This window comes from Lynx rufus, unplaced genomic scaffold (genome assembly GCF_022079265.1).
Source record: "Lynx rufus isolate CCGP_SWC_20201006 ecotype Redwood Valley unplaced genomic scaffold, mLynRuf1.p SCAF_19, whole genome shotgun sequence".
NCBI lineage: Eukaryota > Metazoa > Chordata > Mammalia > Carnivora > Felidae > Lynx > Lynx rufus.
This window is the reverse complement of record NW_025814833.1, coordinates 28,650,226-28,722,314: the sequence shown is the minus strand read 5'-3', so window position 1 is coordinate 28,722,314 and position 72,089 is coordinate 28,650,226. Positions and strand designations below refer to the sequence as shown.

At 44.3% G+C, this 72,089-nt stretch overlaps 1 protein-coding gene across 4 annotated transcripts; it reads right to left on the bottom strand.

Moving 5' to 3' along the window:
* Nucleotides 1-18,817: 18,817 nt before the first annotated feature.
* Nucleotides 18,818-71,823, bottom strand: SLC9A6 (solute carrier family 9 member A6). Of its 4 annotated transcripts, none has more exons than XM_047082002.1 (17): nt 71,786-71,823; nt 71,421-71,645; nt 61,857-62,056; nt 59,303-59,380; nt 58,957-59,033; nt 58,542-58,654; nt 55,682-55,787; nt 50,659-50,800; nt 48,660-48,765; nt 48,267-48,355; nt 45,320-45,433; nt 40,089-40,200; nt 39,027-39,180; nt 32,587-32,617; nt 30,064-30,143; nt 24,270-24,375; nt 18,818-20,331 (listed from the first exon to the last, which is right to left on the bottom strand). In XM_047082002.1, the coding sequence occupies exons 2-17, from the start codon at nt 71,587-71,589 to the stop codon at nt 20,059-20,061; spliced, it is 1,950 nt and encodes a 649-aa protein (XP_046937958.1). In that variant the 5' UTR covers nt 71,590-71,645; nt 71,786-71,823; the 3' UTR covers nt 18,818-20,058. The 4 variants fall into 4 exon arrangements, with proteins under 4 accessions (XP_046937958.1, XP_046937960.1, XP_046937957.1 ...); XM_047082004.1 differs by lacking the exon at nt 71,786-71,823 and adding an exon at nt 33,805-33,894 and having other exon boundaries at nt 71,421-71,754; XM_047082001.1 differs by lacking the exon at nt 71,786-71,823 and having other exon boundaries at nt 71,421-71,754.
* Nucleotides 71,824-72,089: the final 266 nt, after the last annotated feature.

Genomic DNA, 72,089 nt, shown 5'->3' with positions numbered 1-72,089 from the left:
CCTCTGCCTCAGCAGTCCAGAGCACACAGCGCTCCGGTCCGTGAGACAGGAGGGACCACCAAATGTTGACCTGCCCACCACCTCCCCTGTCCGCCAGCAAGCCCAGCCCTCCCGCGGCAGTCTCTAAATAGGGAGGGGAAAGCCCCACGCTGGGTGTTTCATTTGGTGAGGAATCAAATGACCCAAATGCCGGCAACATACACAGAATCCCTAAAGGTGTTTCTGAAATACAACCCTGGACTCCCAATCCCTGGGGTGTGGCTGACATCCCTTTTTTTTCTGAAAAATCTTCTGGGGAGTGCTTTTTAGGGAACTGCCTTCGGAACCTGCAGCCAATTCCTTGGGATAGCCTCGGTGCTAAATTGATTTTGTTTTTTAATTGGCCAACATCTGATCCAGGGCCGCTGGGCCAGTGTGCCAACAAGGCCACGCTACTTTGGGTCCAAAGGGAGGGTGGAGGGGATTATTCTCAGGTGTCCCGTAACGTGGCTCTGAAGAGCGGCCCCTGAGATGTCCAGCTTCCTGGCAGCAGCCCTGGAATAAGTGTGCAATCTCCCAAGGGGGCGTCTTGGAAGGACAACGCGCGTTTACTAAATGCAAAAGTTCTGATGTCATTGAACAAATAGGAAAGCTTTGATATGCTTGTTAAAAATCAATCTCTCTCTTTTGTACGCCATGTGTTTGGGGAGGAGGGGAAGGAAACGGGGGCTGCCACTAAATTCACACGCTCTCTTCCGGGGGCTGGGGGGAGAGGGGCGGTGGCTTCAGTGCAGGGCCTGGCAAACGTTTTCTGTAAGGGCCAGATAGCAGATCTTTGCAGCTTCGCGGGCCATGTGGGCTCTGTCGCCTGGGCTGAACTCTGCCTCTGTAGTGCAACAGCAGCCACATACAATGCGCCGACCAATGAGCATGGCTGTGTGCCAATAAAACTTTATTTGCAGAAACAGCCGGCTGGGACTTGCTCTGTGGGCTGAATTTGGTCCGCGGGCTGTGGTGTGCGACCTCTGCTCTCTGCGGAGCGAACACTCACTTGCAGACTTCTTGTTTGACATCTCCAAGCAACTTGCTGAAAGGTAAAGGGGCAAGTTTGGTCCCTAGGCTCCCGTGATCACTTGTCTTCAACCGTTCTCCGTTGAATCCCATGATGTCATGCTGCAATGCAGTGGGTCATTGACGGGGTCACATTACTCAGAGAAAAACAGGATGTTTGACACCTAAAATACTCAGAACAAGCCCAGAGCTCATCTCTGCAAAAATGCTCTTATATAATGGGAAGTCAGGACAAAGGAAAGGCCGCAAGGGGTGGCTGCGTGGGGACAGCCACTCCCATGGAGGAGGCGCGCTGGTCCGGGCTCAGATGGCAGGCCTGCTGCCCGGAGAGAGCACATCTCTGCTTGCAGCTGTCACTCTAGTGGGCAGATGACTTCATTTCGACTCCCCCCCCCCAAATAAAGGGGTAATAATCTCCCACTTGGGAGAAATACCATATGGTAGATGCTTTGAAAAGTTGTAAGAAAAGTATAAATTACTTAGAGGGGGGGAAAGCTATATACAAAAGCATGACATTTGTCTAGAAAAGGATCAGGCAGTTTCTTTGAAATACCATAGCTTCCTAGAAAACCGAGTCTAAACCAGCGGGATTAGGTAACAAGAGGGGTATTATCAAGGCAGATCACCGGGGAGATCTGGCTCTTGTGTTTACATACCTTCAGTGCAGCTCAAATCCAGAACACTTATCCGCACAGCTCTCCCGTGACCTGCCCCTGCCGGAACCTCAGTGCCCACCGCTCTCTGCCCTGTACCCACGCTCAAAAATATATGACATAACGGCTTCTAGTTCCCCAGACGCCCAGAGGTATGTGGCTTCCTGCCTCTGAGCCTCTTTCTCGTTGGGGTTCCTTGTCCTGGAAGGCCCTTCTCACCCTTCAAACTTCAGCCCCCTTTGGCTATTCCTTGCCCCCCCCAGATGTGTTCAGCACCCCTTCCTCTGTGCTACCCTGAGGTCTTACACATATTTCTCCTGTTGCACTTACCACACTGTCTGGTCATTTAATTGAACATACGACTGATTTCTTCCAGTAGAGCGTGAGTTCCTTGCTGTCTGATTTGTGTCTGGATCCCCAGAGCATAGAGGGCATTGGCTCACAGGAAGAATACCATAAACCTTTGTGCCAGTGGATGTCCAATCATGGGGACACCTTACGTGTCCAGCTCTTGTCTTTTGAGCCAAAGCTGTATTTGCCAGGGCTAGCCTGAGTTAGGGCTCCAAGTTAAGGTCTCTACAACACAACCACCTTTAGCCTTGGCTTCCTGGGCACGAGGCTCCCGGCAACTGAGTCACTGGCATAGCTCTTCTCTTAACTTCTTTTCTTTTGAGAGAGACATAAAGAGAGAAAGTGTGAGCAAGTGGTGGAGGGGCAGAGGGAGAGAGAGAGAGAGAGAGAGAGAGAGAGAATCTCAAGAAGGCACCGTGCTCAGCTCAGGTCCCACGACCCTGAGATCATGACCTGAGCCGACATCGAGAGTCAGACGCTCACCCGACTGAGCCACCCAGGCGCCCCTCTTCCATTAGCTTTAACTGAACTCATATACACCGAGACTTCCAGTCCTGTTACTGGGAGTCTCCCAGCCAGCTCCTTCTTATCCTCCAGGGGCTCATCTTCAGGGTCTCCTCTTCTGAGAGGCTGTCCCTGACACTCCAGTCATGGGTTGGTCTCTCCATCCCTTTGCCATGGCACACGTTCTTTTTGCTTTCTCCCACTCATCACAATCTGTAAGGATTGATGGTATCTCTTTACTGGCTTAAGGTCTGCTTCTCCTACTAGAGGGTTAGCTCCATGAGGAGAGGGCCCACCCATCTCCTTCACTGTTGCAACCTTGGCCTAGCACAGCACTTGGCATTTCGTAGGCATTCGAGAGGTATCGGTTGAGTGAACGGTATGAAGTCTGAGCAACACAACACATCCGGAACGCCTCACGCGGTACCCACTGCCTGTAGGCTCACTGTAAATGTTTTCTTTATCAACATCTCTTCCATCACACAAATCCCAGGAAACAACCAGGATAATGAAGCTACATTTCCCCCACGCCAGCACTTACAAAAATGCTTTCCCTCACCTACAGGCAAACATAAAGGGAGATGCTAGCCAAAAAAAGAGATCAGTTGTCATCTTTCACGTCCAAATAAGACGCGTGCAGAGTTGATGGCATTCCTATTTCCCTCAAGTGCCGCGGAAGCTAAATCTCTCACAGCTTGAGCAACTGGAAAGACCAGAAACGGTCACACATAACCTTAAAAGTGGATCTGACCATACTGCAGAGCGAGGCGAGCCCGGGTTAGGAGATTATGCCCATATAAGGCCCTGCAGGCAGCTCCCAGTGGAGCCTGAGATAATTTGGCACCTCTCGGCAGAGAACAACAGGATTGCTTTCAGGGCTGTGTTCACAAATAATCCTAGAGCTGCTATCTACATTTTCATCTAAACATTTGAGGGAAAACCTAATACCACCCTAAGCATCTCAGGCCTCAAAGACTCTTGACAGAAGTGCTGAAAAGAACTCAGAGGCAGCCATCTTGGACACGCTGAGGAAGAGGGTGGGATAGGAGGACAGGGCTCTGGACGTCACCTGAGTTCAGACACGGGCTGACATCTGCTTTTTTTTTTTTCTGCCGGTTTCCTGTGAGGTGAGGTGATGTGGGGGAGGAGTTGGCAAACTCTCCCTGTAATGAGCTAACTTTGTGGGCCATGTGGCCTCGGTCACAACACCTCAACTCTGCTGTTGCCGTGGAAATGGCTTAGACCGTGTGTAACCGAATAGGTATGGCTGTGCCTCGATAAAACTTTATTGATAGACACTGACCTTTGAGTCTCATGTAATTTTCACTTCAAGAAATATTGTTTTGATTTTTTTTAAGCATTTGGAAACGTAACAGCCATGCTTTGCTCCTGCCAGTATAAAAACAGGCAGTGGGGCACCTGGGAGGCTCAGTCGGTTAAGTGTCCAACGTGATTTCGGCTCAGGTCACGATCTCACGGTTCATGACTCCGAGCCCCACGTCGGGCTCTGAGCTGACCGCACGGAGCCTGCCTGGGATCCTCTCTCCCTCTCTCTCTGCCTGTCTCCGGCTTGCATGCTGTCTCTCTGTCTCTCTGAAGATAAATTTAAAAAGAACAGGCACTGGGCCAGCAGCCTTGGGCCTTTGGACTCACTCGGGTTTTCCAAGCTTACTTCTGCCACGTTTTGGTTAGGTGGCCTTGAGCAAGTCCACGGAATCTCTGAGCCTTAGTTTCCCCATCTGTCGGGACCAACCTGCCAGCTGCGGAATGAGGATTCACAAAGATAAGGCATGGACAACGGTGAGTACGGTTTTTGGCACTCAACACCTGTTAGCTGAAATCTGAAATTCCCTTGGATTTGAGCTGGGGCTCTCCCTCCTGATGAGCCAAGTGCCTAGCACATTGCCTGGCACACAGTAGACCCCCACGGATAGTGCGTTGAATGAATGAATGAGCGAACGAACGAACGAACGAACGAGCAGCTATTGCCCAGGCCCAGTCCTCTGGTATTTGAAGTCCAAGAAAAACACCCTTTCTCCCTCATCTCTAGGGCTCAAGACGTTTGCGGTGGTCGGGGGGGGGGGGGGCAAGAAGATCACCGTGCGGCACCACCCGCCTTCTGGTCCCGCGGGGGCTGCTGGCCTGCCCACCGCCAGCCTCCCTGGACGACACGGCTCCCACACAAACACACTGGGGCTTTTTCGAGCCAAACTGCTCTCTGCAGACGCGCCCTCTTCCAGAGGACTGTGTGCTCCAGCTGCTAAGGTAAAAGACGGGTTAGCCAGTGACTCAGGCCCGTGTGCTTCATGGGGGGAAGCCATTTATTTTATATAAACAGCATCTGGTGCTCATCTACCCCTCGGGAAGAGGCTGTGGGGATTCCTGGCACGAGGGTCATTTTAAGTTTCCAAGTTCCTCCCAGGTCCAAGGTGGGCCTGATACGGTGCTGGCTTCCCACCCAGAGAGGCAGCGCGGGGGTCACCGGGCGCCCTGCCTCAGCAGCGTCCCGCTTGGATAAGCCTCGGCCTCCGGAGACACCGGCAGGGGGCCCGGGGGCTCCGCGAGCACCGACGAGACCCTTAGAGGCTTCCAGCCTTCCCTCCAGAGGAAGGCTTGACTTGGCTCCGACTACAAATACCGTCAACCACATCACAGCCGTTTCACAAAAGTGCTCAGAAAATGGAAAATGTCCAGGGCATTTGTGGGAACCAAGAAGGAGCCAAGCACAGGCATGGCGTCATTTTTCCCCACCACCCAAGGAGCCACCTTCCCAAGTCCTAGAGAGGCAGAAAGCGGGGGTGGGGGGGGTGTCAGGGGGCCTGGGGGCCCACTGAGCCGGCCTCTGTGAGCTCCAGGAAGCCTAAGCCTGTCTGCATCTCAGAGCCTGCTGTGGGCCTTTGAGCCCATAATAGTGATAATATCCGTAACAGCTACCGCTGACGGAGTGTTCACGGTAGCCCAGGCACTCTACTAAGTAGCTGTGTGACCTGGGACATTCACCGAACCTCTCTGAGCCTCAATTTGTGGCTTATGGTGTAAAGAGGGAGAATGGGAGTGCTTAGCTCAGAGGGCTGTCGTGAGGACTCATCGAGGCGACGTGTGTGAAGGCCTCGACCGTGTCCCTAGCCCCTATCAGGCATGCCGTAAGTGGCCACGGTCGCTATTATTATTCCACGTGAAAACCCTCAAATGATTAGGGTCAAAGGGGAAAATGAGAACAGCCTTGACTCTGATTGACTTCTGCCCTCCCTCACCCTCCGTCTTCTCACCTTACCTGAGACACAGACCATTTCAACTCTCTCCCAACCCCCCGGGAGGGCAGACTAATCACTCGTCGGTCTAGGTGCCCATCAACGGCAACTCTGAGCAGACTGTCTCTTCCTCCCTCCGGGCCGGGTCTGTTTTCTGCATTTCACATCCCCTTGACAACGTGACCTGGGCCTCCACAGGGCAACGCGTGAGGCAATGTGTAGCCGTGAATCAGAGATGCCAAGGCCGGGGCGCCTGGGTGGCTCAGTTGGTTAAGTGTCCAACTTTAGATCAGGTCATGATTTCACGGTTCTCGAGTTCGAGCCCCACATCGGGCTCTGTGCCTGAGGGGTGCACCGTCTAGTGGGGGAGCCGAGCAAAATAAACGAACAACTTCCAATGTGCCGTGAAAAGTTCTCTGCAGCAGAGGAGTTCCGGGCACCGTCGGGCCCCAGAGGAACGGGAGCCGAACTCATCTGGGGGTGCGTTTGTTTTAGTCCCAGAAAAAGCCGGCGGCAATGACAAAACACAGGCTTTGCTGAAAACAAGTGGGATTCAGCAGCCCGGGAAACCAAAGGCAGCGGGTGCGCCACCTGCAAAGGCAGCTCTGGAGCTTTCTTCCTCTGGGTCATGGTGGTTCTGGCTTTCTTTCCCGTCCACCCCGGAGGCTGCCAATTATGCTCCTGCCCCCAACCCACAAGGAAGAGTTAATCCTTAAGAAGATGCCCACACGGGCGCCTGGGTGGCTCAGTCAGTTAAGCACCCGACTCTTAATTTCAGGTCAGGTCATGATCTCAGGGTTGTGAGATTGAGCCCCGCATTGGGCTCTGTGCTGAGTGCGGAGCCTGCTTGGGATTCTCTCTCTCCCTCTCTCTCTGTCCCTCCCCTGCTCACGCACGCTCTGTCTCAAAATAAATAAGTAAACTTAAAAAAAAAATGCTCACAATTTGAAGTTACAAAATACACAATAAAAATACAAAATCCGGGGCACCTGGGTGGCTCAGTAGGTTAAGTGTCTCTTGGTTTGGGCTCAGGTCACGATCCCGCTTTGTTTGTGGGATCGAGCCCCGCATTGGGCTCTGCACTGACAGAGTGGAGCCTACTTGGGATTCTCTCTCTCTCTCTCTCTCTCTGCCCCACCCCTGCTTGCACACTCTCTCTCTCAAAATAAATAAATAAGCATTTTTTACAAATGCAAGATCCTGTATACACTGGGATTTCAATTTTAGACACTTCGTTTCTGTATGTGGGAGTGCATAGACACATACAGTAAAAGGACCAGAAGGAAACACATCAAAATGTTAATGACGGTTATCTTTGGGAAGCATTTTTATATCTTCCTGTTTCTTGTTAAACATTTACGTTTTCCCACACTGAACATGTATTAATCTTTATTATCGGGACGCCTGGGGAGCTCTGTTGGTAGAGCATCAGACTTTTATTATTGGAAAAATAATGTTGATTTCATAAGTAAAGAGCCAGCAAAAGGCTACCTGCTGTATGACTCTGTTTATATGACACTCTGGAAAAGGCAAAACTATAGGGACAGAAAACAGTTCAGTGGTTGCCAGGTGCCTGGGGTGGGGACACAAGGGAATTCTTTGGAGTGATTAAAAATGTTCTGTATCTTTATTATGCTGATAGTTACATGACTGTGTGTTTTTCAACAGTCGCCGAACTGAGCACGAAAAAGGATAAATTTTACTGTATACAGATCGTTCCTTAATAAATCAGTTATTTTTTTTTAAGTTAGAGTCTAGACCATTTCTCCAGTTCTATTATTCCTGGACAACGGTTCTATTATTCCTCTGACAAACCTAGGAAGATAATGAGAATTTTGGAATACATGATTTCAAAAGAAGGATTAAAGAAACAAAGAAAATTTTCCTCTGCCTGTCAGTCTCTCCAAGTTTAGCCTTGGATGGCCAGGGCTTGAGTTTTATTTTTTGTTCTTTGCTCCTTTTTTTTTTTTTAAGTCACTTGCAACCAGGATTTATGTGAAAGATATAGTTTTTCTTGGTATTTAATGAGGTGAATTTAGTATGAATTCAAGTATATGATTTACAACTGGAGTGATATCTTTATGAAACATTTACATCTGTGACAACACCTAATAAAACGTTTTATTGGAAACATGGCTTGCACAGTTGGACCAGATGCATCACAAATTGATCATTTATACTGCTGCTCTTGCCAGCATCGTATCTAAATTCAATCAGATGGGGGAATCGAGAAAAGGGCAAGCCGGTGACATCGTTTATGAAGATTGGAGTTTTCACTTACTGCAAGGGACATGACATAAAGACTATCGTAGAGTAGGAAACTATGTGAGACTGAGGCTTATCTGTGGAAGGAAAGAGGAATACGGACCCTACCTCACACATAAAGTCCGAGGGACTACTGTCTCTATGGCACAGGGATAGGTGCTACGTTTCATGTTCTGAATGCCCAGGGTAGACGCTGTCGAATTCAGTCATGTGCTTTAAATACTTGTGACTGATTTGTGCTTTATTTAATATAGAATCAGATCACTGTCCATAATTACTGACACTGGATGCTGTGTACTTGAGACAGAATCCGAAGCTGCCCTTAGGTTCCCAACGAGAAAGTTCTATGATACATCAATGATACGGAAAGGTGGGTAACTGGCTCAGTACAGAGAAAAGAGCTGTCCCTGCTAGTTTTTAATTCGCCTGTAAATTCTTCTGTTTTTCCTTACAAGTGGCTCCAAATGCATGGTACAGAAACCACACATACGGACGCTTTGGGTTCAAATGAAATCAGTCGAGAAATCACAGAGAGATACCGAGAATTAGGAAGTATCTAAGCAATTGATCCTGGCAAAGGGCATGACGAAAAGGTGGCATGGAGTTTCTGCAGAAAGCAACTGGCCGTGTCAGTCTACTTTATTTACAAACTAGGATAGTGGCCATCCTCGCCTGGACACCCACAGGTACCTCATACTCAGTGTGTCCAAACCTGAACCCCTTCCCTCTCCCCCTCCCCCGATCTGCCCTTCCTCAGTTCCACGTCGTAGGGAATGGAAACACCACTCGCCATCAGTCACTTGGGCCTATAACCTGGCAGTTATCCCAGATGTACTTTTCCTCACCTCCCATGTCCAAGCAGTCAGTATGTCTCTCCTAGGCCTGCCTTCGCTATTCCCTTACTGTCACCGTTGGTCAGCGACGCCTCCGTATTCCTGGACCCAGCGGACGATCCTCTGTCTTTGTATTACTTGATCTCTTTGCTGACTTTGGCATTATTGGCCATCCCCTCCTCATAAAAATTCTTTTTTCTCCCTTGATGTCTGTAACCCCACTCTCTTGTTTGCCACCAACTTCTCAAGTTATTCCCTTCCAGTCTTTTATTCTATTTTCCCTTTATTTTTAAAAAGTGTTTATTTCTTTTGCCAGAGAGAGAGAGAGAGAGAGAGAGAGAGAGAGAGAGAGAGAGAATGCACACACATGCGTGAGCTGGGGTGGGCAGAGAGAGGTAGAGAGAGAATCCCAAGCAGGCTCTGTGCTGTCAGCGCTGAGCCTGACACTGGGCTTGAAGTCACGAACTGTGAGATCATGACCTGAGCCAAAAGCAAGAGTTGGACGCTCAATTGACTGAGCCACCCAGGCCCCCCTACTTACCCTTTAAATGTCACTGGTTTTGTTTGTTCTGGTTTGGGTTTGGCTTATTTCATATTTTTTTTTCTAGGACTCCCTCTATCATACACTGTCTTTTGGTGATCCCATCCACATCCAAAGCCTAGATCTCTCTCTCCTGTACTTCGGGCTCATAGATCTAACTTATCCTTTAAGGCTCAATTCAACCCATCTAAATACAGGTCTGTCTCTACCACTATTCTGTGAGCTCCTTGAGGGCACGACCCTTGCCTCATTCACCTTTGAGTTCCCAGGACCTAGCCTAGGCACTCAGGCAATGTTTGCTGAATAAAGAAATGAGTGGTTAGTAGAATCAAGTAATCACCTATGAAAGGTAGACGTTTGACTCCCATTACTGGCATCACTACCAATGGGGTCAGAAAAAGTAGAGCTCGGCCGGAGAGAGTGCGGAGTAAGGAGGGCAAAGTTGCAGGCTCCACCATGACACAGATCAGTCAGCTTGTCCTGGACAGTAACCACAGGCCAACTTTGAACTCTGACCGGCCATCTTGAAAATGTAAGGCTGGTCACCAAGAGGAGGGGATGAGAACACAGAGTCACTAGCCCAAAGGGAGGTAGGGTCTAGCCCTAGCAAGTTATCTTCCTCTCTCCTCAGTATCTCCACCCGAGCTCCCTTTGTGGGGTGGGGTTGGTGTGTCGGTTCAAGGAAACCTTGGAGAGACGGAGAGACTTTTCTCCTTTAGTATCTCTAGGGGCTACACATCTAACCCACTCTCCACTAGGAAAGACTAAGGTGAGCCCATAAAGCTGTCTTTATGGTGTGAAGGGCATACGTCGTGAGATTCGGAGTTCGGTGGACACTTTCAGGAAAGCACATTCGTCCTACAATTTCTGGGTGGAGGACTAATATCTTGCTGAGGAAGGACTATAGTCACGAATTAACATAAAAGCAATTTTAGGAAATACTTATCAGGACCCACGTTACATTTTTTTTTTTTAATTTTTTTTTTTATCAACGTTTATTTATTTTTGGGACAGAGAGAGACAGAGCATGAACGGGCGAGGGGCAGAGAGAGAGGGAGACACAGAATCAGAAACAGGCTCCAGGCTCCGAGCCATCAGCCCAGAGCCCGACGCGGGGCTCGAACTCACGGACCGCGAGATCGTGACCTGGCTGAAGTCGGCCGCTTAACCGACTGCGCCACCCAGGCGCCCCTTTTTTTTTTTTTTTTTTTTAAATTTTACATTTTTTTTTAATGTTTATTTATTTTGGGGACAGAGAGAGACAGAGCATGAATGGGGGAGGGGCAGAGAGAGAGGGAGACACAGAATCGGAAACAGGCTCCAGGCTCCGAGCCATCAGCCCAGAGCCCGACGCGGGGCTCGAACTCACGGAGCGCGAGATCGTGACCTGGCTGAAGCCGGACGCTCAACCGACGGCGCCACCCAGGCGCCCCAACATTTTTTAAAGAAAGGGACACCTCGCCGAGGATCATCTTTCCTTCAAGGTAGTTCTCAAGTGACTTTTCCCAAGTCTGGAGGCAACGAAGACTCCATTTTGGAAACATTGGCTGGGGGAGCTGGTGACTCACACCTCAGATGAATTAATAAAAGTTAAGAAAACAAAAACCAGATGTTTCCTTCACTTTAATATAGGCCTCTATGCTTTCTTTTGTCCGTTACGCTGTCCATTGCTGATTTCCTTCTACTGAGGCAAAAATCAATTTTTACAAAGTTTGAATCCCTCCTGCATATTCGGTGAACTCTGTCCCAATAGTCGCTATTTGGCTAAAACTTCCACCAAGACAAAGTGCTTGAGAACAGCACAGCCGAGAGCTCTGGATTTGCTAGAGAACTCTTATAACGGCCTTTGGGGAAAAGCACAAAATGAAGCGGTCTCCTTGTTTGCACGTAAGCCTCCACAGAACCAGAAAGGGTCTGGCCAGCTAGCCGTGGCTTCCTTTCCAGATCCAGTGTTCATTCCTTGGCCCTTGACCCTCCCGGAAAGTGCTAAGAACTGCATTTTAGAGAGCCCACAACATATATTTTCATTCTTCTGGCCAGACCGGTGGAGGATACACCGAGATCCAGAGTGACGCACTTTTTAATTCCCTAATAACACCACCCATCATTCCCTGAGAACTTCGGAAGCTTTCCGCTTTTTGTAAGGAGGGAAAATAATTTATTTTTTCCTCCATCTATTGTACTTTGGTTAAAGCAATTATTTTCCCCAGACGCCACCCATAGCAGAAAACTCCAGATGTTCCTGGGTTATAATGGGAGAATGGATTACAAGTCCTGGCGCTGTTTTCAAACTTGGCGTCCTCTCCCAACTTTCTCAGTTGGGGCCCTCAGTCCCCGTCTCCCACCCCCTTCCCCACTGGGCTCCATCTTTGCTTAAGTGATCCAGAGGCAAACTTAGATTTGTACCTTGCCGGCTACGTCTCTTCACTTCTTCGTCATGAAAGTATTTTCTAAAATTGCAGTTACTGCCATTCCGCCCACCCATTTGCCCAACCCAGGCTGCTGGGAATCACTGTAACCGCCCCCCTCCCCAGTCATTCGCTACACTTTAGTCTCCGAGTCCTGCTGAGTCTACCGACTAAATGTCTCCTGCATCTGTTCTCTCCTCTCCACCCCACCGGTAGTTCTCTAGTCCGGGCCAGCTCTCTCACCTGGCCAAGTGTTCTGACCATTATTCCTTTGTCTGCTTTTGCTCCTGTCTGGATAATCTGTCCTTCTCATTGCAGTCACAAGAGGGACCTTTCTAGAACCCAAATATTTTTTTCTATAAATTTTTTTTTAATTAGAGAGAGAGAGAGAGAGAGAGGGAAAGAGAGAGAGAGAGGTGGGGAGAGGGGCAGGGGAGAGAGAGAATGTGAAGCAGGCTCCAGGCTCAGCGCAGAACCTGACACAGGGCTCCATTCCCCGACCCCGGGATCACGACTTGAGCCGAAAGCAAGAGTTGGATGCTCTACCGACTGAGCCACCCAGGCGCCCCTTAGGACCCAAATGTGATCGTGCCTCCCCCTGGTAATGTAGCGGGCATGGTGGCCTAGCACAGAGCAGACACGCAAAACTCAATAGTAACAGAGACCACACTCTCTCCCTCGAGGGCAGCGTGTCCGTGACCTATTTATTGCTGCCAGAACAGATTGCCATCGACTTGGTGGCTTAACACAATGCCCACTTGCCGTCTTACGGTTCAGGTCAGAAGTCTGACATGATTTCACTGGGCTAACATCAAGGTGTCTGCAGGCTGCATTCTTTCCGGAGGCTGTATGGGACAATCCAATTCCTTGCCTTTTCCAGCTTCCAGAGACTTCCTGCCTTTCTTTTCGAAGCCAGGCACGTAGCATCTCTCTGACCCTGCTTCTGTTGTCACATCTCTTTCCCTGAACACAGCCAGGAAAGGTTCTCTAGTTTTGTGAGCCTGTGTGATTAGGTTGGGCCCAGGATAACCTCCCTGTCTCAAGATCAGCTGGTTAGCAACGCTCATTCCACTTACAACCTTGATTCTCTCTGCCACGTAACCTCACATATCCACGGGTTCCCGGATGTCCTGCGGACGTCTTTAGGGACCATTAGTCTGCCCACGTAAGCAGCAACGGGGGAGGGGATGCCATCTGAATTCCCTTGCTACTGCTTTTCACACAACTGCAATGCTTTCACCTAATTGGCCACAGTCGCCTGTAGATCAAAACTGTGACTGAGTCCGCCCTGTGTCGCCAGTGCCTGGCCCAGGGCTCAGCCCATATGCCATGTTCAGTGTTCGCTGACTGGAAGTGAGGAAGTGAATTATCGGTTGGCTGGAATGTTTAAATATCAACCTCTTGGTTCCCCTTAGAAGGCGGGGTTGTGATTGTCAAGGTTTCAAGAAAGCGTTAAAAAAACCCAATTTTGTAGCACAATCAGGGGTCCAACTGCCATTCTCTTGCTTTCTCACACTAAACCAGCTCTACGGTTAAAAAACAAAAACAAAAACCAGGCATCTCCCACTATTTGACAGAAGTCTTCCAGATTTTTCAGATGAAAAAAAACAGCTCACACGCTTTTTGCCTAGTCTACACGGGAACACAGCTGTATAGGAAATTCAAATGAACACACGAAAAAAAAAATCATGCAATAAAGCCTCGTGACTCCCAAAGCAACTGAGAATTGAATACTCCTCAAGCAATTTTTGTAAGATTAGTATTTAAGCACACAGTGAGCCACTTCAGTTCCAACAAATCTGGAGAAATCAAACCTCGTTTCCAAGAAGTGCTCACTGAGCCTTCGGTGCATTTGATTGCATCACTGCAAAAGAAATAACTCGCACAACTAAGCTGTGTCTCTTTGGTGGGACCCAGCGCCCACCAGACAGCACCAAGTGGAAAATGAGTAGACCTGGTGCCCAAGCGGATGCCAAGGGCAGGACTCCCAGGATATAGGTGCAGTACGGTGCAGGGAAAAGGAGAGCAGCTCTTTGACTAGGCAGACAGAATTGCCCAGAAACCGTCAGGTCTCAGGGAGTTCCGGCTCCAGCCACGACAGCCCCAGCCAAGCCGGTTCCCAGAGTTCAGTCTTCACCGTGGCAACCGCTTGGGACACCTCCAACTTGCTGAACTGGAGATTTCAAAGGAAAGGAGCCCGGGGTAGAATCATGGTCTGGAAAGTGTTTTCCGTGTTTTACTCATATAGCACCTCATCAGCGAAACCTTACAGACTACTCAACCTGTTTCCAGAGCCTTCTGAATCCTGGTCCAACCGTTACAATGTACCTCACTTCGTCTGATCCTCTCAACAGGGCTGGCAGCTACTTGGGGCTGGAACCGCAATCCAGCACCTACCACGGTGCTGGCACGGGACAGTAGCTAAATAAATGTTTACTGCATCAGTGAACCGTTGTCATTTTGTAAAAGAAGAAACGGGCTCAGAGAGGTTTAAGTGGCTTCCTAAGAGCGCCCAGTGGCAGGCAGGGCTGGGCCTCTGGCCTACCACTTCTATCCCACCACGGAGGCCTTCCAAATCCAACTCGGTAAAGGTCAGGAGGACATTTGGCTCCTTTTCAACACACATTTGTTGAGTGTCCACCCTAAACCAGGCCTTTCTACCACTCTTCCCCCGATGTCTGCCTGGCTGGTTCCTTCGAGCCTTGGTTTTCATGTTATCTCTGGAGTCCTCCCGCACTCTTCCCCTGCCAACTGCCACATTCCCTCCTTGTCACTTAGCACAATCTCTAACTATTTTATGGATTTGTTTATTTCTGCTTGGCCTTCCCCGACTGGAACATAAGCTCTGTGAGGGCAGGGAGCCGGCTCGACTTTCTCGTAAGATGGGGGGACATGTGGCCACTGAAACAAAAAGCCAGTGTGGTCTCGGGCCCATTCATAAACAAAGTCTAGAACCGTAGACTCCTGGTACATGTCCAGAAGATAGGAAGACAGTGGGGCTGTTAGCCTGGGGGCAAAAAGACCCAGAAGACATACCCGTTCCTCTTTTCAAATGTCTAAAGGCTACAAGCCAACAGAGGCCACGGACCCGCCTTGCAGGTGCAGCAGGGAAGGGCTGAAGGGGAGAAAGTCCCAGGGGCAGGTTTGGCTTCAAGGTGCCCCTCGTGACAACTGTCGGGTACTGTCTTCCCCACTGATAAGGAAGTGCAAGGAGGGTAGCCCGCGTTTACTTCATTCCCCACTATCTGTATATAGCACAGTACATCGTATGTCTGTCACTCGACAGCTATTTGATTGGATGTATGTTGTGTGGACGATCAAGTATAGCTGGCGAGTTGTCACTGGTCACTCTGCCTGGGATGCTCTGCGTTCTCACCTCCCATCGTCTGGCGGAGCCCTTGTTTACCTTCGAGGTCTTAGCTTAAATTCCACCTCGTCCGTAAAAGCTTCCCTACCCCCCTACCACCAGTCCCCCTCCTGGCCTCCCGTACTCTGCCATCATAGCCTTTATGGCTAGTGTAGCTCATGCGACCTGCTGATTGTTTAAGACAGCTACTCCTCTGCCAGGAGGCAATCAGTCCTTCTTGCATGAATGATTCCTAACAACCCCATGAAACAGCTATTGGCATCTCCTGTAGAACATGCTCTGTGAGAGCAAGGATCGCTGTGGAGTTGTTCCCTAGGGTATCCACACAGTAAGCGGAAGCACTCAAATATTTGTGGAGCGAATTAACTCTACAGCTAAGCAAGTGGAAAGGCCCAGCAAAGTCAAGTAACCAGCCGGCAGGACACAGTGAGCAAAGAGCAGAGACTGGATTTGAAACCAGGTGTGCGTAACTCCGAAGCCTGGGTTTTTTCCTACGACACCGAACTATGTGAGCGCAGAGCCGCTGTTTAGGACCACACACTCCACTGTAAAATATGGGCCCCCTTGGTGAAAACGGTGGAAGGCAGAGTGGAAAGGCACGATGCTAGGCAGGTTGACTCGGCTGTGGGCTCAAAGAGACCCAGGAGGGCACTTTGCTAAGAATTCGAGAAACTTCCCAACCACGATAACTCATGTCCAGCAGCCAACAGTGCGGCAAATGAAGGGACACGGCTGAGACTTCATGCCCTACCCTGGCCTGATGTCAAGCGAGTGGTGGCCAACAGGACAGAAGTCTGCAATTCCCTGCATCATCCTTCTAGTTCTCGAGATGGATTAGCCCATAGCCCACCACTGGAGCCACCCAGAGCAGCGGTTAACAATCTAGACTTTGGATCCAGACTGGATTTGAGGCCTGTCCGTCACTTACTAGCAGTGCAACAACTTTTCCTGCACCTCAGTTTTCACATCTGTGAAATGAGAATAATAAAACGTACCCTCACAGCATGATTAAGATTAAATTAAAATGAGGGGGCGCTTGGGTGGCTCAGTTAGGCATCCGACCTTTGATTTTGGTTCAGGTCATGATCTCACAGTCGTGGGATAGAGCCCTGTGTTGGGGTCCGCATTGGGAGTGGGGCCTGCTTGGGATTCAATCTCTCCTTCTCCCTCGGTCCCGCCCCTTCTCACGCTTGCTCGCTCGCTCTCTCAAAAAAAAAAAAAAAAAAAAAAAGATTAAATTAAAATGTAAATTTGAAAAAAGACCGTGTATACACACAGCTTGTATCAGAGAGGGGTGCAAAAAATGGGACCTACTATTATTATGATTTCCAATTTATTCCAAGCCTCATACCTTATACTGCATAATCCATACGGGGGGGCTTCCTATCAAGGATGTCCCGATGAAGTTCAAAACATCTATACTTTCATCTCTTTACACTGCTGCATTGGGTCAGGTTAACAAATGTCCCTGCTCAAATCAAATGTTGGGTTTCACCTGTGAATTAGAAAACATACGTTTGTGGGGCGCCTGGGGGGCTCAGTCGGTTGGGCGTCTTGACTTCGGCTCAGGTCATGATCTCATGGCTCGTGGGTTCCAGCCTCGCGTCGGGCTCTGTGCTGATGGCTCAGAGCCTGGAGCTTGCTGTGGATTCTGTGTCTCCCTCTCTCTCAGCCTCTCCCCAGCTTGTGCTCGCTCTCTCAGAAATAAATAAGACATAAAAAAAATTTTTTTTTTAAAGAAAACATGGGTTTGTTCCAGAAGAGGTGTGGTGTGTAGGCCACCTGTGTCTCTCACTGGATCACGAACAAGAAAGCTGGCAGCAAAACACAGAACCAGTGTGGTTGGTGCCTTTACTAGACAAAGTTGCTGTCAGTAACAATCTAACCTCTAAAACTGCTCAGGTACAAAAAGAAAGACCTATCTTTAACTTGCAAAAAGGATTATTTGCATGATCATGCTTTCCACCAGACTTGGAACTGCCTTTCTCCCTAAGCAGATACAGAATCTACTCTTGCCAAATAACGCAATGAACATTTTCGTGACATTATCCATTACCAAGCTAACAGGCTACAAACCAATGTGACAGAATTCGACTGCCCTGAGTCGAATTGTTAATTCGACTGCCATTTGTTAAATGGTTCAATCGTGCCCATAAGCAAATATGTCCAGCCTTACCCATAAGCCCTCCCCCCCCCCCAAATTGGCAACCCCATATGTTACGTTCTGGTAGGTTTCTGTTTGTTCTTTTATTAAACATCAGTCTTTCCTGCTTTCCCAGTAGGTGTATAGGTAGAAAAATAAATGAAGTCAGTACTCTTTACTGCTTTCTCGCTAGAATAAACTGTGACTCAAATACGGTGACTGGTTATTTGCAAGGCTATAATTTTTTTTAATGACAGATTTTCCTAAAAGAAACCACTATAACATCTGTCCAAGTACTGCAAGGGAAAACAAAAAATACATACAGATTAAGTCTATTTCTTTAACAGCACATTGCCAAACACAGACAAGGAGGATAGATGCCAAGGAACCTTACAAAATAACTTTAAAAGATGCAATGTTTGAGTCATTCAAACGTGTAGGGTTCACAAAGAACAGAACAGCAAGTCCGAGAGCAGCTCTACTTGTGCGTGATGGTAACTCAGACTGTCCTTCATTCAAGTTCACTCAGGTGTCTAAAACCAATGGGTATGAGAGCACAGTTTGCGTTTTCTTCTTTGCTTGGAGATGCACACACAGATCAGAGGAGAGGAGAATCTTCCAGATGCTGACGTAAGCACAGAAGGCTTAGTTCCCCTCTGATACAGCACGAAGGCAGATTCAGTTGACTCAAGCTGTATCGGTTTCCCTAAGAAAAAGTCTTATGCATGCTGAAAGAGACGAGTTACTGAATTTGTCATGCTAAGTATTTACAGCCATTTTCATGAAGTGAGCTCAGTAACCTGACAGAATATAAAAGGTAGTTGTTCATTTTTTGTATGACCTTTTACAACTTGAATAACTGCGTGGGTAAATGATGCTGAAGTTCAAAGCCCCTCAAACACACATTAGCAAGAATTAGAGACTGCATGAAGAGGCACACATTATATAAAATGCACACTTCGCGGGGTTCCTGCATAGCAGGAAAGTCGGTACCACCACATAACAAATGGCTATCTATGCCAACAGTTAGAGCTGCCACTCAAGGGTACAACGGGAGAATTCCCTTAAAATCTCCAGGAGTGTTTGCAACAGTACAGCTACCTGGGGGAGAATATTTTGCTCGGAAAAGATATTTTTGGCTGGAAAATTTTAGTATCACGTAAAACAAATCAATTTTGCGAATTGGGGCAGATTTAAGGCAATGCTACTCAGACCCGAGGGGGGAAAGACCCACAAGAGCTCGTATCTTTCTTCTGAAACCTTAACAGGTCAGGATCGACATCAGAGACTAACCCCCTTCTAAGCGTTCAACGCACCTGCAGGTGTTTTCAGCATTACAAAGTAGAATCTTTCATTGTCTCAGTAGGAAATGGGAAGTTGCTATGTACTCTTCCTTGAAAACTGTAAAAACAAAAAACAAAAACAAAAACAAAAACAAAAACAAAACCCACCACACCCACACACACCTACACACCACACACACACCCACACATGGCAGCTTGGGCATTTCATATTAAAAAGTCACATGAAAACTAAGACAACTACCGCCGGTGCACATAAAGGAGCCACTGCCCTTATGATAAGCTCTCCAGGGCAGCGCGGTTCTTTACGACGGACTTTGATGTAGTGTGGCAACGATCATGGAGTCATAAATTAACTTTTAACATCAAGTGCAGACTAACGACTGACAATTAGACACAGTAAGTTCAAAAATTTTACATTTTGCTCCTGTTTGGCTGCTAAAGAGCAGCAATTTAAATTGATATAAAAACATTTGACCACAAAGCTTGCTATACAGATCAAGTTTATAATCAAAAAGTAAGCAGCAACTGAGTTTCTTATTTAAACTTATCTGGTATTGAATATTTACACATTTGGGAAGAGAGATCTCCGAAAGACCACCCCCACCCCTTTACTCCCTTCCTGTGCTCTGCCCCTGCCCCTGCCAACGGAAACCACGTGCCCTGAACTACGAACACCCGTACTTTTGCCTAAGCTGGCCGGATAACGCGATGCCTTCCTACGGTCTTGGTCTGGGAGAAAAGTAACGAAGTCTTGGATGTCTTTTCCGAACACCAGTGTCAATGAATCTGTTCTTTCACGGCGAGGGGGGAAAGCGCCCCCCACCCCGCCCATTTCACTCCCAAGCCCAGCGGGGCAAGATCTGAACACCCTCAGCCTCTAATGCCACAACAGGCCACCGGAGAAAAAAGAAAGAAAAAGGTCACATCCAAGGCAGGAGCAATGAACACGTGCTTGTTTCTCTCCTCCCTGGGCTTCCCCAGAAATAACACGCCCTCTTTCCTCTCCCTCCCCTCCCACAAAACAAAATTAATTCACGGCACAAGAACTTGGTACTCTGGTTAAGTATCAGGTAAGTGTAAGAAAGAGTACATGTGTCACTTTTTATACTTTAACTGAGACGTAAAGCTAACGGAACACACAACATCACTGTGAAAATAACTTTTTTCTAAAACAGATCCAATCTACATAGTGCAGCCAATGAAACATAAAGGAATAGTTTGTTCACAATCTGCCTTGTACAGGGTATTTATATTCTCTCGATGCCATATAAAGAGCATTTATATAGCTTAAACATTCAGAGACATGCACTGGGACTTTTTAGGTAGTACAAATTTCTTCACAATCACATGTGCAAATTTTACAAATCACTAAGTGAGTATTAGTAAGCTTAGGCCGGACTGTGTCTCGTATTATCTAACAAATTTAATGGGGGTTCAGAATCATCCATGGGAAGAACCAAGCGTGTTCCCCGAATGACCAGTTCGTGGTCCCCAAATGAGAGCTCCCGATCCAAGGCATCTTCTGAACTATTTCCCATAAACCTCCTAGGGGCACCGGATGTTCCTGATTCGGTGTTCACAGTAGAATCCCCATACGTCAGACTAATGTCGCCATCATTGAGAATGAGATCGGAGTCATCGTCTTTCAACTGCTCCTGGTTCTAAATGCAAATAAAATAAGTCTTAAGAATTGCTGTGAGACTCAAGAAACATTTCCAACGGAAGAATTTTCAAGGATTCCCTATTTAAAACCCTCCAGCACCAGCCTGCTGCCTTCAGAAGGCCTACAGTCCTTACCTTAAAGACGCCTCGTGACCCAGACCCTTCACCCTCTGCTGCAACTGCTTCACCCACTCCAACCACCCCACCGTGTGCCTGCCATCTGAACCGCTGACAGGTGCCCCAATCGCTCACGCTTTCCCTTATCTCCCGTCTCCCCCGCCTTCCTTCCTGTGACTAGAGCCTATCACTGAGGTCTCAGCTTAAAATAAAGTCCCTTTCTGCTAGGAGTCTTCCTTGACCTTGCAAAGTGGGCTTAGGTGTGCCTCCTGTGTTCTCTCCTAGCATCCTGTACTTCGCCCTCTCTCTGCAGCGGCCTTTACCCGTGTACCAGAGCCGCGTGTGCACTGGTCTGCTCGGCATATCCCACACCAGCCTCTGAGCCCCTTCTCTGCCCTGATCCAGCCACCTGACGGTTCAGGGCACACAGAAAGTATTCTCCAAATGTAAGTTTAATGGATTACTGAATGGGTTTATATAAGTGAAGCTTTTAACTTCTGTATTAACAATGCCTAATAAAAGAATACCCCCAAATATGTTGAACCCTCACTGCGTATTTGTCTACCAGCTCAATAAGCCTCGGTTGTAACGGAGACTTTGTGGCCACAAAAGTATAATTAAGTAACGTTCTACAAAAGGGGGAAAAACCAAGCATACATATAATGCCATTTTGGTCAATGAAAAAAATGTACGTGTGCATAGGCTGATAGAAACGGCTTACATCCAGCTCTTCTAAGCTGTGTGTTTAAAAATCTTAGAATTTGTCTAACATAGACTGAGGAGGCTGTTAGACGCAAATTTAAAACATCTTTAATTTTTTTAACAAAAATTTTAACTTTTTTTTTAAATTTAAAACTTTAATTTTCAAGTGGAAATTTGCCCACTCGAAGATACATGAATCAAAACCCAAACAAGCCCGCTCCACCAACCAACCATAATCCCCTTCTGCCCGATACAAGTTCGAAGGCTAAGTCTGAGCAGCGTCTACCCCCTCACTGAGCAATACTTCCAACGAAGTTGTGGCGCCTTCACGCGTCAGTGGGGCCCTGGAGCACCTTCTAAGGTCTTCATTAAGGTTGAGGTTTGGGCCAATGTCTACCAAATTTTAAAATGTATATGCTTTTTGCCCCAGCAATTTAACCTTTAAGATCTATTTTATATACCTTTATATGTACTTGGATAAATTCATATGTAACAAGAACGTTTACCATAACAGGAGAGGCAGGAAGGAATAAATGCCCCTGCCTTCTACTATAAACATTATTTGTAATAACAAAGAAAGAAAAGGAAACAACTTAAAGGTCTAGCCAAAGGCGGATGATTAACTCAATGTTGGTGCAAGCACTACGCAGCCACGAATAAAGAGAAGGCAATGGGTTCTCATGGACTCCTCAAAAGGTGGCCACGATGTACCAGTAAGTGAACAACCCAAGTAGCAGGACGATGCAGTTGTGATCTCATTCGTGTAAGCCAGTAACAAAGCTATACACACATGTATAAGTTTGTGCGGATAAAACAGATTAGGAAGTACACACAATAAATCCTTCGTAAAGACTGCCTCTGCGGGGGAGACGTATGTGGGAGAAGGGGACTTCGATATTTCATATTGTCTATTCCACACTATTTGGCCACAAGTATGTTTTTTTTTTACGTTTATTTATTTTTGAGAGAGACAGATTACGAGTGGGGCAGGGGCAGAGAGAGAGGGAGGCACAGAACCCAAAGCAGGCTCCAGGCTCTGAGCCGGCAGCACAGAGCCCAATGTGGGGCTCGAACCCATGAACCACGAGATCATGACCTGAGCCGAAGTCGAACCCTTAACCGACTGAGCCACCCAGGCGCCCCTTGGCCACAGTATGTTAACTTTTATAACTAAAAAAGTAGTTGAGAACAATGAAAAATAACATTAAAAGTTAAGTTTTATGGTTGTTATGGGTTACATTATATCCCCCTGCAAAAGATGTTGAAATCCTAACCTCGAGTCCCTGTGAATGTGACATTATATGGAAATAGGGTCTTTTCAGATAATCAAATTAAGATGAGGTCATTAGTGTGGGCCCTGATCCCATAGGACTGGTGGGTGTCCTTAAAAATGGGGAAATTTGGCCACACACACACACACACACACACACAGAACGTCGTGTGAAGATGAAGACAGAGGGGCGCCTGGGTGGCTCAGTCAGTTAAGCATCTGACTTCAGCTCAGGTCATGATCTCACAGTTCATGGGTTCGAGCCCCACGTCGGGCTCTGTGCTGACGGCTCAGAGCCTGGAGCCTGCTTTGGATTCTGTGTCTCCCTCTCTCTCTGCCCCTCCCCTGCTCACGCCCTGTCTCTCTCAAAAATGAATCGACCTAAAAAATATTTTTAAAAAAGATGAAGACAGACATCCATGCGGTGCATCTGTAAGTAAGGAACACCAAAGACTGCCGGCAAACCAGCAGAAGCTGGGGAGAGGCCTGGAGCAGGCTCTTCCTCCCAGCCCTCGGAAGAAGCCAACACTGCCCACACTTTGACCTCAGACATCAAGCCTCCAGAACTATGAGACAATACATTTCTGGTGAACCATGCGGTTTGCGGTACTTTGTTATGGCAGCCCCGGGAAACGAACACGATCATGTTGTGTTTAGCTATATTCCACAGGGCACGCGGTTGTTGGGGAACTCGTGGCTTCTGGTGACGGTGAGCAGGTCTCTGGAATCCACGAGCCGACGCTCCCTGACTGGACTGACGAAGCTGGCTGTCCCCTCTGCACAGGGCCTCGTGGACTGACAGGGCACAGAGGGGAAGGAGGCCGCTTGAAAGGGAGCCCGGGAGATGCGGGAGAGAGAGGCAAGACAACACGCGTGTCCCCGCCGCACGAGGCACAGTCTGTCAGAAATGTGCACGGACTCAGCGGAACACAAAGCTGTGGGGCGGCCCTCCCTGCTGGTGCCACCCCCCTCAAGACTCCTCTTCCGGTCCATTCCCTGGGGGGGGTCTGCTCTCACGTGCCACAGAGGAGGCCGTAGGGAACGGAAGGCTGCGGGTCTACACTGCTTCACCGCTGCCTGGCCTCTCTACTCATGGTGTTGCATCACAGGGGTCAAGTTGGTGGGTTTTGTTAACGTGGGCACTTTATGCGATGCCACAGGTTATTTTTGAAGGGTTGGGTTAGAAGCAAATTTAAAAAAAAAAAAAGAACTTGAAAAATAAGAGGTTCGTATTTTCAAATAAAGGCTGGTTAGCACTGGCCATTTCTTTCCGTGTTGCAGCACTTGCCGCACCACCGATCATGTGCCGGTAGCTAAGGAAAAAAATCTGGAATGTCGATTATATGTAGATATGCTAGCATACCCTAGCAATGTGGAACACGGGTAGATAAATGCTCGCTGATCCTCAAACGCTGGCAGGTTGCAAGTACGAGACCATCTGGCGCGCTGCAGGGATATCAAAGTTTGCCGCGTCAGTCCTCTCAACACGTCTGCGGCCGCTCTAGTCCGTAGGGGAAAACAGGACACCTCTAGCTCAGAGGTGACACCGAGCTCAGGCCACATACCGCCAATACATGAAAACCGGCACGGGACCAGAACCACGTACTAAAATCACGGACAGTAAGGTGAGGGAAAGCGCCGTATCTGTTTTCAAATGACGTTTCAAAGACTGTGAATGGTAGCTGCGGATTTCAGTGTATTTTCTGGCTGAGCAAACTATACTTCTAGTCCCTCTTGTGGATTCTGTACGTCAGAGGCAAGCAAAGCAAAATCAAACCAGCGACCCGTCCACAGAGCGGATGAATTTCACTTCATGAAGAACTTCGCTTGTGGATAAAACCAACTTACCTCATAAGCTTGGGGGCTGGTCAGGCATCTCGCGATGGGCCCGCAGCAGGCGGGGAGAGTGGTGGTGAGGGGAGGCCCGCTGTGCGTCAGCAGAGGCTTCAGGTAGCTGTGCTGGTTAAGGAAGAGCCGGGTTCCGTTCTTCACAAATTCAAAAGAGCCACCCCTTTGATCACAACCGCCCTCGCTGCGTACCTGCCACTTTGGAGGAGAGCAAAGGGCTTTCACTTATGTCGCTCATTTTGTCATCGTGTTATACGCCCGTGAGATAGCCAAGGGAGAGTTTGTGATGACCTCTGTTTCGCAGAAATGGAAAGCGAGGCTCAGAGAAATCAGTGATCTGCCTGAAGTCACACAATGAAGCAAAGGGAAGGACCAATACACAAACCCAGACGGGTTTGATTCCAAGTGCCATTTCCACGGCGTCCTAGTGCCTTTCTGATTTTACTAAAGCCAAACGGAAGACAAAATCACTCTCGGTTTAGCACCAAAGGAGATATGGAAGAAAGTAAAGAGTGGTAAGAGGAGAAAAAAGATGAAATATTCGGTTGCAGAATATAGTGACAAAAATGGTTTTAATCATTTACTGTGAGTTCAGCTGGCCTCTCGAATGAGTTGAAACTTAGTATCAAAGGAAATTCAATTCTAAAAACATTTTAAAAATGATGTATCGTTGAGTTCCTCTATCATAGACCCTCATTTCAGTATTCATTCATCTTCAAAAACTAAAAACAGACATGGTAACATATGTGATACTCAGAAGAAAACAAGAGGGAATCATAAGAAAAAGTAGAGAGAATGGGAGAAAGACACATACACATATACATTAAAAATGAGGAATAGTCTGGGCACCTGGGCAGCTCAGTCAGTTAGGCATCTGACTCTTGACTTCGGCTCAGGTCATGATCTCAGAGTTTGTGAGATCAAGCCCCACATGGGGCTCTGCACTGACAGCATAGAGCCTGCCTGGGATTCTTTCTCTCCTTCTCTCTCTCTGCCCCTCCCTTGATCATCCTCTCTCTCAAAATAAAGAAATAAAAATTTTAAACATGAGGAATAGTCCTGTATCTATTAAAGACATTAATAACCTTCTCAGACAAAACACTCCAGGCCCAGGTGACCTCACCGGTAAAATCTTCCCAGCATTTAAAGGAAAAAAAACCCACCAATCCTCCAGAAAATAGAAAAAGAGAAAAATTCTACCCCCTTCATTTTGTTAAACCAACATGTTATCTCGTTAACGATACCTGACAGGGGCATTATGACAAACAACAACAACAACAACAACAACAAAACAAACAAACAAACAAAAAAACCCCACAAGCCAGTCAGTATCACTCATGAAAACAGACACAAAAATCAGACACAAAAGACTAGTAAACTAAATCCAATGGTACATACATGGGATAACATATCATGACCAAGTGAGATTTGTTCCAGCAATGCAAGACCGGTTTAATATTCAAACAATCAGTGGGGCGCCTGAGTGGCTCAGTCAGTTGGGCATCGACTTTGGCTCAGGTCAGGATCTCACAGTTTGTGGGTTCGAGCCCCACATCAGAATCTGTGCTGACACCTCAGAGCCTGGAGCCTGCTTCTTATTCTGTGTCTCCCTCTCTCTCTGCCCCTCCCTACTAATGCTCTATCTGTCTGCCTGTCTCTCTCAAAAATGAATAAACATAAAAAAACCACAATCCGTGAAAAATCAGCACAAAGACAGATTAAAGGAGAAAAAACAAATACATGATCATCTCATTTGATGCAGAAAACTCATCTGATAATATTCAATACCTGTTCATGATAAAAACTCTTGGCAAACTAGAAATAGAAGGGGATATTCTTAACTCGACAAAGGCTATCTCAAAAACCTACAGCTAATATCATACTTAATGGTGAAATATTGAAAATTTTCTTCCTGAGGTCAGGAATAAGACAAAATGTCCACTTATATTCAACCTTGTACTGGAAAGGTCCAGCCAGTGTAGTAAGATGTAAGAAAAGAAAATATAAGGAATTAGAAAAGAAAAAAAAATAGATAAGACACTATTATTCACTTGATTTTATGAACAGTAAATCAAAAAGAATCTATAAACTCTTCAATAATAAGTGAACTTAACAAGATTGCTGGATACAAAGTCAACATATAAAAATCCCAATTACATATCTACATATTAAGAGTAAATGAATAGAAAATAAAGTACCATTTGCAATAGCATCAAATACTTAGGGGTAACAAATATAATGAAAGATGTGCAAGACTTGGCACTTAAAACTATAAAACATTAATGAGAGAAATTAAAGATCTAAAGAAATGGAGGGATATACTCTGTTCATGGATTCGAAACTCAATACTGTTAAGATGTCAGTTCTCTCCAAATTCATCTACTGATTTAATACAAACCCCAAAGAATTGCCAGCAGGTTTTCTTGGTAAGTGTGTGTGTGTGTGTGTGTGTGTGTGTGTGTGTGTGTGTGCGTGTGTGTGTGTGTGTATGGAAAGTGGCAAGCTGTTTCTAAAATTTAGATGAAACTGCAGTGAGCCTAAAATAGCCAAGGCAATACTAAGGAGTAACAAACCTGTAGGCTTTCCCTTATTGGACAGCAAGATTTATTACAAAGTGTAATAACTAATAGAGTGTGGTATTAATGTGAAAAAACGACAAATAGAAAAGAAAGTCCAGAGGCAGACCTCCACTTATATGGCCAAGTGGTTTACAACAAAGGCTCCAGTGCAATTAAGAAGGTTAAGGACAGCATTTTCAATAAATGGTGCTGGGTCAACTGAATTCTTATATGGGAGAAAAGTAGGTCTTGACCCATACCTCACACCATACACAAAAATTGACTTGTGGCGGATCGAAGACTTAAATGTGACAGCTAAGATAATCACACTTTTAGAAGAAAACATAGGACCTTGGGATATAAAAGATTTATCAAGAAATGAAAGCACTAACCAAAAGAAAAGAGTAATAAAGTAAACCTCATTAAAATGAAGAATTTCTGTCCCTCACAACATAGGATGAAGAAAATGAAAAGGTGAGCTACAGACTGGGAGAAGATACTCATCGTGTGTATAATCAACACAGAACCCAACTCAGTAACGCAGAAAGAACTACAAGTTAATAAGGAAAAGATAAGATGCCTCAAATAATGGGCAAAAGAACTAAACAGACCCTGCTTCATAAAAAAAAAAAAATGACATCCAAGTAGCCAACAAATATATGAAGGGATGCCTGGCCTCACTGGCCGTCAGAGAACTGCAAATTAAACCACATATGGTAGCACTACACACCCACTGAAATGGCTAACATTTAAAAGGTGGATTAAAGATTGAGTTTTGATGGAGGTGTGGGACAACTGGCACTCCCTTAAGTCACTGGTGGGAGTGTCAATCAGTTTACAGCCACTCTGGAAAACTGGCTGCCAGGATCGAGTCCAGCTCAACAATACACTTGCCCTAAATTTTTCTCCTGGGTATACACTCAACAGAAATGAGTGCTGGTGTTCACCAAAGGATGCATACATAGATGTTTAACTTTGTTTGTAATAGCCCAAACTGGGAAATGACTCAGCTGTTTATCAACAGTGGAATGGCTGGAGAAAAAACAAAACAAAACAAAACAAAACAAAACAAAAAACAACCCTGTAGTATATTCACACTGTGGAACACCACACAGCAATGAACAAGAATGAATTACTGGCACAGGCAACAATATGGATAAATTACACGTTGTTAAGTGAAAAGAAGCAAGACATAAAATAATATGTAATATAGGATTTCATTTAGTTGAAGATGAAAACCCATGTTGCTAGAAATCAGAAGAGTGGCTGCCCTTTGAGGGGGGCAGGGAAGGCACTACTGACACTAAGGGAACACAGGCCAGCTTCTGGGATGCTGGAGATCTTCTATATATCTTTAATTTTTTTTAAAGTTTATTTATGTGAGAGAGAGAGACAGCGTGTGATCACAAGCAGGAAAGGGGTAGAGAGAGAGGGACAGAGAGAATCTCAAGCAGGCTCTATGCTGTCAGCACGGAAGCCCAATGCGGGGCTCAAACCCATGAGCTGTGAGATCATGACCTGAGCCGAAACCAAGAGTTGGGCATTTAACCAACTGAGGGCCACCCAGGTGCCCCTATATCTTCAGATGGGTAGCAAGCACACAGGCATATACATAGGTCACAAGCTTAAGATTTGGATATATTATTTAAGGTATATATACCTCCATTACAACAAATAATCTGGCTATACAATGGAACTGAGATCTAGAGTGTGAATGATTAATTTTACTAGGGCACTAGGTATTAAAATTACTGGGTCTTAGTCCAGTAGTACTTAAAAGGGTAGTACTGAGTCAAATCTTGGTGTTTACTTCTGTAAGAATACACAGAAAAATAAACTATCATTCTACACTTTCTCTACATTAGGATTGTTTTATACATATATTATGCAGAAAATGTATAAAACATTTTATTCAGGAAATATTCAACAATTTTTGTTAAATTAGAGGGATGAAAAAGCCCCAAGAGATATGGGAGTGGCTTATACCCAAAATGCTGAAAACGGAGCCAAAAGTAATGACATAATCATTAAACAATTTTAAAGAGCCAGGATCTCCTACTGGGAGTCTTAATACAACAGATATGATTGCATTCTTGTTTCCATATACTAATTTAATTTTGAGTACTTGCAAAAAGTGATTATAAAAATCCAGCCAATAGAATATAGTAAGTAGTAGCTTCTAACGAAAAGTGCCAAGTGCATTTTTCTTTAAGTTTATTTATTTATAAGATGGGGGGCAGAGAGAGAGGGGGGGAGAGAGAATCCCAAGCAGGCTCCACACTGTCAGCACGGAGTCTGACACGGGACTCAAATTCACGAACCGTAAGATCATGACCTGATCCGAAATTGAGTCAGACGCTTAACCAACTGAGCCATCCAGGGCCCCCCAACTGCATTTTTCTCAAATATTCAAGGCTTTCATCACAAAGTCAAAAGCAAGGGAAAAGTTTTTACATGGTTGTCCCAAATTGCCTTCAGTAGAACATGAACCAGGTTTTGATTCATTTACTAATAAGCTTCAGCTTGAAAGAACTCCGTGGTCCCTTTTTCTAGTTCAATTTTCAAGTAAGAAATTAATTTTAATAAATAGTAAGAGATAAAATATTTTTTGAAAGGCATGATTTAAACAGGTCATAGGACGTAACACAACCCAAAGCAGAGGTATGAAGAAGACGACTATGATAGGAGAAGAAAGAGATTTGGCAAACAGGGAAACACTGGCACCCTTAGTGGAGAGGAGAATCTTCCAGTCTTCTGAAAGGTCAGAGAAAACAGGCCTGTCCCTGACTACTGAGGTATCTAGTATTTCTGTGTTTTCCATCTCATCCGCATGCTTTTCCCTAAGGCAGCCTTTCCTCTTTGACCCTAGAGCAAGTGCACTGACAAGGACCAACAAACACCTTTGGCAAGATTCACTAAATTAGGTAAAAGACCACGACTGCTCAATAAGTAAACCAATATATGGGACAGAGTCTATCGTTAGGGCTCCTGAGTCCCCCCTCTCACAGCCAGCCTCTGCACTAACCAGTCCCTACTGGTTTCGTGGGTTTTCAGGGCAATTCATTTGTGTGGGTTTCCTTTAATAGCTTTCCCCATCTGCTCCACTGAAGGGGAAAGGGAAGCCCAAACGTGGGTTTTGTATTCCACTTCTGGAAGGGAAGAGTCACAACAGTTGTTCCATTAAATTGTAACTGGCCACGTTCACATTACCATTTTTCCTCCTCAGTTAAGGATACTTATGATCAAAGTTGTACCATATCCGGAAAAGCCAGGCGCTCTCTGCTTTGGTGGTTCTTCTTTCATTTTCCGGAATGCCCTGCAAACAGATAATAAAGAAATCAATCCATACACCAAGATAAAAGACACATTTATTTAGAGTCATTTCTTTGTAGACTTGGAAATATAGCCTACTTCATAGAAGATACTCTCTATCGTGGGTAACATCAGAAATTTACTAGCTTGCATATTGCAGCTTTGGAATATGAAATGGAAATGTTTTTCTCAACACCTCTATTACTCAAGGCTGCCTGCTGATTTAGGAGTCTACTGTCATTTAAAAAAATCAATGTGGAATAATTCATCCCTAAATCTGAAAGACTTACACCCACAATGTGAATTGCATCTTAAGTAGAAAACATCACATCGACATCCCTATCTTTGGGAGTTGTTATGGGTCCCAAAAGTAACTGGCATTTTCAAAGGTGCTACTATGTTCTGAGAACACTAGCAAAATAAAGTAGAAAAAACCCATGGTAGGCCTGACTGGCTAGAAGAGAAAACTAACACAGCAAGCGGGCCTCTTCTAAAATAGCTTCCAAAAACAAACTGGATCCTTATTCGTAATGTGGTACAGTCAGCAGCGGGGCAGTTAGGTGATCTGGTTCATCTCAGCTCTGACATGGACTAAGCTGGACAAGTCCCTTCCCCTCTGAGGGCCTGGATTTCTTCACGTACACGGCGTGAGGCTTAGAGAATCTCAAAAGCCCTCTGCAGCATGGATGTTCCATGGTTCCATGATTTGTGAAGAACACGGTTTAGATTCTGGGTTTTGGTCCTTTCCTGTCCTTCCTGGTCTTCAAACGAAATAAATCTTCCTCTCAGCATGTACCAAAACATACACAATGCAAGAATCTTGGAGTACAGGTGTACTTCCTTTCACACCAGTACACAGAGGTTTGCGTGCCTCTGCGTTTCCAAGGGCAGTTAATCTACAAATCTCATGACCCCTTCAGCACAGAGACACCTGGACACCGACCCCCACACACTCCATACTTACTATCATGTTCCTCTCTGCTTCCCAGTGGACACTCGAAACGCTGACTAAACCATATAACCAACCAAGACATCCACAAGGTTTTGAGGGCGAGGGAAAAATGGGACTCACCTACCTGGCATTCTCTCTCCATTTCTATTTGTCCTCTGTGGTGACTGAGGTGACACAGCGGGTGAAGCCTTATGTGGATCATGACAAAGCATTTGTCTGGTGAGCCGTGTGAGATTTTATTCTTGTTTGGACACAGGGGTGGAGGCACTGGGGAGCTACTACCTCTTAGACACCACTCCAAGCAGCGCATCATGGGGATTTATCCAGCCTTGTTTGAGCAAGTATTTCAAGCCCACGAAACTACACTTGTATGGTTCTGACCACAAAAGAGGCGAGTACTTACTGTGTTACATACACACTCATCATTCAACAGCTGACAAAATTAGCATCAAGGAAATGAATCTGAGAAATGTATTTTTGGGGGCAACCGCACCCTGAAGACAAATAGACCACGGCTCGTTTCAGACCAGAAAAAGAATGTATTTTAAAAGAGATGCTTTCTACCTTTCAAAATTTAATTTCTGTGATCTCCCATCTAATGTCTTAGGACAGAGTCATGTATTCAGTGGTGCTCAGAGACCCTTATAAAGCAGATGGGGGGACGCCTGGGTGGCTCAGTCAGTTGAGTGTCCGACTCTTGATTTTGGTTTAGGTCATGATCTCACAGTTTCATGAGGTCAAGCCCCGAGTTGGGCTCTGCACTAACCCTGCAGAGCCTGCTTGGGATTCTCTCTCTCTCTCTCTCTCTCTCTCTCTCTCTCTCTCTTTCTCTTTCTCTTTCTCTCCACCCCTCCCCTGCTCATGCTCTCTCTCAAAATAAATAAATAAACTTAAAAAAATTATTTTTTAAAAAGCAGATAGAAAAGACCAGAAAAGGATGGTCAGTCTCAGGCTCAGGTTCAGAGGAACAAATGAGAAATGGACACCTAGGATTAAGCAAGGTTGAGGCCCAGGGCAAGGAAGTGCATTCTCCTGAACAGTCAGGGAAGACTGGTTGAAGACTGCAAAGCTTCCAGGCGGTTCTCAAGGGCAGCTGCTGGTCATCCAATTGGAAAGTTACACAGGAAGAGCAGCTGGAGTGAGGCTGACATCAGAGACAAGCCTTCATGCTCAAACCAGAGTGGAAAAAGGCTCCCTGTGCCAGAGCAGTCACTTGAAAACCCAGGAGTGCTTAAGGGACTGTTCCCCTTCGTGGCCAAAGCCCAGGCTGGCCCACAGATATGAGAGCTGTCACCCTTGATAACCACATGTTGTCTAAAATTTGGTTGTGTCTCTATCAAGCGGTGAGAAAAGCCAGGAATGATGTCAGTTAAAAGCTGGTACAAACAGGACAGGATCTAAATAATAGTGGCGTGAAGTCTAGGGTAGACCATTGTCTTTCCAAACGGCTGCACATTCGACCAAAATGCTAGAGACAACACAAACGCATATTTACCAAATGTTCTTGGTCGGAATCAACACCAACCCTAAAGGAGAAACACAAAAGGCAAATGAGATCTTGAGGCCAAGTCAAGGTCTATTCACATACGAACAGTGTCAGGCAGCTACTTTTCCTAACACGCGAGCTGCGGAATGGTTCACATTTTCTTGCTTCTCTCTGGTTGTTGATGTCGATTTTTGGCCCCTGCCACTTTCCTTAGCAACAGCTTGGATCCTGAGGCAGGCAGGGTCTACTAATGATTCCCTTCCTGCAGTCCCACTGACCAGTTTCAGAAAAATAACATTCTCGGCCCCGAATGGAAGTGCACGAGAAGCAGAGTCGGGGAAAGCAGCGCCGCCCTGATTGCCGAATAGGAACCGCTGGCTAGTTCCAAACATAAGGCGGGCACAATGCAGTTCCAGGAGGGAGCTGCGTGTTTTCGGACCTCTCAGCTCTCATGGCAACATTCTGTTATGATGACTGAAGAGAGGGCCCGGTTACAGTTTTTTTTCATAGGCTAATGGACAGATATTAGCCTCGGTTCTCCATAATTATCTCTTATGTGCTTAAAATTCCTGCTTTCTGTAACCCAGGGAACAGCTTCATTATGAAGCTCTCTTTGATTCCCCTCTCTCCCCTCAAGACCAGCACCGACCAACTTTGTTCATTCTTTCTCTAAACCGTTTCCCAAATCTTCTTTCCTTTCTATCCCAACTGCTCGGGCTCAGGCCTCATTCTGACTCATGAGGTCGGAGGCAGTTGGCCGAAAGGTTGTCCAGCTGCCAGGCTGTCCCCTAGAGTCAGGTGTCTAAAGCATGGAACTCACTGGGTCATTCCCTTGGCAAAAGACTCTGAGAGTGGCTTACAAGCGACAGGGCCAAGTCTAAAGCCCCTTGGGCGGCTTTGAAGACGCTACAAACTAGCGACCCCTGCCACTCTGACCTAGCTCTCCACTCTCATTTCTCCTCATTCTCCTCTACGTATCCTCTATTAGCCATTCCCACCCCCTTCTCTCCCTGGCCCCTGTCCTCTCCCAAGCCTCCGTGCCTTTGCTCAGGCCATCCCCTCTAACTGAAACACGTGGCCCTTCATGTGTTCCCAACAACTTTTTCTAATTCCGAACGAATCATTCTATAACCCCTGCAGGTGGAATCATTCTTTCCTCCATGCTTCTACAGCACTTTCTAGATTCCTCTATTAGAACGCTTAGCACAGTAGAGTATAATTATTTACCTGTCAGTCTCCCCAAATAGACTGTGAGCTCCTTGAGGGTAAAGGCCATGTCTCAATTCATCTCTGTATCCCCAGAGTCTAGCACAGTACCTGATACACAATAGGTGCTCAAATGTTTATCGATTAAGGTCACTACTACAGACAACACAGAAAAAACAGCAGTGTGAGAAGCTGTAGCAGGAGCATCTCAGAATACAGACACACCGAAGGGAGGAAAATGATGCAAGACCTCATCTGGAAGGCAAGTGAATCATGGTCAAGTACTTGAAAACGGACAGCCATGACCAGATTCATAATTCAAAGAAAGGCTCAGTTCTTCTGTGTTAAATGGCCAGAAGCTGTTTAATACCTTCTCAGCCACATTAAACTCTGGACCCGTTTGTGTACATAAAGTGACATCTAGTGGTCTTGGAGATAGCACATTTGTAACACTCAGAATGTTACTAGAAGCCAGGTCAGTGTAATAAACATTTACGGAGCATTTATTATCTGCCAGGCACTGTGCTAGGCACAGGGCATAGACACGAATGAGACACAGCCCCTTCCCTCAAGGAGCTCACAGACTAGTGGGGGCTACAGAAATAACTAGAGCGCAATCCCCCAAGGGCTCTGCAATCAAGGAGAGCTGGGCTCCAGTTTGGCCTCGGCCCCTTCCTAGCTGTGTGAACTTGGGTTATGCAGTCCAATGAACTCCAAGTTTATCACCTGGAAAATGGGGATAATATCCACCACTTAGAGTTGATGCAAGGATTAAATGAGAAAATGTATCTAAAGGTTTTAAAGGTATCTGATGCATCACTTCATCCTCACTAAACAGCAGCTCGTACAGCACTTCTGTCATCACGAGGCCGACCCAAATAAGCGTTGTCATAGAGATACCCGCGGGAAGCACACGAAAGGAAGAGTGGCTCCGTTGGAAGAGGGCAAAGGGAGGAGGCCTCTGAGCTGTGCTATTTCCTGGGGGTGAAGGAGAATTCCAGGCAGAGGAAACAGTAGGAGCAACGGCTCGGAGACAGAGGAGTGCCAAGTGTGTGCGGGAAATGACAGGGAGCCAAGTGTGACTGTCACAAACTACCTGAAAGGACACGGGGATAAGCTGGCTGGCTGGCTCCAGCTCACTGAGGACCCTTTGTCTGCACAACAGCCGGAGTGATCCTTTCACACCGTAAAACAGATCATGTCACTCCCTTGCTTTAAAATCCTACACGATTTCCAACCGGATTTAAAAATCCAAACTCCTCACCATGTCCTACAAGACCAAATAGCAGGGTTTCCCAAACTACGGCCCAGAGGCCACGTCTGGTATGCCTCCTGTTTGCTGGGAACTCAGCCATCGCAACTGATTTACATATTATCTATGGCTGCTTTCACGCTAGGGCTGAGTAGTGGAGACAGAGACCATATGGGCTGTAAAGCCTAGAATATTTACTATCTGGCCCTTTACAGGACACGTTTGCCAACTCCTGCCCCTGTAGGGTCTTGCCCACCTCATTTCCTACCTACCCATCAATCACTATTTCCAGCTATGTGGGCTTTTTTCCTGTTCATTATACAGGCAAAGTTTGTCCTGCCTCAGGGCCTTTGCACTTGCTTTCCCCACTGCCTGGACCACTCTTCTTCCCGCTACTGTTTAACTCTCAATGTCCTGTCATTCAGGTAGACTGAGCTCAAATGGAACCTGAGAGACCTTAGCTTACCTCTGTGTATAAAGTTCACTCTATCCCCAGTCATTATCACAGTACTGTGTTTGCCGTCACAGTATTTAATACCATCTAAATTGTTTTCTTCATTTATTCATTTACTAGCTTATTGTCTGTCTTTTCCCGCTGAAGTATAGATTCCATGAGACCAGGGACCTTTTCTATCTTATTGCTACCACTATATCCCTCCCTCCAGAGCAGGGTCTTTTAACCTTTGCATTACTGATATTTCAGCCCAGATGACTGTTTGTTGTGGGGTGCTGCTCTGTGCACTACCAGACATTAAGGGGTATCCTTAGCCTCTGCCGACGAGATGCCAGGAGCAGCCTCCTCTCTTGGGATTGTGACAATCGAAAATGTCTCTAGACATTGCCAAATGCCTTCCCTCCCCCCACCCGAGAACCACTAAGAGTCTAAAACAGTGCCTGGCACATGGTTGGTATCCATTGGTATTAATCAAATGAATGAATAAAAGGTACATTTGAAATGTTGTGCTGGGAGCTTTACAGACATTAGCTCACTGAATCCTTACAACAACCCTGGAGGAGGCAGGTACCATCACACACACGTTACAAATGAGGAAACAGAGGCTCACAAAGGTTAAAGAACTTGCCCAAGATCATAGAATTGGCGAATGAAGGAGCAAGAACCCAGAGTCAGATCTAAGCCTGCATGAATCTTAAACTTTAAAGACTTATCAGCATCCTCAAAATTGCACTAGAAACATTTCAGGGGAGGGAAAAGAAACGTAAAATCCAGCCTCTGCTCACAAAGAGGTCATAAGACCCCAAAACAACAATAAAAAGAACTAATCTAAGACTGTAAGGCCATGCATATAATTAAGTGCCAAACTATGCTACGGGCCAGGCAAGATGGGCCAAGGCACTTGCAGAGCTGGTGAGATTGATTCAACTCTAGGAGAAGGGTGTTTTTCTTGGAGGGGGGTTAAGCATGGGTAATTTTGTGTGGATGTCAGTCAGGAAAGAGAACTGAGACTCTACTGGACAGCATTATTTTTCATAAATTATCTTATATTTAATTTTGTTCTTCTCAGTAGAATAAGGAAAAATCTTCACCTACAAGCTCTTAAGAAAGGAGTTTAATCCTTCTGAAATTTAACACCCTCATTTCTCAATGCAGCCCAGTCCACGAGAAAGGTGAGACTGGAGGCTTCTCTGTCTGCTACTTCATTCTCTGTATGACCTTGAACAGCTTAGAAACTTCTAAAGCCGCTATTTCCTCACTTGCAAAATGGAGGTATTGTGATAAGATAAATATGTGAAATGCACTTAGCACAATGCCCGGCACATAGCCGGTGCTCAACAAATGCCAGGGCTTCCCTGAAGTCATGATCAGAATTACAAGAACATTATTTTCGATTATATGCCATAATAGCACAGAAATGGGAAGAAAGGAGTTTGAATAGTAAAGAGAAATAAAGACAAAAATAACAACATTCAAAGTGTGATTCAGGGCTGGCTGGTCTTTAGAATGTTTAAGAGAAAGGCATAAGAACATGAAAAGATGCTCAACGTCGCTCCTCATCAGGGAAATACAAATCAAAACCACACTGAGATATCACCTCACACCAGTCACAGTGGCCAAAATGAACAAATCAGGAGACTATAGATGCTGGCGAGGATGTGGAGAAACGGGAACCCTCTTGCCCTGTTGGTGGGAATGCAAACTGGTGCAGGCGCTCTGGAAAACAGTGTGGAGGTTCCTCAAAAAATTAAAAATAGACCTACCCTAGGACCCAGCAGTAGCACTGCTAGGAATTTACCCAAGGGATACAGGAGTGCTGAGGCACAGGGGCACCTGTACCCCAATGTTTAGAGCAGCACTTTCAACAACAGCCAAATTATGGAAAGAGCCTAAATGTCCATCAACTGACGAATGGATAAAGAAGTTGTGGTTTACATACACAATGGAATACTACGTGGCAATGAGAAAGAATGAAATCTGGCCTTTTGTAGCAACGTGGATGGAACTGGAGAGTGTGATGCTGAGTGAAATAAGTCAGTCAGAGAAAGACAGATACCATATGTTTTCACTCTTATGTGGATCTTGAGAAACTTAACAGAAGACCATGGGGGAGGGGAAGGAAAAAAAAAAGGTTAGAGAGGGAGGGAGCCAAACCATAAGAGACTCTTAAAAACTGAGAATAGGGGCGCCTGGGTGGCTCAGTCAGTTAAGCGTCCGACTTCGGCTCAGGTCATGATCTCACGGTCTGTGAGTTGGAGCCCTGTCAGGCTCTGTGCTGACAGCTCAGAGCCTGGAGCCGGTTTCAGATTCTGTGTCTCCCTCTGTCTCTGACCTTCCCCCGTTCATGCTCTGTATCTGTCTCAAAAATAAATAAATGATAAAAAAAATTTTTTTAAAAAAGCCTGAGAATAAACAGGGTTGATGGTGGGGGCGGGGGAGGGGAAAGTGGGTGATGGGCATTGAGGAGGGCACCTGTTGGGATGAGCACTGGGTGTTGTATGGAAACCAATTTGACAATAAATTTCATATTAAAAAAATAACATAGAATAAAATAAAAAAGAGAAAGGCATAATAGAATGAAAAACAGGGAGAAGAGATTTTATAAAATGTGAAGTGCTGTTTTCTCTAATGAACCCTACATGTTCTAGAGGCTCAGTAGAGGGTCTATGAAGTTTCAGCCAAACACAGAACTAAAATCTACAAAAGCTTTAGCAACACAGGCTGCTGTATCCATGGAAACAATGCAGAACTCTTGAGATACAGGGAGCTTTCCAACTGAATACATTAATGAGTATGCATTTAACACTTCACAATCTTGGCCTTGGGTTGTCAGGTTAGCAACAGTGGTGATCATAAAGTTGAGAAAGAAAGATAATGTCTAGGACTGATTAGGGTTGGGACAAACTGGACTGTCTCACAGGCTGCAGATAAGAAGAAACAGTTTTGATTTGATCGGGTGATATGGGTCAAAAGCCTTAAATATATGCATATCCTTTGATTAAGCAACTCCACTCCTAGGAATGGATCCTGAGGAAATGATCAAACAAATGCATATTGGTGTATGCGTTCATGAACGTTCACACTGTTAATGGTAATACTAATAGCAAACCCTCAAATGTTAATGCTACTAGAAAAATCTTAGAAACAATGCAAAAGTCCAAAGACAGGGATTTGTTTAAATAGCTCATGATGTATGCAGCCATTAAATTATGATGTAAATATATTTACTGACATAAATGTCCATGCTAGATTACAGTTAAAAATCACTTTACAAGAATCCCTGTAGCGTTGCCCCTTTTTTGTTAAAAAATATATATACATAATGCACAGCAAGAGATCTTGGAAGGACATCCCTCGAAGTGTGAACAACTTTCTTTTGCCCATTTCCCATTTTCTCTGTACTACGTTGTATACTTTTTTAAAGGAAAGAAATAAAACCTCATACATTCGTCAAAGCTTCGAATTTTCTCCTAATTAAAAGAAAAAACCCCCCGAATGATCATTTAACTGCAAATGAGGTCCCCAGGCGCTACCTACCTTATATGCAAGCACGACAGCATGGCAGTTGTGCCGCCGCCAAATACCCATACAGTAAAAAACACAATCAGAAGCGTGGTGCTGAACATCATCTGGCGTGCGTAAGTTGCAGTATCCCGAATGGCCAAAGCAAATGCCATTGCGCCGCGGAGGCCTAGAAGGGAACGGAAGAGGTCTTTTCCTTCGATAACTCATTACCAACGCGAGCTTCATAAATTCAGAGAAATAAAGCACATTCTGAGAACTCAGAAGCACGTGAACAACTACATGAACATACGAAGCATACACAGATAAAGAGAATTAGTAGATGATACTGACATGCCCTGACCTTTTACTAATAGTTAACATTTTATTTTTAAGTTCACATATACTAAAATCTACTCTTTTCTGGTGTACAGTCCCATGCGCTTTGATGAGGCATCAAAGTGTGTGGCCACGACCACGACTAAGACACAGAACAGTGTCGTCGCCCTCACCAACCCCCTCCCCGAATTCCTTGGGGCCACACGGTTTTAGCCCAACCTCTCTGTCACCCTGCCAAACCCCTGCCAACCCCCGAGCTATTTCTCCATCACTACGCTTTTGTCTTTTTTGAGAATGTAACCTTTTGAGACTGGCTTCTTCCACGCTGCACGATGCCCTGAGGGTTCGTCCATGTTGTGCTTATCCACGGTTTGGTGTTTCAGTGCCGCGGAGCACTCCGTGGCCTCATGGACATCCTACAGTTTGCCTATTCATTCACCCACTGGGCTATTTCCAGATTTTGGCAATTGTGAATACAGCTGTCGTAAATACATAACAGGTTTTTGTGTGAAAATACATTAATCTTCATCTTCTCCACTACATGTGCTGTATTTCTGAACCAGCAATTTGAAACCAGAAAAACACTCTCACAGAAGGGAATCGGACACTATAAAAAGAATTTTCTATTGGAGGTTGCGACTTCCACATTTCAGGGAGTCTCATCTTACTAGCACATCATTTCCATTTAAAATCAAGTTGGCATATGTGTGGTGAGTGGCTTCTTGGGAGTAGGCTAAGAGAGGGAAAGTTACAACTTACCAGCAAACATCATCATGTGCTGAAAATTTGATCCAATCTTACTTCTTCTACCCAAATTAAGTAAGAGGGACAAGGGGTAAATATTAGCAGCTCTTCCCAAGAAAATAGCAACCTAAAATTAACAGGTTAAGGCAAATTTCTTTTTTACCATTAATGCTATTTAGACTACACATTCAAGATGGTGAAAGACCATCTTCAGAAGTTCGGTCTCCAATGGTGGGAGCCAGGCTTCTCACTATTGGAATCGGAGTTCACAGATCAGTCAAGAGGAGGCGGCCAGGATGATGCATGTGATAACGGATTAGAGTTGGAGACATCAGTATGAACTTACGTTTAGCTTAACAGACATATGTATTTATAGATATACGCACACATAGCAGCTAGCATATACATACATATTTCCTCCCTGTGTCAGCTGAGAGGGCCTAGAAGCCAGGATACCTCAATGGCACTGAATACACTACAGCCCAGATCCTGATATCTAATACCATTCCCCAATAAGAGGAGCCAGGGATCCTTGGAAAAATGGCTGATTCAAGGCTAGGGCAGAAAATATACAAGAAGAGTCTGAAGCACCTTCCCTAGGAAGTAAGGAAGTGTTCAAGGGGTGCCTGGGTGGCTCAGTCGGTTAAGCATCCGACTCTTGATCTCAGCTCAGGGCTTGATCTCAGGGTTGTGAGTTCAAGCCCTGTGTTGGGCTCCACGCTGAGTGTGAAGCCTACTTAAAACAAAAAACAAAAAACAAAACTTCGGGGCCCCTGGGTGGCTCAGTCGGTTAAGCATCCGACTCTTGGTTTCAGCTCAGGTCAGGATCTCATGGTTTGTGGGTTCGAGCCCTGCACTGTGCTCTATGCTGACAGTTCAGAGCTTGCTTGGGATTCTCTTCTCTCCCTCTCTCTCTGCCCCTCTCCTGCTCATGTGCTGTCTCTCAAACTAAATAAACTTAAAAAAATTCAAAACACATAACGATGGTGGTAAGGGGACAAAGGGACAAAGTACCCACTGAAAGAGTTCCACATGGCCAAAGCAGGAACAGTTTGGGCAACAAAATTTTAGAAAGTAGTAATGTATCATGACCCAAAGTAGAAAATAAATATCATTGAGTCCATCCTGATATAAATGACAAGAAAACAATAAATGGAGGGGGACAGATAAATACCCCATGGAAAGAACTCCTTGAGGAGATGGACTCCATCTAAGCGGTACGATATACAAAGGGGGAAAATGAGTAACTTTACAGTGGAGTGGCCTGACCAACACTATCTCAATCAAGTGATTAAGGCTGACACCAACATTATTAACATGCCTGCAAGTATGTACCTTTGATACAACGCGAGGAGAAGGGCACCTTACCTCTGTGACTTCCTCCCAAAGAATGCACAACCCCAGGCTAATCACGGGGCAGATGTCAGACAAATTCTGGTTGGGACACGCCCTGCAAAACATTTTACCGGTAGCCCCTCAAAACTATCAAGGATCATCAAAAACAAGTTTGCAAAACCATCACGGTCGACCAGAACTTAACAAAGCATGACAACTAAATGAAATGTGGCATCGTGGATGGGATTTTGGACGAGGAAAAGGCCGTGAGGGAAAAATTCTGAGAGCCTGAATAAAGTATGAGCTTCAGGTGATGATAATGTGTCAATATTGGTTCACGAACTGTGACAAGTGCACCATGCTAATGTGAGATGTTAATAACAGGGGAACCTGGGCATGGGGTATATGAGAGCTTTCTGTATTATGCTCACAATTTTTCTGTAAATCTAAAACTACTCTAGAGTACAAAGACCATTAAAAATAGCGATTCCGTGGGGTGCCTGGGTGGCTCAGTCAGTTAAGCATCTGACTCCAGGTTTTGGCTCAGGTCATGAGCTCATGGTTTCATGGGTTTGAGCCTGCTTAGGATTCTCTCTCTCCCTATCTGCCTCTCCCCCACTTGTGCAGTGTCTGTCTGTCTGTCTGTCTGTCTCTCTCTCTCTCAAAAATAAATAAATAAACTTAAAAAATAAAAAATAGTGATTCCTTGAAAAAAGAAAACACAAAATAACATGTGGGCCAACATGGCAGTGACTGCTAGTTTTATCCCCAATATCTATCTTTCCCTTCCTCTCTAGGAGGAGACACTCCTCACTTCCGCCTCCAATTTTCATGTGTGTACACGGGCACCTAGATAAAGAATGTAATTCCCAGCCTCTCTTGTAGGTAAGTGTAACCCAATGGATGTTAAAGTGGAAATGATGTGTACCTATCCTGGGTCACGTCCTTAAAAAGAATCGGCAGACACAGGGCTGAGCCACCTTGGCCCCTAAGAGAAAGGGCAATTCCCCAAGGATGGTTGCAAGGAGGCTGCGTGGGTCCCTGATGACTTTGTGAGGTAGAGCTGCCACACCAGTTCAGACTTTTACATGAGAAAGAAAGAAACTTCTACCTTGCTTCAACCTGGGTTAATTTGGGTCACTGTCACATAAAACCAAACCTACATCCGAACTAATATAGCCAGCAAGAGGACAACTCTCTCCCGGTAAAAGTCAATGTTCATGGTAGGCGTTTGTACCGAGGAACCGGAATTCCTAACAGACTCAGAAACCTATGGAGAATATTTAGCCTCGTTTCTGGAGAAGTATAGTGGATCAAGCCACTTGACTGCTCAAAAAATTCTCAAAGACTGGCAGGATAGGAAGTTATACTGGTCTCATGGGAGTCTTCCAGCTAGGGTTCTTCTCTTATTTATAGGGTTTTCTCTTTTTTTGCCTGAAGTTCGTTCCCAGAAAACGAAAACACTCCAGAATGGCATTTCAGTAAGACCTCACTTTCACAGACATGCTGCTTAAAGTCTTAATTTAAAAGATGTTTCTGCTAATCTCTGTTTTTTTAAAATTTTTTTTAATGTTTATTTATTTTTGAGACAGAGAGAGACAGAGCATGAATGGGGGAGGGGCAGAGAGGGAGACACAGAACCTGAAGCGGGCTCCAGGCTCTGAGCTGTCAGCACAGAGCCCGACGCGGGGCTCGAACTCACGGACCGTGAGATCATGACCTGAGCCGAAGTCAGACGCTTAACCGATTGAGCCACCTAGGCGCCCCTCTGCTAATCTCTTTGGCAGAAACTTCATTCTGAAGTTTTTAAAACTATTTCTTTTGGAAACCACTAATGCAAACATCTCACCCCCAACCACACTCTCTGCTTCCATGTTTGTTTATCTATCCCACTCGGATGGTTCCCCCACCTCCCTGGGACCTCCCACGCAAAGAGTTCTCAACTCTTCCCTCAAACAACCAGTCCAGCCCTCTCTCCTCTTTACTTCCATTCTCAGCCACATCTTATTAACACTCTTCCCGGGGCGCCCGGGTGGCTCAGCTGGTTAAGTGTCTCGACTCTTGATTCCGGCACAGGTCATGATCTCACAGTTTGTGAGATCGAGCCCTGAGTCGGGCTACATGCCGACAGCACGGAGCCTGCTTGGGATTCTCTCTCTCCCTCTCCCCCACTCACGCTCTCTTTCTCTCTCAAAATAAAAAAAAAAAATAAGCTTAAGAAAAAGAAATTAAAAAATAACACTCTTCCCTATACCCTGGATTCATCTGCCCCTCTCTGGGATTTCACTGTAGTCACTGGACTAGACCCCAAGCCTGCAAGGACCCATCTCAGTCTTCTTCATGCTGCCGGCCAAGTACTCCAGGACACAATAGTACAACAGGGCAGACTGATTCCACTGTCAGTTACCTATTCCTCAAACCCAGATGGGTCCTTAATACCGCTCAGCAATCCCACAGCATTTCTTTGGTCAATTCACTGGCTCACTCGCTCCCCCACTCTCTATAACTAGTTCCAAATCTCCTCCAAACTCCTATTACCTGTGGAAGACAGCCTCCAAGATGGCTCCCAATGATCCCTGCCTCCTAGTACTCGCCCCTCTGTGTAGTCCCTGCTCACACTGTATCAGCGTCCATCTGTGTGACCAATAGGTGGAAGGGATGATGGTCACTTCCTAGGTTAGGTTATAAAAGACACTCTGGCTTCCATCTTGACGCTCTCCCTCTGGGGGAAGCTATGTTGTGAGCTGTCCCATGGAGAAGTCCCTGGAGAAAAACTTAGGCCTCCAGCTAACAGCCATGTGAGTGAGCCTGGGGAGGATCCCCCACCCTCGGTCAAGTCCTGAGAGAGTGCAGTTCCAGCCCAGAGCGAGACAGTAACCTCGCAAGAGATCTTTGTGCCAGAACCCAGCTAGGCTGTTCCCGGATTCCTGACCCTCGGAAACTGTGTGAGGTAATACATATTTGTTGTTTTAAGCTGCTAAATTTTAGGCTAATTTGTTCTACAACAGAAAACTGATAGGCCACCTGCTCCTACCTCCTTCTCAGCAGGTGCTTCCACCTCCTACTCCACAGATAAAAATAGAAGCCAGCAGACAGGAATGCCATCTTACTTGTGTACGGCAGCCATCTTTACACGCCCTGTCCTCCCCTGGGACAACGGTGGAGCTGTGCCTCCTCCCTCTGGAGGCCAACCCCTCTCCACATGTGTTAGATTCCATTTTCACCTGCTTTCTCCCGAGGCTGGCACTCGCTTTCATGGACTCAGCTTTTCCATTTCGACTGCTTTTTAAAGACAGGGACAGGGGCGCCTGGGTGGCGCAGTCGGTTAAGCGTCCGACTTCAGCCAGGTCACGATCTCGCGGTCCGTGAGTTCGAGCCCCGCGTCGGGCTCTGGGCTGATGGCTCAGAGCCTGGAGCCTGTTTCCGATTCTGTGTCTCCCTCTCTCTCTGCCCCTCCCCCGTTCATGCTTTGTCTCTCTCTGTCTCAAAAATAAATAAACGTTGAAAAAAAAAATTTAAAGACAGGGACAGAGACTAAGACAGAAGAAAGCAGCCTCCGTTGGCCTTTCACCCTCCTGCGACCACTGCCTTAGGGAGCAGAGCGCAAACTCTTCCTCAGGACCCACTCTTTCTCTCTCTCCTTCAATGACAGAGGACACTTGTATTCTGGGGGACTGGCGGGATGGGCGGGGACTTCCTTCTGTCATTTTGACCTGTGTTATCTGTGCACTCAACAACAACGAAGAGAGAATGGAATACAGAATAGGAACAAGAGTCGAAATCCTTATTCGTTTTACTCAGAGGAAAATTTCATATATTTAAATGTATTCTTATCAACCACCCCTCCAGAAAACAAGCGCAAGCCTCAAGTGAAAACAAGTTTTCAAAATAGAACACATAACAAAGGATACAAATGCACCTACTACAAATGTCGGGTTAAAGACATGGTTCTGGAAGGTGAACAGTGTCAGTCCCATGTAGGAGAAGATGAAATTCTCTGCCAAGAAATTGAGAAGCTCAAACAACTGAAACGAAATTTTAAAAGGTTAGTCCAGTAAGTGCATTAAGTTACGTCATTTGAAAACATGACTATCACTAAGATAATGAAGCAGACCCTTCCCCTAGGTAAAGCCCACGTACATCCCCAAAATATGTGCTTCAGAGGGGAGCAAACGTAGACACGACATTTCTGGTCCCACGGAGAAAGCCAGAAATGTCGCCTCGGCACGTCCCTCCATTGGCTTCCTTTGCCCAATCCCCATGTTCAGTCATTCTCCTCTTCCTTCTCCAAACCTTGTGAAGTGTTCTCTGGGGATGTTCCTTGCCATCCCTGCCACTGCCTTAGTCTGTCTTTCTGGCTTTCATCACTGCCCGCCCCTACTGCTGCAAAGGGCCCCTGACTGTGTCCCTGACACCCCCATCCTGCACCCTCACCCAGGGGGTCTCCCTCAGCATGGCAGTTTGAAGACCCTTCCCTCTTTTAGGCTGGAATATCTAGTTCAAATTCTCTTCTCTTGGCATTGAACGCTTCATGACAAGTCTTGTATCACCTCCTCGTGTGATTTCACTTTTGACGTGGGTCTTAGCCCTCATTTAGGGAGCAGGGGCTTACGCGTTATAGCCACATGCTCTGTCCCCTCCCCTGCTGCCTGCCCACCCCCACCACTTCACGCCACTGCCTGTCAAGTGTTACTGACACGATAGGGATTCAAGATTTGCCGACTGAATGAATTCCAGGCCCTCTGTAATCCACATCCCTCGGTCCATCAGAGTTATCTACCACTGCTCTTGAACGTGAGCCCTCTGGCCCACTAAACAGGGTAGTGGTTAAGTAACAACATGGGCCCGGGGGTCAAAATGCCTTGGCTCGAATCCTGCTTTTCCCACTAGCTGGCTGTGTAGCTCCGGGCAAGTTAACCTTTCTAAACCGGAGTTGCCTCATTCTTGAAAAATGGGAATTAAAAATGGAAATAAGTAAGTATGTATTTAATTTCCTTTAAATGACTTAATATACTATTATTATTAGTTACTCATTTGCTTAATTACCAAGCTAAACTTTTTTAGTTTAATAGCTGAGACAGTTTTTATCATGCGCCTGGTACTATGCTTGCGACTTTTACAAGCATTATCTTGTTTTAATCTCACAACTCCGTGAGCTAGGTATTATGATTATCCTCGTTTTAAAGATAATAAAACTGAAGCACAGAGAAGTTATGTAACTTGCCCCTGTCACACAGCCAGCAAGTACTGGAACCAGGATTTGGAACAACACAGAATCTCTGTTTTAATCCACAACACCAAGGGTTGGCAAACTTTTCCTGGGAAGGACCAAAGAGAAAGTAAATATTTGAGGCTTTGCAGGCCACACGGTCCCTGTCACAGTCACTCAATTCTGCCAATGAAGCACAAAAGCAGCCACGGACTACATGTTTAAACAAAAAAAAAGGGTGTGGCAGTGTGCCAAGAAAACTACTAGTGGACACCGAAATCTGGATTCCATATAATTTTCATGTGTCACAAAATCTTCTTCTTTCGATCTGTTTCCAACCACTGGAGAAATGTAAACATCATCCTCAGCTCACAGACCTTACAGGCAGGTCTGGTCATTGACTGCCAACCCCCGGGGCCACACTTCGCTGCTTCCATTCGCTAACGTTACCTACTTTCTGTTTCTACCTTTGCTGGTATTATTTCCCTGTGGGTTTTTTTTTTCTTATGCTTATGCTTTTTCTAGGCTTTTCTGAATCCTTCCTATCTTTCTAGGTGTACCATTTCTTCTCTGATAGTTTTCCCGCCTCTTCAGGCCTCAAACCCTCTCTCCACTTCTCTGACCTCTTGTAGGACATATCATCTGAAACACAGAATCTAGAAGTTCTATTAATCTGGGATTTTTTTTACTGCTATACAAGCTTCATATCACCAATAAGACTGGAAACTCCTGCCTTGTTGTTTCTGAATTCCCCACCTCATCGTCTAGAAAAAAATGCCAAATACCCCAGCTGATTTTCTTCTCTACACTTAATGAAGTGAATGAATTTGTAAAAGGGATCTGTAGCCCCAGTGTATATGCTTGGGGAAGAAAAGTCTAATCTCTTGAGGAGTTAGAAAAAAGCACAGGTTCATATGCTACATTTCTGGCTCCAGAAGAAAGAAAAAAAGAATTAGGGCATTTGCTCCTGCTTTATCAGAGGAGTCCTTTCCCGGGTAATCTCACTGTGTTCTAATCATTTGGGAAAACGGAAAGCTTCGATTTCTCGATATAACCATAATCGGGCATGTTTCTATTCCAGACATTACATATTGTTCATCCACTCGTTCCATACGCTTCGTAAGACTAGAAAACCCTACGTCTATTTCCTTTAGAACTCCCTTCAGGTACCCTGCACAACTGATCATTCAGTACCATGGGAAACCCAAGCACTGGTGTAGCTGACGTTCCTGGAAACACAGCGGCTGTGAAGTGCCTGAAAGGAAGTCGATCTTCTCTTCTCTGGGGCACCCGGCAGCAGACCCAGTCGGATCAGAAATGAACCTTATTTCTATCACCCGGAGGTACTTCTAGTCAGACCTGAACGAACTTCCAAAACGTTCCTCTTAGGAAAACAAGGAAAGGAAGCTAATTGATCGCTGGAGCCACGATACTAATGGCCCCTCGCTTTTCTGCTGAACTATCTCTACCCTAAGAGCTGCCACCCTTCAACCCCCATCGATTTCCAGAGTCAAAGTGAGAGAAGCTGAAATGAATAGGCATTGTTTGGAACCAACTAAAGATGATTTTTCAGTAACAAAAAAAAAAAAAAAGACTTCTGTTTCGCTGCAAGGAGGAAAAGTTTATTCACAAACTAAAGTTTGTCTTACCTGTTTAGTTCTATGCTGAGACTCTGTGGACAGATTATTGTACGTGTAATGGGCCTGTGTGATGCCGCAGAACAACACTGCAACCACGCCTATAAAGACAACAAGTTCCAAGTTCACATCAAAGGAGAATTCCCGACTTTCAGAGTGAGGCTTTTACTTCACAGAAGATCATATGCTCAGTGTTGGAATTTCCAGTTGTCACTTACTTTGTTAAGAGGAACCACTTCCGTTAAAAATCTTTTCTTTTTATACCATGAAGTAACTGCGTAAATCCCAACCCTAACGAGTTTGTTCCAATACTAGAAGCTCTGCCCACAGGTAGAAAAAAAAAAAAAATGACTGCTAAAGTCACTCCCTGTGAACGTTTACAATGAAAAGGGGCAAGGACCCTACCTGTGAAACCCCACGCTTCAGCCAAGAGGAAAGTACTCCAGGACATCAAGAAGAACAAGCCTGTCTCCAACAAATGGAACTCCCGTAATTTGGTGAACTTTGTCACGTAAGACCGTCAAGGTTGATAACAAGATCTCGTGATACAGAAGCGCGACTAGAAAAAGAAAAAGTCGAAGCAAGGCAACCACGCAAGAAGGGTTCTCCGGTCTAACACAAAAGTCACAGAATAAGGAGGCACCAAAGCGAAGGAACTCTTAAAATGAGCGTCATACTGAGGAGTCAGCAGTCTTTGCTTCCGTGAGGAAGCCGCAGTTTTGTCAATCCGATCGTTTTATGGGTATCGCATGCCTTGCCGGAAACCACATCATAAAGGACAGGCAGAGACGGGAGTGACAGAGCAGACACACAACATGCCAGCTCTGATTATAAATCTGCAACCCGAAGCAAGACAGCTTCCGTAATTATAGCGATTTACATTCGCTCAGTACATGGCATTTCCATGAGATCTCATGTTCATTTGATCCCCCAGCACCTCTGTGATGCAGAGTAGTCCATGATGAAGCAACTGAGGCACGTCACCCATGTACACTAATCTCAAAAGTATTTTGTTAGTCAAGGGGAGAAGGGCCTGTGTAGGCCTGTGACAAATCTCAGACTGGAGTCTACATTCGCTTCAACAACTGTGTACCACAACAAAAAGATGCCTAACAAGATATACTCCCTACCCTCAAGGAGATCGTTAATGGGGCAGTGATACGATCTGTCCTGGCTCCTCCTTCAGAACATCTTACTGTCTCTTTGTGCCTCAGTTCACCTGTAAAAAGCCGTAAGACGAGTCCCTTCCAGCACAAAGCTGAAGTAGAGCAAACTTACAGATCCTTGAAAAAAGTTTTTTGTTTTTTTTTTTTAAGATTTTATTTTTGGGGCGCCTGGGCGGCTCAGTCGATCGAGCATCCGACTGTGGCTCAGGTCACGATCTCACGGTTCGTGAGTTTGAGCCCCGCGTCGGGCTCTGTGCCGACAGCTCGGGACCTGGAGCCCACTTCGGATTCTGTGTCTCCCTCTCTCTCTGCTTCTCCCCTGCTCACACTCTGTCTCTCTCTCAAAAGTAAATAAAGATTTAAAAATTTTTTAAAAAGATTTTACTTTTAAGTAGCCTCTACACCCAACGTGGGGCTTGAACTCACAACCCTGAGATCAAGAGTCACACGCTCTACTGACTGAGTCAGCCCGGTGCCCCAAAGAGTATTTGTTTTATATAAAAATATCTTACGGTTCTCGAACTGGAAGCTCTTTAGAGGTCATCTAGTCCCACTCATCTTCCCTGCTGTCCCCACCTGCCACCTTCCTACACTAAAGGTCCACAGGCGAAATGTCGGTGCTCCTATACAGGAAGCACCAGGAAGGCAGAGGCCACATTTGTCTTGTCCATCTTTGACGCCCAGAGCGTAGCATCTGGCATGCAGGAGGCACTCAGGAAGTGTTTTTTGAATGAACATAAGAATGGCTTGCCCAACATTTCCAGTAGCAGACTGGTGGCAATGCCAAAGACTCTGGAACAGAAGGTTAAAATCGGTTAAGAGCTGAGATGAACTCCCATCTGTCCAAACCCAGGAAGCCTCTTTTGTTCAATAGGCATCGTGGTCGCACATTTCTGTTCGTCCTATTCAACAAAGAGCAAATGAAGAGTAGTGCAGAATACTCCGAGGCTCTGTGAAATATATTTACCTTATATCAATTTAGTCTACAATCTTGGAGGGGTCACTGTCTCTAATTAGACTTTTTTAGTGAAAGTTTGAGGGCATGGAGCTGAATGCAAAACGATGAAATTCCTTTATTTATCTATCGGAAAAGATGACTGCCTAACGTTTTCAAGCCAAGTACTTGGTTATAAGGTTAATAATTATAACACAGTGACAATTATGGAATTAGGAGAGACCGTGGAATACAGTATTCAACCACTTTGTTAGGTTAACAAGGAAAATTAATAAAAGGATATTAAAGCTGTCACCACGCCAGTAGCGGCACCCATTGCGAAAGATCCACTGAAGATCCCAAGGAAAATCCCAATGGACTTGAACATGGCTGTGACATCAAAGGTGTGGCTGTTGTCTCCGGCTGGCTGGTATGCCACTATTGAGCTACAAAAGAGTGACTGTTTTTACTTCCAGAAGCAGGTTTTACTTTAAAAACAATGTAAAAAAAAATAATAATAAAAATAAATAAATAAATACATCATCTGGTATAGTAGAGCTTGAAAGATGAAATTGGGGTCAGGGTGGGGGGTGTGGGGGAGAGGACAAAAACTTTCTATTCGAATTGCCAAAACAAGGACAAAAGGTTACCAAAATGCCCTGTGGTGGATGCAACTAGCAAGAAAACTCCGCTTTTATGTAAATGACATTTTCAGGGGACAGAATGTTTTACGGTCCTCTATATGAAGTTGCACCAAGGCTTTTCCTCCAGCGACAACATCCTGTGCAGCACTATTCTTTCAGGACTCTGTTTAAGACTTACTAGCACTCAGTGCCTACAAGCCCTGACACACTAATGTGAAGAAACTAATGAAAAATTCCACTTATTTCCAGCAGAGGGATAAGAATATAAAGAATACTGCTCAATACTGTTCAGTACTCAACCAGGTCACATTTTGTTTTCCCTGTCGACTTTTAGAATACCAGAATGGGCCCTATGCCTAACATCCATTCACTCACTGAAATGGACTTTTACAGGCAAATGGGCCTGAAAGTCCATCCAAGGAATTTGAATCCACTTGACCGTACTTTTAGCTTGCCCAGCTGGATCTCCACCTCAAACTTCTGAAAGAAAAGTCATTCTGCAAGAAGCTAAGACAGACAATTACAGGAGACGCTCTCCATCTTGAACCTACAGTCCAAACCTGGTCTAAAAATGCTTCTTTTTAGAACAGTCGCCCAACAGAAATGGCGGAGAAAATCACTGTTGCCAGCAGGTGTCTGGCGAGAGTACCTACCATTACTAAATCAGTTCTCATCTCAGTTAATTGAGGTCCGAGGGTTTTTATAAAAAGTCTAGACTCAAAGATATCATATAAGTCATGTCAAAGAGACGAAGGAGAAAAAACACATTCCTAGGAATATATAATGAATTCTCCCTGTGGTTACTGCAGTGTGTGTGTGTGTGTGTGTGTGTGTTTTAAGGTTCAAGGTTGAAAAATGGGCTTGTTACACCATGTATACCAAGTTCTTCTCATGCCTCCCCAGTTAGGTTAAAAAATTATTATTTTAGGGGCGCCTGGGTGGCGCAGTCGGTTAAGCGTCCGACTTCAGCCAGGTCACGATCTCGCGGTCTGCGAGTTCGAGCTCCGCGTCAGGCTCTGGGCTGATGGCTCGGAGCCTGGAGCCTGTTTCCGATTCTGTGTCTCCCTCTCTCTCTGCCCCTCCCCCGTTCATGCTCTGTCTCTCTCTGTCCCAAAAATAAATAAACGTTGAAAAAAAAATTAAAAAAAAAAATTATTATTTTAATAAATAAGAAATGGCCTCTAATGTCATGCTATCTTGCCCATACATAAAGGGCCTCACCACCATAAATGAGATTTGACCACACAAGAACAGGAAAATGTAGCAGCTGGCTGGAGAAAAGAATCTTGCTGCTACAATCTTCTTTCTCCCTGGTGACAGCTTTCAAAATGCTGGCTGGAACAAAAAAAAATATCTACGCCATGCCTCCTAAGACTGCTTTCCCTGGATTCGTTCATGTAAACTCAAGACTCACACTAGTCATGATTTTGTTCTTTAATCACGAAAATATACAGGAACACACGAAAGCATGGTGGGCTGAGAACACACGAGAGGCTTATTTTTTCTTGTCAAACACTGGCCTCTGGATTGATATCCTAGCTCATCTCTTCCACAAATATTACTTTATCTTGAGGCAGCCATATTTTTATACTTTAAAATGTTTTAAAATGTTTATTCATTTTTGAGAGAGACACACAGAGAGAGACAGAGTGTGAGCAGGGGAGGGGCAGAGAGAGAGGGAGACACAGAATCCAAAGCAGGCTCCAGGCTCTGAGCTGTCAGCACGGAGCCCGATGCAGGGCTCGAACCCATGAATCGTGAGATCATGACCTGAGCCCAAGTGGGATGCTCAACCGACTGAACCACCCAGGCGCCCCTATAAATACTTTTGTTAATCCTAAAAGTAATACAATGTACAATTGAGGGGGAAAATCATTCCTTCGTTCTACTGCCCTGACAGAGCTGTCTTATTTGCCTTCTCTATTTCTTTCCCCTCTACTTGTTACATGTGTGCTATTTCATGTTTAGTTGTAATTATAGGGAATATATGGTTTTTAATTCTGCTTCTTCATCCGACAATGACATAAACTATTAGTCTCTCTAACCATGGTTTTTAAGACTTCAAAAATGGTCCAGATGGATGTAACGATTTGTTTAACCATTTCCCCACTGTTAGATATTTAAAAGTTGCTTCTAATATTTTTGCTACTCTAAACAAAAATGTGAAAGAGCATATTTACACTTTTTACAAATTTTGGACTATTTTCTTGTGCTACATTCCTGGACACTACATTACTATACCCGCGGCTCCTTTTACATGTTGTGCAACTTTCAAAGTAGATCTGTTTTTAGAGGGAAATAGGACCACCTCTCTCAATGTTTTACTGGTCACATCCATTGGCCTAGAAATTCTACTTCTTTTTTAAAAAAATTTTTAAAGTTTATTTATCCTGAGTGGGGAAGGGGCAGATAGAATCCCAAGCAGGCTCCACACCATCAGCACAGAGCCCGATGAGGGGCTTGAACTCACAAACCGCAAGATCATGACCCGAGCCAAAACCAAGAGTCAGATACTTAACCGACTGAGCCACCCAGGCGCCCCTAGAAATTCTACTTCTAAAAAATATCCTACAGAAATATCCCTAATGATTCATAGAAATTTACACATAAATATGTTCACTGCAGTGCCATTCACAATAATGTATTAGAAAACACCACACATTAACAGGGGATAGGAGAGGTAAATTTGTGGTGTATCCATACAATAGGATAATAGAAGTTATTAATGTAGTAAAATGCCCAAATGAGAAAAGCAAGTTATAGAAGAATACGTTTAGTGCTACGCTTTTGTTTAAAAATTATTAACGTATTTATATGCATTTTATTATCCTAAAGGAAAAGTCTGGATGAAAACTTTAACAGTGGTTATTTCTGAGAGCTGAAATTTCAGGAATTTTCTCCATTCTAAGTCAAATACTTTTTGAAATTTTTGTGACAAACGTATTAATTTTATTATCATAAATGATGACAAAAGATAGAATACAAAAGAGTAGGTGATACTAATTTCAATGCTAACAGTGTAAAAGTGATCTTGGTTAGAACACCAGGGTTTCTCAGTCCCGGCACTATTGATATTTGGGGCCAGAGAATTATCTGTTGGGTGGTGAACGCTGTCCCGTGTATTGAAGGATACTGAGCAGCATCCCTGGCCTCCACCCACTAGATGGTTTGGAGTAAAGGCAACTGTTTACAGGGCTAGGTATGTGCTTAGTAGGAGTGGGCTGGCAGGATTGAATTCCTCAGAGGTTTAGAATCATTCACCTGCAAACACTTCTAATAACATGCATAGTAATTTCTGTAAGTAGATTAAAATATTGCTCATTTCAATAACTGTCCTTAAAAAGCGTATTATTTGGCACTTCTGAAAATCAACAAATGTTTCTGCAATGCTTATGTTAAAGAAGAGAAATACAACTTGAACTACAACGAGAGATTGCTCAATCATCAAATTGGCAAAAATACAAAAGTTTGACAAATATTCTGTTGGTGAAGCTATGAGGAAACAGGCACTCCCATAATTCAATGGTTAAAGTACAAAATGGCATAATCTCTTTGACGGGCGATTTAGCAATGTCTAACAAAAATACAAATGTATTGGGGCGCCTGGGTGGCTCAGTCAGTTGAGCGTCTGACTTTGGCTCAGGTCATAATCTCGCAGTTTGTGAGTTCAAGCCCCGTGTCGAGCTCTGTGCTGACAGCTCAGAGCCTGGAGCCTGCTTCGGATTCTGTGTCTCCTCCTCTCTCTGCCCCTTCCCCACTCATGCTCTGTCTCTCAAAAATAAATAACGTTAAAAAAAATTAAAAAAAAATTACAAATGTATTTACCGTTTAACATGCTAATCTCACTTCTGGAAAATTATCCCACTAATATACCTCTGTCCGTATAAAACAGGTGAGTTCAAGGTTAATCACTGCAGCATTGCTTGGGATAACAAAGGACTGAAAACTCTTAAGTTTCCAGCAATAGGAGACTGATTAAATAAACTATAATACAGTTCATAGTATACTACATAGAATGAGTAAACTCTCTGTATTGATATGGAAAGATCTCCAGGATATAGTTGCATGAGAGAAAGCTAGGTATAGAACATATTTATCATGCTTTTAAAATAAGAACTAAGAGGCAAATAAAAATATTTATTCATATGTGTATTTGCATTTGTATAAGACACAGGAAGACACACAAGAAATTAATAAAAAAGGTTACATATCAGGGGCTGGGGGGACAGGTGGATGAGAACAGGAGTAAAAATGTGACTTTTCTATGTCACCTCTCTATACGGTTTTGATTTTTGAACCAAGTAAATATATTATCTGTTCCAAAATTTAATTTAAAGAGAAACATTCATATTATAATGTTAAAAAAAGAATAAAAAATTATATACACGCCATAATCACAACTGTGTAAAAATAGCATGGATACAAAACAAAAATAAAAGGCAATGTACCCTGAATCTTTATAATAACTGTCTTTTGGTGTGAGGAGGACATATCATTTTTTCTTCCTTTTTCTTCCTGGAATTTTCCATGTTGTCTGTAAGTATGTATTTCTTTAAGAGGAAACAAAAGCCTCATTCTTTCAAATGTCTGCATTCATAATGCACTTTATTCAATAAGTAACTTGTGGTTCCTAGTACCCTGACATTGAATATACAGAATATAGTAAGAAAAAAGAACACTTACGAAGACAGCACTATGGCAACGGCGTCATTGAGGACACTCTCCCCAAAAAGAAGTGCGTAGAGTTCAACATCCACTTGAAGCTCGTGGAATATGGCAAGGACAGTCACTAGCAAGTAGAAAGGTTCAGAGGAATATTCAGATATTACAAATATAACATAGTCGTCTCCACACGTGATTATGATGGTTACTTAGAAATTCATCTCTACCTCTTAGGATCCAATCCCAATAAACATTCTCTTATCATATTAAAGATTAGGTAAGTTCATGTCGATACTTCTCTCTTCCCTAATTGTGTACCTGCAACATCTCCTTTATCTTACAAAGAGCTGAAATTAGCTTGGAGGACTGAGTTGACCTACATGTGTCATGCAAATGCTAATATTCTTGTCTTGTATATTTCTTTTCCATAAAGAATATACACAAAATTTCTTACAGACCAGGCAATCATTAATCTTTGATGAAGAAGGGTATTATGAAAAGCATCTCTTCCTGCAAATTTCCTTTTTTTCTTTGGAGACTTACAACTCATTTCTATTTGACTTGCAAATTTCAAGCACACTGGGTTAGCCAAGACAGTAGGAAGTGAAAGGCACAAGTTTGGTATTGGTTGAGATAAAATTTATGACCAGAGTTATAGCTTCTATATTTAATAAGAAGCCAATGATCAGACGATTACAGCTTGAGAAGATAAAAAAAATCCTTCTTCTAGGCAACAACAATTCTATGAGAATTCTTAGAAAATCAGATGAGACTGAAGTTGCATTATAACTTTGATTGCTGAGTCACATACAGCTCACTCCCTAGACAAACCCGAGCACACATGAAAGAATATTATAACCAGAGATGGGATAGCTCTTTCAAATGCCAACCAACAAAACAGGAAACTTCCATTTTAAAAGATGTAGTTTATACTGCAAACCATTTCATCTGGAATATATGGAGATAAAAGCTTACCAAGGGGAGGAGAAAAGGAGGGCAAAAGCAGTGCTGAAGAATTTTGAGAAGAGGATTTACAGCTCACCCTTCTAACAAGCATACAATTATAAAATAACAGAATTATTATAGGGGCAAATGCCTATATAACTCAGAAGAGATGTAACTGTCCAACTTAATATAAGCAAAACAGTTTCGCTAGAGCCATTCTGGCAATATTTTGTAACCAAAACAAAACCGGAAGACTGAAGTAACGTAGCTAGTCCAATTGACTCAGATTTCTCATAGACATTGCAGTCGAGGACCTTGCTTCGAAGCAAAAGGACCCAGAAAAGAGAGACCACTGGCTCCTTGCAAAAACCATCCTATTTTCACACTGATAATGCGTGCAGCTCTAAACAGTAAGGTGGCAGCCTTTATTGTCTTTAAGGGAGCAATTTGATTTTCAGTTTTAAAAATGTTAAACTACACAAACGCCTCTCTAAAATGCCCTCTGAGCTTTATAAAATCATCTCATATAGAGAACATATTTTCCTACTTCCTGTAATATAATTCCCTGTGTTATCAGTTAACACAGGAATTCAGAGTTAACCTTAAGATCATACCTTGAATTGTACTGGATGACAATTAAAGTAGATCAGTAAATGAACAAGGGCAAAAAGTAAAACAGAACAAACCTCTGCCAAGGTTCTAAATCCTAGTAAAAGAAACCCTGCATCCTGAGTTCAAAAACTGCAGTCTACGTTCCCATTGCTACGTCTTCAGCCTGCATATTCTCTAAATTTTTAATATTTATTTTTGAGAGACAGAGTGTGAGCGGGGGATGGGGGGAGAGGGAAACACAGAATCCGTTGCAGGCTCCAGGCTCTGAACCGTCAGCACAGAGCCCGACGCCAAGCTTGAACTCACAAACCGTAAGATCATGACCTGAGCCAAAGTCAGACGCTTAACCGACTGAGACACCCAGGTGCCCCCAGTGTGCATATTCTCTAGATTCCTAATGTGAATGTAGCTGTGAGGCTCACCAGTACTGTATCACAAAAGCTACAAACTAACTCTATAGAATTACATTCATTCTCCAGCTGTGCTCATATCAAAACTATTTCATAGCTGTAAAACCAATCCTTTAATGTAGAGTAAGGCCCACCAATGATGCCAAATCACACTTATAGAGGCACAACTGCCTTCTTTTTTAATACATATTTATAAATATTTTTATTTTTTTATTTTAGAGAGATAGAGCAAGTGTGCAAGTGGGAGAGAGGGGCAGAGGGAGAGAGGGAGAGAGAGAGAGAGAGAGAGAGAGAGAGACAGAGACAGAGACAGAGAATATCTCGAGCAGGCTCCATGGTCAGCATGGAGCCCAATGTAGGGCTCAATCCCATGACTCTAGGATCATGAGCTGAGCTGAAATCAAGAGTAGGGCCCTCAACCGACTAAACTACCCAGGTACTCCACACAACTGCCTTCTAACAATCATTTAAAAACTGTTTTTCTTACTCTTAAATGCAGATAGTTGAATATAAACATTAGATTTTTAAGGAAATGGTTTCCAGAAGCTTGAAAGAATATACTATTATTACCCATTTTAACTAATCTAGTTCATAGTCACCAAATACCCAATTACTAAAGATAGAACCAACCTGAATTTCTGAAGCAAAGGCCTTAGAGCCCTCATCTAAATAGCATCAAACTGTGGACCACTAATGAGCAAAAGTAATAAAATAAAATAAAATAAAAACAAAATGTATGTTTAAGCCAAAAGGGCCCATACATTTTGTTTTTTCCTCCACAGTTGGAAAGTATAATACTATGGGAATTTATGAATTCTACACCTAAAGGAAGGATCACACACACACCGTTTTGCTGGCAAAACATGGTACCGTAAGTACTTAAGAACTTAAGCTCCCCTCTCGTGGACACATACCTGGGTCAGTTGCTGATACAATGGCACCAAACAGCAGACAGTCTGTAAAGTAAAAATCTCCTGCAAGCTGTCCGGTCACTTTCATCAGTGTGACACAGCCATACATTATTGACCTGGTCAATAAACACATTTCTACTTTAGAGAAAACAGTAACTGTTACAGAAGTTAGAATATCCTAAGAAGATGGGTCTACTGTAGTACTCGGTGACTAATTGCAAATTTAACTCATGTCATTTAAATATGGTAATACCTTGGCCTTAAGGAAAATTCAAACAACTTGATATCTATGTGAATACATTTTACTGAAAAAGGTCCTTAGACACACTCAGGAACACAATACCGCAAAAATTGAATATGCATTATTTAAAAAGTATAATTTGAAGGATAAAAAATGTTTTAACCTTCAAGTACTTACCCAATTACAAAACAAGAAATTGCTGTTCCAAGAAAAGCATATGCTAGGATAGACCCAAGGTTTCGAAAGAAATGTCTCTGACAAAAAAAAAAAAAGTTATAGTGCGTTAGAATACTTACCAATTATTTGAAAAAGAAAAGGCTTTCTATTCTAGTCTGCTTTGCTAATATTAAATGCATTATTCATTAAAGGAAATAAGAGAAAGAATTTTTGTGCAGGCATAAATTTCAGCAGGGAGAGAAGGGAGGGAAACCTGGAAAGAACTGCCTATTTCTGAAGTGACAAAGATGAAAAAGCCCATGGAGGTTAAGGTCGTTCAAAGTATATGAAATACAAAAGCACTTACTCTTTTCAGACTATATCCTGCATAAAATATGATAGGAGGAAGCAATATGTTGAAAAATACTTCTGGATCAAAGGTAACCTGTTAAAATAAAGAGTTCTTTTAGATGAATTCCCTTAGGAGACCTCATATTACATTATCAAATTATCAAAAAGAAAAAAGATTTAATTTTAAACTGGTGAAAGGCAAGAATATTACTGTGGTAACTGCAAAATATTTCATATAGGATAGCTGTTGTTCTATTTCTCAACCAAACGACAAGGAGACAGTGTCAGAGCAATCTGTTAAGTCCTATCTGTGGAAAGCGTGTTACAATACACGCATTAGGGGCACCTGGGTGGCTCAGTAGGTTAAGCTTCCGACTTCAGCTCACATCAGGATCTCACAGTTCGTGGGTTTGAGTCCCACGTCGGGCTCTGTGCCTGGAGAGCCTGGAGCCTGCTTCGGATTCTGTGTCTTCCTCTCTCTCTCTGCCCCTCCCCCACTCATGCTCTGTCGCTCTCTCGCTCAAGAATAAACAAACATTAAAAAATACTATGACATGGGAATGCAAGCTGGTGCAGCCACTCTGGAAAACAGGATGGAGGTTCCTCACAAAACTAAAAATAGAACTATCCTACAACCCAGCAGTTGCACGACTAGGCATTCATCCACGGGATACAGGTGTGCTGTTTCGAAGGGACACGTGCACCCCATTGTTTATGGCAGCACTATCAACAGTAGCCAAAGTATGGAAAGAGCCCAAATGTCCGTCGATGGATGAATGGATACAGAAGATGTGGTATATATATTTATACAATGGAGTATTACTCGGCAATCAAAAATAAGGAAATCTTGCCCTTTGCAACTACGTGGATGGAACTGGAGGGTATTATGCTAAGTGAAATTAGTCAGAGAAAGACACAAATCACATGACTTCACTCCTATGAGGACTTGAAGAGACAAAACAGATGAACAGAAGGGAAGGGAAACAAAAATAATATAAAAACAGGGAGGGGGACACAACAGAAGAGGCTCATAAATATGGAGAACAAACAGAGGGTCGCTGGAGGGGTGGTGGGAGGGGGGATGGGGTAAATGGGTAAGGGCCACTAAGGAATCTACTCCTGAAATCATTGTTGCACTATATGCTAATTTGGATGTAAATTTAAAAAAAATAAAAAACGTTAAAAAAATACTATGACATTAAAAATCTTAAAAATGGTGGGGGGGCGCCTGGGTAGCTCAGTGTGTTGTGTCCAACTTCGGCTCAGGTCATGGTCTCACGGCTGGTGAGTTCAAGCCCCGCGTCAGGCTCTGTGCTGACAGCTCGGAGCCTGGAGCCTGCTTCGGATTCTGTGTGTGTGTCTCTCTCTGTCCCTCCCCTGCTCACATTCTGTCTGTCTCTGTCTCAAGAATAAACATTTAAAAAATCTTTAAAATGGGAAAAAAACCATGAACATATCTTTGCTTTAAATAAAAGAGACCTCAAACTGGTAACAAAATTTGGGGGTATGGCATTACTGCTGGCAAGAAGAAACAGACTTCTTACATAGGGAACATCCCTAAAAATATATAGCATAATATTACAGTTAAAATACTTCTGTGTGACTAAGATTTCTAGTCCTGACAGCCTATTTCTTTTAATATCTATTCCCTATAATAATACAGGCACCCCTTTCTGTTCATGAGGCTACGGTAGGATCTGACATGAACAGAAAGCAGCTACACACATAGCCCATGCTAAAATTTTATTTACTAGAACTTTTAAGGAACTGAAATTTTCCACAGGTGGAAAGAACTCTTGCTGCAAAGTAAATGAAGTTCGTATGAAATTTTAAAAAGCATTAAAGATGGTCAGGACCACAACCAAGTAGCTGTGAGAGCCAAGTCCTGCCCATGCAGAAGACAGAAATGGAGGCAAATGGCCAAGGGTGGGCGGAAAAAAAGAGACATGCGCGATGAAGCCCTTAGAAGCTTCATGGGAGGGGGGACTATGATGGGGACAGGAGAAAGCAGCTCCAGGAATGTCTGGGAGCCAGTAAGACTGCAACACAGCCTCCTACATAAAGCTTTATGCACAGCATGGTACAATAACTGATACTCAGAATGGGGACCCTGAAGTTGTGCCAGATTATGAATCAAAGAAAGATTAAATTGTCCTCAGTATAGAATACAATCAAAGCAAGAAAGAATTCAGAGAAATATTAATGGAATATTTTAGGTATTACTCAATGTGCTGATGTACGATAAAACTCTAAAGACCATCTGCAAATTGAAAGAAATGCTTATGAATTCTGCTCAAGTCAATACTGGTCACCATTTATTACAATTATAAACATCATGCAGTGAAACAAAAAGGATTACAGTACTTAGCCTCAATCAGAAAATGAAATGTACAGATGTCCATTTCCTTAGCATTACGTTTGTTAATTGAGATCTTTCTCCATTTTAAAAGACAGATGATTTTAAACATCATTAAAAATTCATTATAAATTTTTCTCCTGAATCATTTTGCTGCTAGTTACATATACACTTTTTAAAAAAATCCCAATAGTCCCTTTAACTGAGAACTTACCTTTCTAAGCATTTCATTATCTTGCACGTTATTGAGTTCATGTGAACTGATCTCTCCTTTAAGTGTATATTCATAAAATTTCCCACTAACATTTACCAATAAGGTAGTTGGGCTTGACTGCACTTCACAGCTCAGGGTCACATTATTTACATCGCTTGGGACATGAATGCCATATCGAAGCACAAGGCCCACCAAAAGACCTGGAAATAATAAAAGAACCATATAAGCTCTTCTCTAGGACAAAGACTACTTCTTTTATACCCCATACATACCTTTGGGTTGAGAGCAAAAGAACTCTTATGATAGTCCCCTGTGCTTCAGAACCAATTTTTAGGCTGAACGCAGTTATATTTTAAAGTATTACTCAATTCACAAATCTGAGTCCAATATTCATATACTACAGTGGGACAAGAGGGAAAAACATTCCCTAGGGTACAGCATATATCACTGCCTTTCTAAGTCAACAAGAAGTAAGTGATGACGAATGTAACAAAATGAAAAAACACCTTCAAATTACCTGCACACAGAATATGCTCTAAGGTGTCCCAAACGGACAGTGTGATCGTGTTAGAAATATGTTTACCACCTCCCCCTCCATCCGCCTATTCACAAGACTGTTAAACAAAACACAACATTTCTCAAGTTATTGAGAAATAACTCAACCCTACAGTACCGGGTTGGCCAAACCATACACACTTAACAAATTGGAACGTCAATAATATTTGTGGATCGATCCAGTTCTTCTACCACTAAAAGGTCAGATTGTAATTTTAAAACATGTGCTTTAAAATCAAAACACGGAATAGAAGTTCTCAGCCTGGCACTATGACATCAACATATTGCTAGAATTGTTCTTGGATCATCATATTGGTATTCAAGTGTGCACAAACAAAATCTATGTTGATCAAACTATTTAATAATGGCTTTACTGAGATGTAATCCACATACCATAAAGTTTACCCTTTTAAACCACACAATTCAGTGGCTTTTAGTATATTCACAAAGTTGTATACTGATCGCCACCATCCAATTCCAAAACATTTTCACTGCTCCAAAAAGAAACCCCATACCTATTAGCAGTCATTTCCCCTCCCCTCAACTCCTAGGCCCCAGCAATCACTAATCTGTTTTCCCTATATATAGATTTGCCTATCCTGGACATTTCACACAAATAGAATCCTATAATATGCGACTTTGTAGGTCTGCCTTCTTTACTTAGCATCATGTTTTTAAGGTTTATCCATGTTGTAGCATGTATCAGAACTTCATTCCTTTTTACGGTCAAATAATACTTTATTGTATAGATATACTTCAACTGCAAACTGAACTCAAACTTCTGGATCTTTGCTTAACTCCAAGATGTACAGCACACCACTATCACATTTTACCTCCCTGTTGCCTTTCACACTAACTTGCCAACCATCCTTTTAATATATATAAACAGAGTATTGTGCTGAGAAGGTCCCCAGGGTTCAGAGACGAAAACAAGGTCCCTCCCCCAAGTAGCCCTCAGTCCAGTTAGCAAAACAGACAAAATAAACAATTACAGCACAAGGTGTCATACAAGGTGTTATAAAAACAGAAAAGAGGTACCTAACCAAGCCTGAGGAAGTGGGACAATAGGGAAGCCTTTCCAAAGATGTCACCTAAGCAAGGAAACAAGTAAAAGAGGTTTTCCAGGTAGGAGGCACAGTAGTACACATCCAGTCATAGAAGAGCGAGAGAACACAGCCCATTCAGCGAATCACACGTAGCTCAGTATGGCTGGGTTATAAAGTGGCAGAGCTAAGGTGTAAAAGATCGGCAAGAGCTGAGTCATAAAAGACCTTGCAAGTTGGAGAAGAGAGTTTAGACTATATCTCGAAAACGAAAGGAAGTCATAGAAGGGTTATAAATAAACAGGGGCTTGACATCAGATTTCTATTTTAGAAAGAGATGGTTGGTCTAGACTACGGAGGTTCAAAGAGGCCAGAGAGAAGGCCACTGCAGTCATTCAGGCACTAAGAGCTTAGGGCTTAATCTAAGAGAGCAGAAAAAGGGACAGAGAAAGATTTTTAGAAGGTATTATCCTTTAGAAGGATTCAGTGACTGAGTAGACCAGGAGGAAGGGAGGAGACTGGGAGAAAGACTGGGAGCCAAACTGACTTGGCAACTAGGTGGGTAAGCTGGCCTGAGCGACCAGACAGGTAGCAACAGGGCCATTCTGTGAGAAAGGGAAAAGATTCACAGGGGAAAACGTACAGTTCTGTTTTGGACATGCTGAGTTTGATGTACCTGTGACACATGCACAGTGGAGTATGTGGGATCTGAAGCTCAAGGAAGTACGGGGTCTCAAGTGGAGATGGCTGAAGTCAGGTGCCTTTGAGATTACCTGGGGAGCAAATAAAATGGGAAGAGGACTATGGATATACGCCCAGAGCTTTATCCCAACATTTAATAGCCAACATGAAGAAGCTGGTAGAGGAGGGGCAACTGATGGAGGCGTCTAAGAAGGAAAAGCAACAGGAGTAGGAAGAAGAGAGGAGGGAGTGATGTAGTCAATGCTGCAGCAAAGTCAAGGAAGACAGGTGTTAAAAAGTGTCCATTGGGTTTGGCAACGAGGAGCTCCCAGGTGACCTTGGTAAGGGCAGTCTCAGTGGAGTGGTAGGGGCCAAAGTCAGACCAGCGTGGGAAGTGATGAAATGGGGGCAGAGGAGAAGAGCTAAGAAGTGGGGAGGGAGCAGAGATGAGGGATTCTCCGAGGCAAATTACAGTCATGCGTTTTTTAAAGTGAGCAGCAATGAATAACTACTACACATTACGATGATCTCAACCTTTTAAAAAGTTTTAACAAAGTTTCAGATTGAAAATAAATGAAAGAGAAAATATTTTCAGGCCATATATCTGATAAGGGACTAATATCCAAAATACATAAAGAACTCACATAGCTCAATAGCAAAAAAAAAAAAAAAAAAATCTGATTAAAAAGTGGCCAGAAGATCTGAACATTTTTCCAAAGAAGACATACAGATGGCCAACAGGTACACGAAAGCATGCTCAACATCATTAAGCATCAGGGAAATGGGGAAATGCAGATTAAAGCCATGACGAGATCACCTCATACCTGTTACAATGGCTAAGATCAAAAAGACGATAAATAATAAAAAGTGTTGGCAAGGATGTGAAGAAAAGGGAGCCCTTGTGCACTGTTGGTGGGATTGTAAATTGGTGCAGCCACTATGAAAACTAGTATGGAGATTCCTCAAAAAATTAAAAATAAAACTCCCATATGATCTAGTAATTCTACTTTGGGGTATTTATCAGAGGTAAACAAAAGCACTACTCAAAACGATAAGATATGCACCCCCATGTTCACTGCAGCATCATCTACAATAGGCAAGATATGGAAATAACCTAAATGGCCATCGATGGATGAATGGAGAAAGAAAATGTGGTATGTATACACACGCACGCACACACACACACACACACACACACACACACACTGGAATATTATTCAGCCATAAAAAAGAATGAAATCTTGCCATTTACAAAAATATGGATGGACCCTGAAGAGGTTCACTTATGCTAAGTGAAATAAATCATACAGAGAAAGACAAATACCATTATGATACCTCTTATATGTGGAATCAAAAAACAAAACAAAACAAAACAAAACCAAGCTCATGGATACAGAGAACAGACTGGTGGTTGCCAGAGACAGGAGGTGGGGTGGGAGGTGCAAGAAATGAGTGAAGTATACACTTATTTAAAAATTTAAAAAATGAGCCTGAGTGGCTCAGTCAGTTAAGCATCCAACTGGATTTCGGCTCAGGTCATGATCTCATGGCTTGGGAGTTCAAGCCTCATGTCTGGCTCTGTGCTGACAGCACGGAGCCTGCTTGGGATTCTCTCTTTCTCCCCCTCCCTCTGCCCCTCCCCTGCTCATGCTCACTCTCTCTGTCGTTCAAAATAAATAAATAAACTTTAAAAAAAATTAAAATTAAAATTAAAACAATGAAAGATACACTGTGAAAATAGCCCACCTCTAAAAACCAAAATGAAAAAGTGATGGCTGGGTATCAACTGGGTTTGATAAACACAGCCTGGGTGAGAAAAGGCTATAGGTCCATAGGCATCCTGCCTACATGATACGGTAAGAGCTCTTTTGTCTACTATCCCATAAGACCTAATTAAGAGGTGCAGAAAAAGTTACCCCCTTATGTGTATGTGCAAAAATCAAAGCTAAGCTACTACAAATAATAACAGCAGTACAAATTCTTTCCAAGTCCTTAAGCCTGACTGTGTAAGGAATGGTATCTACCCATTCTATTGCACTCTGACTCAAAGCTGAAATGTCGCTGGGTGCCCTGAGGAGGGCTCAGCGCTTGGACAAATTTGGAACACACACTTTGGCAGTTAAAACTTCAGTGAGGAGAGTAATTACTTAGGTTGGAAAAAATCAAGATCCTTTTATTACAGCATCAGACATCTGAAAAACTGGAATTTCTTTGAATAAAGTTGACAGTTCAAGTTAATTGGGGTTCTGTGAAAGGTCAAATCATCATCACGGAGTTAAAGCAATTCTCAGTCAAGAGAAAGTGCACAAAAAGAGGGCTTTGTTGAAGGGATAAGGCGGAAACTTCTAGCCTCCCACAGAGGCACAAAAAAATATTGATATCACGAAATTTAAAATCACCACTAACAGGCAACAAAGAATACAACCACAAAGCGCTATCTTTCACAAAACAGAGAGGCCCCACCCCCCCCAACACATTCTTGACCCTCTTGTGTTGGAACCCCTCCCAGGGATAAAGAACTCAGTATCACCCAAAGCCACAACACCGTATAGGTCTCGCCATCAATGGAAATTGATTTTCTAATAGATTTCAGCCCATTTTCCCAAGGTATCACACTAGAAGCCTCTGATAGTCAAAAATACGGAAGGAACATCACTGAGATATTAAGTGTGGCCAAAATTGATAAAATTTCTACAGATTAACAAGTGTTCGTATGTACATATATATTTATATACACATAGTGTATGTAGGTACATATATATTTATATACACATATCTGTGTATGTGTGTATATAACATTTATCTACTTCTTGAAGAATGCTGTTAGATTTTGTTTTAAAAGTCAACTCGACTTCAAGACAGCCAAAAAAAAAAAAAAAAAAAAAAAAAGGCAAGGCCTTTGCCAGCCTCTGGTTAGTTTTACATGTGTTTATTTTTTTGTCTTCTAGCACATTCCCTGTAGTAGCTCTTCCAATCTTGACCCTCCTTCTCAGATCCTCAATCTCACTGCCTACTTTTCAGAGAAGCTATAGGCCATCTGATGTACACTGCCTCAATCCCATGCCTCTCCATGTCAACATTAGCTCATTTCCCCTAACCCCCCCCCCCCCCCCCCGCTTCTCGGGGAAAGATCAACCTCTTTTCCAAGGGAATCCTTTCGCCTAGCACCCGGAGTCAATCAATCTCCATCCTAATTCTTTCTGCATATATTATCTGATCCTCATAACCTTATGCAGTCCACACTATTATAAATCTCTCAGTCACTGTTTCCTCATCACTAAAATGGGGATAAATGATTTGCCCAACAGTATTTGGCATTAAGTGATAAAAACCAGCATGGAAATCTGGTTTTTCTATTTCCAAAGCCTCTCTAATTTTCTAATCATCTCCTGGCTCTCACCACTAACTGCTTCAGTGGTTAAGGTCTCCGTTCTCTCACAATCCACCTCCAAAACCCTTACAACTGTAAGTATTATCTTTCTACATATCCGATCTCATGAAATTTAGTACAGCATAGTGTACGATGTAGGAGAAAAAGCACAAGTTTGAAAGTCAGATAGATGTATTAATTCTGGCTCTATCAAGTTCTAGTCTGTGACCTTGGGGTAGATAACCTCTCACTGGACCTCAGTTTTCTCAAATGTAGTAATGAGAATACTAACCAGTTTATCGTTACAGTTAAGCTTTATCTCTTCAATATAAGGCAATATGGTTCCAGGCTAAGAGAATGGGGCTTCTGAGCCAGGCTGACTGGGTTTGAATCCTGACTCAATACTTACAAATTATGTCACTTCAGGCAGGTCATTTAACCTCTCTGTGCCCCAATTTCTTTACCTGTAAATGGGAAAGATAACAGTACCCATCTCACAGGGTTGTTAGGAGCTTGAAATGAAATGATACTTGTAGAGTGTGTTATAATGCTCAACAAACATTACCTATTAAGGCACTAGATCGTAAGTGCTTTGTGGGCAGGGATGATGACTCATATCTGTATTTCCCATCACATCTCATACGTCAAAGACACTTAATATTTACTGATGAATCACATCAGTTAAGTGTAGGATCCCGGATACTGTAAGTTTCAGGCAAAACATTTCTTCCCTGTCCCTTGCTTTTTATACAATCTGTAAGCACACTACGGTGGGTGATCACTTTTCAGACTTAATTAACTACCCTGACAATTTTTACTAAAGGTGACTCACTTTTAAGCTTCTTAAGCAAGCGAGCCCAATGAATAGAACACTTGGGTGCTTTCACACTGTGTCTGTAGCTGTAGCAACTAGGCTATATTACAATCTAGAAACTGACCATATTGGCTTTTTTTTTTCTTTTTTTATTCTTGACTCTCAAAAATATAAAGGAGAGGCTTATTTTAAATAGCATTTTTCCAGGATTTAGGAAGCTAAACGGACATCACAGAAATAAAACTATCAGTGGGCTGAATCTTGGAGGGCTGGATATTCCCAGAGTAAGGAGCCTATTCATCTGGAAGTCAAGCTGAAAAATAAAGGTCTTAAAATCATACATTAACATAACAGCTCTGATGGTATAAGAGTCATAAGAAAAGGTAAATGGCAGACAGTAATTAGGATTTCAAAACATCAATTTCCATGGCACTGAAAATACTTCGACCCAATCCCATCTATTCTCAAGTTAGACTTGGGAATTAGTCAGGAGGCTGTTCATCCATAGCCTCCATTGCCATAGTGAGAAAATGGAACCGGCTACAGAATGCCAAGCCGTGGCAAACCAAGCCCAACATCCTTCTACTTTATATTCTGCAAGGGATACCTTTGTTTTTCCTTCACAAAATGCTAATGCTAAGGTATTCCATCACCTTTCACTAACTCAGACACACCAGGAAATGCAGTCAGTAATCCCACTTTCAATTTAGCTCAAGAGTTAGAGGAGGTTAAAGATATCAACTACCAAGGAGCAAATGTTTCCAGGGCAATTCTAAGTCCTTATTGGATAGGAAGGAAGGAAGGAAGGAAGGAAGGAAGGAAGGAAGGAAGGAACCACTACATTTGCCTCTTAACTCATAAGAGAAATTAAAAGAACTGTTCTGAGCCTAACCTGAGAAAATGCAGTTATAAGAGCAGTAACAATAGTATCACAGTTATCATTTATTGAACATTTACTTAGGGGTCAGGTACTAAGCTAAAAACAATTCTTCCTCGCAATAATCCAACTATCATTTTTCCCAATTTATAGATGACAGTGTAAGAGGGTAGGGGACTCTTGTCTAAGATCACGCAGAACAGATGGCACAGTGGTACAGGAACCCAGGTCTGGCTCTAAAGCAGGGGTTGGTGACTTACAGTGATGGTTTGTTTTTGCATGGCCCGAGAGCTAAAAACTGTTTTTACATTTTGTAGGTTTATAAAAGGTTTCTAAAAAGAAAAAAAACAAAAAGAAGAAAACGCAACAGAGACACAGAGACATATGTGACCCACAAAATCAACACGAATTATTATCTGACTCTTCATAGAAAAAATTAGCAGACCTCTGGTCTTAAAGCCTTGCACCTTTAACCACTACATTGTACTCTCTCTCCATATGGAGGGAAGAGGGTTCTGTGATCGGTTCCTTATTTTAACACCATAATACTCATTTGGCATTTAACTAAATTTAAGATGCCATTATTTTGTTTATATGGCCTGTCTGCCCAAGAAAGCAAAGTTTTTTGAAGGTGGGGATCTATTTCTTTGTATTTTCTGTGCCTAATACATACTTGGCTGCCTAGCAAATGTTTGTTGAGGGCAGTAAATATAAATAAATCATGTATACATTTGATTTTACACTGTTATACAAGAAATTATACAGAGATGTGTAGCTTATCTGGCCATTTAGCTTAAGGGGTGCTGTAAATAAAATGCAAAAAAATAGGAAATATGAAAACCAGCTAATATGTCTAAAACCCAAGAATCCTAGGGAGCAGAGATACTTGCACATAGGCTTAGCATTTTATTACCTTACAAATGAAAAAGAAGCCTGAGTTCATGCATTTTCCTGATGCACACAACTACCTTGTTGGGCCACCCCTGAGATGCACATTCTAGAAGTCTGTATGGACTGGAAATGGCTGGTGGGGGGGTGGGGAGGGTCGTGGAGAAATGTCTTTTTGTGCCAAGGCTGCTTCTACCGATTTGCAAGTCCGGAAACAAAGCTCAACAAGCTCATCAGTGTCAGCTTGTTCCATGTGAAGATAATCTTCACTCACAGACTGCACTCATCTTTTCAGCCGTCTATATACCCTCACGACCACATTAAGACAGTCGGCAATATGTATCTTTTCCTCTCATGAGGCCTCCGCACAGGCCAAAACGCCTGTGAGCCCATGGTTTGCTTTGCCCTACTCTCAAGACCAAAATATAAAAATACGTAAATAAATCTCAAAAAGAAAGCACACGAAGACACAAGGACTGAAGCCATTTACTCAACGATCGGTCAATAACCTTATGCCACCAGCGTCACCCATACTGCCTATGTGTGGTGTTCCTAATTACTGTTCGGCTGAACTGTCCTGATCATCCTATAGTACAACACAGCGCTGGGAGATCTTTAACTCTTCCTTGTCCTCACCTCGGTACGCCTAGATGAGGAGGGTCGACCGCACGTATACTACTCAGATGTTACAAGCATAGTACAATAAACCAAGACATCATTAAAAATACCCTAAGCCTTGTTTATAGCTTCTTTCGCGTTCAGGGCTACACGGGAGTAAGGTTTTCATTCTCAACCTCGAAAGGACAGGGCGTAGCAAGAGCGGGGGTGATGGGTAAAGGTGGACTCTTGGCTCCAAGAGGACGCCAGATTCTGAGCAGCAGAGGCACTACTGCAGCTTCAATGGACCTTAAACAAACTGACACCCCAGAGAAATGGATCGCTAGGCTGTCTTCCCCTCCCCCAGTCCCCAGCCCAATCCCAGACACCGCACCCACTCCCTTCCCATCCTCAGTCCCGGGTCCCGGTCCCGAGCTCGGTAGGCAGAGGCGGGGGGGGGGGGGGGGATGCGTGGAAGAAAAAGGGGGTGGGGTCGAAGGAAAAAAGGTGTGGACACGCAAAGGAAAGGGGGTGCGAGGCAGAGAAAACGGGGGACGAGGCCGAGGAGGAAACGAGGTGAGGCAGAGAAACGGGGGTGAGGGGGCAGGCGAGGCAGAAAATACAAGGCATCAGAAGGGGAGCCGAACACAGGCCGAGCAGGGCCAGGAGAGGAGGCGAAGCAGCCGGCGTTCTGAGAAAGGGGGAGCGCCAGGGGGCGGACATGGGTTGAGGCACTTGCCATAAATCATAGCCAGGCCGGTTTCGTGCAGGAAGCGGGCCCGGCGGTGCTTGAAGAGCCAGATCGTGAGAATGGTGAGGGTGAGCAGCAGGATGAAGATGAGCAGGTTGGCGCTGTCCTGCCGGTGGCTCTCCTCGGCTTGCTTCTCGGACACGATCTCCTCGTCCATGGCTCTCGCCGCTCCGCCGGCGCCGTCCGAAGCCCCGGCCCAGCTAAAGACGCCCACTGCGAGGAGCAACCAGAGCGGCCGCATGAGCCGGCGGGCCCCGGGGCCGCCGCCGCCGCCGCCGCCGCCGCGGCTGAGGGGCGCCCGCAGCCAGCCGCGTCGAGCCATGACTCCCCCCGCCCCCCGCCCCGCTCCTCACCCGCAGCCGCCCGCGGTCGGACCACTCCCCGAGGGCTCACGGGAAAGGGGCGGGGCCCCAGGGAAGCCGTCGGAGCGCGCGCCGGCGCCGCCGCCGCCGCCGCCGCCGCCGCCCTTAAAGGGGACGCGACACTCCCGGCTGGTTCGGCCCCATCCCTTCGTCTTTCGGGTCTCCACCGCACGGGTTTCCCCCAGCCCCGGACGCGCACCCTCAGGTGCTGCCACGGAACGAAAGGCTGTCGAATCTAGCCCACGGCCTTCTGGAAAAGAACCCTCAGCTGGGCGTAATCAAGCCGAGGCAGATC

Bases quoted from the DNA above. Each gene is read 5' to 3' on its own strand.
- SLC9A6 (XM_047082004.1), bottom strand. From the start codon at position 71,754: ATGGCTCGACGCGGCTGGCTGCGGGCGCCCCTCAGCCGCGGCGGCGGC. The intron at 48,766-50,658 runs ATATCCTTTTAT...TGACGGTCTTAC, and splicing joins CTGGCGTGGTGACAGCTTTA to GTGACAAAGTTCACCAAATT. The intron at 20,332-24,269 runs GTAAGTTGGTTT...ATTTGCATTTAG, and splicing joins CCAGCCCCCAAGCTTATGAG to AACCAGGAGCAGTTGAAAGA.